The following is a 72,089-nucleotide window of genomic DNA, read 5'->3' as shown; positions in this document are numbered from 1 at the left end:
GTGATCTGCAACAAGTGTACGGTACTCCATGGCCGTCATTGTGCCTTGCACGAGCTCCACTGGACCCATGGATGCCCACGTGAATGTCCCCAGAGCATAATGGAGCCTGCGCCGGCTTGTCTGTGTCCCGTAGTACACATGTCAAGAAGATGTTTTCTGGAAGGCGATGGACTCACTCACATCCTCCTATCGGCATGATGAGTAAGGTATCACTAATCATCAGACCACGCAATTCCCTGCCACTGCTCCAGCGTCCACTGCCGCTGGTCATTCGCCCATTTCAGTCGTAGTTGGAGATGCTGTAATGTTAACATCGGCACGTGCATGGGTCATTATATGCCGGGGCCCATCGTTAGGAGTGTTCGATCCACTGTGTGTTCAGACTCGTTTACATTCTGCCCAGCGTTCATGTCTGATGTTAGTTCCGACACAGATCACCGCCTGTTCTGGTTTTATAAGTCTGCCCAACCTACAATGTCCAACTTCTGTAAAGAGGGGTGGCGCCCAACCGCACGACTTCTGGACGTGATTTTGCCTCGATTTCGCCAGGTTTTGAAGACACTCACCACAGCACTCATCGAACACCAGACGAGTTGTGAAGTTTCCGAAATGTCGAGCCGCCGGGCCGTCACTATCTGCCCTCGGTCAAACTCATAGAGATCGTGCGGCTTCCCCCCTCTACACACGGACACCACGTTCACTGACACTACATACACCTTGACTGTGTCTGACCGGCATTCATTCCTTGCAATGTGACGCTACTAGTGTCTGGACGGGTTTATATGTGTAGTAAGTCGGTGATCATAATGTTCTGGCTGGTGCATACACATATCTTGTGTCAACTTCTTGTATGTACTTGGAAATTATAGTTCTGTGAGCTATACAATACGTTTATAAATAGACAGATATTTAGGTTTAGGTTTGTAGGTTAAATGGCCTTCGTGGTTGAAAATAATGATATTGCCTGGAGGGCTTTGTACAGGGTGATTGCCGGCCTGGGTGGACGAGCGGTTCTAGGCGCTACAGTCTGGAACAGCGCGACCGCTACGGTCGCAGGTTCGAATCCTGCCTAGGGCATAAATGTGTGTGATGTCCTTAGGTTAGTTAACTTTAAGTAGTTCTAAGTTCTAGGGGACTTCTGACCTCAGGAGTTAAGTCCCATAGTGCTCAGAGCCATTTGAACAATTTGAACAGGGTGATTCATGAAGATATTCAAATATTTTAATACGTAAGAAAATAAAAGAAAAAGTTCATCTAAACATAGGTCCGAAAATGTTTAGTGACGGAGTTACGGTTAATAAAAGATTCTGCCTGAAATATGAGCAACTTCGCTAATATGAAGCAGTCGCAAAACTGTACCAGGTTAAGGTAAAGCACGATTTACATTTATTTTGTTGTTTTTAGTCTGGTGAATTTAATGAAACATGCCCCCAGACGTGTATATGCAGTAGTTTTTCAGAACATCCAGAGAAGAAAAAATTATTATGCAAGTAAATTTGTTTACTTTTCATTAAGAATGTAGAAACATTTATCTCGTTGTTGGCAACCGTTAGTGAGTTGCTTCAGTCGTTTCCTAACCTTGAAACGAGCTAGTTTTCTGTATTGTTCAGTGAAAGAGCAAACGTGTATTTCAGTGAGACCACATAGTAACTGTTGTAGTTAGTAGATTATTTATGAATTAGGGATGCCTTTCAAATTTACGACAGAGGAATATGCCGATATGGTGTTTATTTGTGGCAAATGTGATGGTAATGCTACGGCTGCAGTTAACGAATATTGTGTACGTTATGCAACTCGGAGGATTTCGAATGCACGAACCGTTAGTGGAGTATTTCGAATGTTATGGGAAGCAGGTCCTCTACCTAGCGTCGTAATCAGTACGAGCGCTCCATACGTGAAGACGATGGTGAGGATATTATGGGTGCTGTTCAACGTAGCCCGAGTACCTGTACACGCCGTATCTCTCAACCATTAGTAATTTCACAATCTAAGGTACGGCGTTCACTGAAGTACAATAATCTGTAACCCTACCATACACAAATTTGCAGCATTTACATCCGGGAGATCCTGCACTTCGTTTGGAGTTGTGCAACTGGTTAAATACTAATTGGCAGTTACACAAATACATTTTATTCACTGATGAGGCACAGTTTACTCGAGGTGGTATAAACAATTCACGTAATGAGCAAGTATGGTCTGAAGCAAACGCACATGCAGCAGTGCAACGCAATTTCCAGCAGCGATTTAGCATAAATGTGGGGTGTGGTATAATGAACACACACCATTCACTTTCCCAGGACGTCCAATAGGCGAGACGTACTTACCATTCCTTCAAGAAGAAATGCTCTGTTTCCTCGAAGATGTTCCACTTGCTACGTGATTGCACATGTATTTTCAACGTGACGGTGCGCCTCCACATTTCACCAACCCGGTTACTATATATTTAAATGAACGTTTTCCCGAGATATAGATTGGTCGTGATGCTACACGTCGCCGGCCGGAGTAGCCGAGCGGTTCTAGGCGCTTCAGTCAGGAACCGCGCGACCGCTAGGGTCGCAGGTTCGAATTCTACATCGGGAGTGGATGTCTGTGATGTCCTTAGGTTAGTTAGGTGTAAGTAGTTCTAAGTTCTAGGGGACTGATGACCTCAGATGTTAAGTCCCATAGTGCTCAGAGCCATTTGAACCATTTTGTTACCCGTCTGTGGCCACCAATATCGACCGCTTTAACACCAATGATTTTTGTGTATAGGGATGGATGAAAGGCATAGTTTATGAGGACAAAGTCAATAACGCGAGGCATTACTTCGCTTGCATTATGGATGCAATAGACGAAATTAAGAATAATCCTGTGAAAGTGAAATGAGCAACAAAATCTGTTCATCCCTATGAAAGTGAAACGAGCAACAAAATCTGTTCATACACGTGCAGCTAAATGCATTGAAATCGGTGGAGATAATTTTGAACATTTATTGTGAATATATTGTTCACTGTACAACTTCCTTAACACTGAGATTTGTTTTTTCCGGTTTAACATAAATTCACGTGTGCTATGGTATTAATAAAAGCAGATTATCTGACACATACATACAGTTTCAGTTAACGTTATTACCATCATTTTTCCAAAATTAAATGCTCTACAACTTCTGTTGAAATCTTTGTGCAATTGTCTGGAATTCAAAAAACAATGTGTGCCAAGTAGTTAATAAATTAAAATTTTTACGAAATTACTTCTTTGCTCCTCTGGATGTTCTGGAAAACTACTGCAGCCACAAGTCTGTGACATGTTTTATTAGATTCACCTGATCAATAACAACCAAATAAATGGAAATCATGCTTTACTTTAACGTCGTACAGTTTGGCTATTGCTTCATATCAGCGAAGTTGCTAAATTTCAGGCAAAATCTTTTATTAGCTGTAACTCTGTAACTAAACATCTGCGTATCTATGTTTGTATGAACTTTTTTTTAGTTTTACTTGTAGAATAATTTAGTACAATATTCGCTTAACTTCGTGAATCATCCTGTATATGATGGTCATAATCAGAATTTTGAAGTGGCTTTTAGCAATTCCTCTTGTGCTACCGATGAAGCAGCTTGCTTTGCACATCAGATATTTACATTTTGGTTTGTACGTTAAATGGCCCTCGTGGTTGAAATTAATGAAGATTTAGAAGTACAGGGTTTTTCACATGTACCTCTACCGTTTCAAAAGACGACTGCGAGAAAACTACAAGACATCAGTGGAAACAGCATCTTTCCAGGTTTCTGATCGGCGAGGTAGACGTCGCGGCTTCGGATCGAATCCGCCCGGCGTCCTAACGATAAGGGATCGGTGTGTCGACCATCACCTTTCTTCTGTTAACTATTGGTTACTGTTACCACTATTGTCATTATTTCTCTTCTTCTTACTATTACTAATATTGTTATGGTTCAAAAATGGTTCAAATGGCTCTGAGCACTAATGGGACTTAACATCTGAAGTCATCTGTCCCCTGGAACTTAGAACTAGTTAAACCTAACTAACCTAAGGATTGGGTAGAGCGGAGATGAGGGATCCAGGTGACGTGACAATGGTGAGGCCAAGGTAGGTGAGGGTGGAGGAGAGGTGGACAGGACGGGCGCAGGTGGTAAGGGAGAAATCAAGGAGCCGGAAGGAGCGAGTGGTACGACCTACTATGATTGCCTGGATCTTGGAAGGATTGATTTTCAGGAGCCACTGGTTACACCATGCAGCAAAAAGGTCAAGGTGATTGCGGAGACGGTGTTGGGACCGTTGGAGGGTATGAGCAAGGACAAGGAATGCGGTGTCATCGGCATACTGCAGGAGTTGTACTGGAAAGGGGGGGGGGGGGAGGGTGTTGGGTCTGCGCACGCCTACTCACTCTCCATATAAACATTACCTGGCACCTTATATGTAACAATACGAACAGCATCTGTAATGTTCCAGAGCGAAGTTATACTCTTAACTGATGCACAACTGCATTTCCATTGTTTGGAATGAGGTTTCAGTATCCCATAATCCATTGAAGTGTTGCAGAGAACAATTTGACATCCGCGTAACAACAGTAGCCCTATGGCTAGCTGTACCCTTCTCTTCTGTGGACACTTCCGCAAAATCCTGTAATCCGAAAGGGACGAGAGCAGGAGAAAGTCGAAGCATCTGAAACTGCCGATTAGAAAAGCAAGTTAGTATTATTAATAAAGTAAATTAGAAATTACAATAGCGAATGCGAAATCACACACACAAAATTTATGAACTTAAAACTCAGAATTAATACCTTCTCGAAACGTCGCCGGCATCGATATCGATGACAGGGAAAAATCGTCGAGATTCTCGATCCTCGTAATGAATGAACTATATGTGTAGGTTAGAGTCATAAGTCACATGCTCCAAAATAATGAAAATTGAGATGCCGACATATTCTCATATAGCTTTATACATAGAACATAATTCACGAAACAGTTATTCACATTTGGCACAAGATCATTGAGAAAACCGGTGTTAAACTTCATGGTTAGTTTCAAAAGACTCATGATCCACGGGATCTTGTGAGTTTTGTCCCGTACCTCATCTTGACCAATCAGTGATTAGCTTACTCGGCGCCATTTTCTTGTGTAGTAGTAAATATTGATGCCAGTGGAGTGTGCTTTCTGTTCTGTTCAGTTATTTTGGGGAATATAATTCAATATAGTGGTTGGAATAAAACTGATTTGAGACACAACTCATGGAAAGAAAAGTGTTGCATATCGAGTCGCAACACTATAGTTCCCGCGAAACTAACATGTTCAAACAGCTCAGTACCAAAACTCACAAGATCCAAAATGGGAATTGTCAAAACTTATATGTTCCATTGCTCATTAACAAAACTCACATGATCCATAATATAACCTTAAATTATTGTAATTTCTCAATAAACAAACATAATCTAAAATATACATAATGATTTATAGCCATTGTTCTTGCACATACTGCTGTCAATATATGGGACATGCGAACGACGCATGTTTTTGGAGCATGTAAGTTATGCTTCTAACCTACCCATATATTTACACATAGTTAATTTTGTACGGAACCCGCGGAGCTCGAGTCCTATTTACACTTGTCCGGTTTTTAGGTTCCGTGCCTAAATCTGTAAATAACGGAACTGTTTTATGATCGCTTTGTTGTCTGTCTGTCTGTTAAGAACCCTTTATCTCAGGAACGGGTGGACGTATTAAGTTAAAATTCATGTCACCTACTAAGGTACACCCCCCCCCCTTCCCCATGAACCATGGAACTTGCCGTTGGTGGGGAGACTTGCGTGCCTTAGCGATACAGATAGCCGTACCGTAGGTGCAACCACAACAGAGGGGTATCTGTTGAGAGGCCAGACAAACGTGTGGTTCCTGAAGAGGAGCAGCAGCCTTTTCAGTAGTTGCAAGGGCAACAGTCTGGATGATTGACTGATCTGGCCTTGTAACAATAACCAAAACGGCTTTGCTGTGCTGGTACTGCGAACGGCTGAAAGCAAGGGGAAACTACGGCCGTAATTTTTCCCGAGGGCATGCAGCTTTACTGTATCATTAAATGATGATGGCGTCCTCTTGGGTAAAATATTCCGGAGGTAAAATGGTCCCCTATTCGGATCTCCGGGCGGGGACTACTCAAGAGGATGTCGTTATCAGGAGAAAAAAAAACTGGCCTTCTACTGATCGGAGCGTGGAATGTCAGATCCCTTAATCGGGCAGGTAGGATAGAAAATTTAAAAAGGGAAATGGATAGGTTAAAGTTAGATTTAGTGGGAATTAGTGAAGTTCGGTGGCAGGAGGAACAAGACTTCTGGTCAGGTGACTACAGGGTTATAAACACAAAAACAAATAGGGGTAATGCAGGAGTCGGTTTAATAATGAATAGGAAAATAGGAATGCGGGTAAGCTACTACAAACAGCATAGTGAACGCATTATTGTGGCCAAGATAGGTACGAAGCCCACACCTACTACAGTAGTACAAGTTTATATGCCAACTAGCTCTGCAGATAACGAAGAAATTGAAGAAATGTATGATGAAATAAAAGAAATTATTCAGATAGTGAAGGGAGATGAAAATTTAATAGTCATGGGTGACTGGAATTCGGGTGTAGGAAAAGGGAGAGAAGGAAACATAGTAGGTGAATATGGATTGGGGCTAAGAAATGAAAGAGGAAGCCGCCTAGTAGAATTTTGCACAGAGCACAACTTAATCATAGCTAATACTTGGTTTAAGAATCATGAAAGAAGGTTGTATACATCGAAGAACCCTGGAGATACTAAAAGGTATCACATAGATTATGTAATGGTAAGACAGAGATTTAGGAACCAGGTTTTAAATTGTAAGACATTTCCAGGGGCAGATGTGGACTCTGACCACAATCTATTGGTTATGACCTGTAGATTAAAACTGAAGAAACTGCAAAAATGTGGGAAATTAAGGAGATAGGACCTGGATAAACTGAAAGAACCAGAGGTTGTACAAAGCTTCAGGGAGAGCATAAGGGAACAATTGACAGGAATGGGGGAAAGAAATACAGTAGAAGAAGAATGGGTAGCTTTGAGGGATGAAGTAGTGAAGGCAGCAGAGGATCAAGTAGGTAAAAAGACGAGGGCTAGTAGAACTCCTTGGGCAACAGAAGAAATATTGAATTTAATTGATGAAAGGAGAAAATATAAAAATGCGGTAAATGAAGCAGGCAATAAGAAATACAAGCGTCCCAAAAATGAGATCGACAAGAAGTGCAAAATGGCTAAGCAGGGATGGCTAGATGACAAATGTAAGGATGTAGAGGCTTATCTCACTAGGGGTAAGATAGATACTGCCTACAGTAAAATTAAAGAGACCTTTGGAGATAAGAGAACCACTTGTATGAACATCAAGAGCTCAGATGGCAACCTAGTTCTAAGCAAAGAAGGGAAAGCAGAAAGGTGGAAGGAGTATGTAGAGGGTCTATACAAGGGCGATGCACTTGAGGACAATATTATGGAAATGGAAGAGGATGTAGATGAAGATGAAATGGGAGATATGATATTGCGTGAAGAGTTTGACAGAGCACTGAAAGACCTGAGTCGAAACAAGGCCCCCGGAGTAGACAACATTCCATTGGAACTACTGACGGCCTCGGGAGAGCCAGTCCTGACGATACTCTACTATCTGGTGAGCAAGATGTATGAAACAGGCGAAATACCCTCAGACTTTAAGAAGAATAAAATAATTTCTATCCCAAAGAAAGCAGGTGTTGACAGATGTGAAAATTACCGAACAGTCAGTTTAATTAGCCATAGCTGAAAAATACTAACACGAATTCTTTACAGACGAATGGAAAAACTAGTACACCTCGGGAAGATCAGTTAGGATTCCGTAGAACAACTGCAACACGTGAGGCAATACTGACCCTACGACTTATGTTAGAAGAAAGATTAAGGAAAGGCAAACCTACGTTTCTAGCATTTGTAGGCTTAGAGAAAGCTTTTGACAATGTTGACTGCAATACTCTCTTTCAAATTCTGAAGGTGGATGGGGTAAAATACAGGGAGCGAAAGGCTATTTACAATTTGTACAGAAACCAGAAGGCAGTTATAAGACTCGAGGGACATGAAAGGGAAGCAGTGGTTGGGAAGGGAGTGAGACAGGGATGTAGCCTCTCCCCGATGTTATTCAATCTGTATATTGAGCAAGCAGTAAAGGAAACAAAAGAAAAATTCGGAGTAGATATTAAAATCCATGGAGAAGAAATAAAAACTTTGGTGTTTGCCGATGACACTGTAATTCTGTCAGAGACAGCAAAGGACTTGGAAGAGCAGTTGAACGGAATGGACAGTGTCTTGAAAGGAGGATATAAGATGATAATCAACAAAAGCAAAACGAGCATAACGGAATGTAGTCGAATTAAGTCGGGTGATGCTGAGGGAATTAGATTAGGAAATGAGACACTTAAAGTAGTAAAGGAGTTCTGCTATTTAGGGAGCAAAATAACTGATGATGGTCGAAGTAGAGAGGATATAAAATGTAGACTGGCGATGGCAAGGAAAGCGTTTCTGAAGAAGAGAAATTTGTTAACATCGAGTATAGATTTAAGTGTCAGGAAGTCATTTCTGAAAGTATTTGTATGGAGTGTAGCCATATATGGAAGTGAAACATGGACGATAAATAGTTTGGACAAGAAGAGAATAGAAGCTTTCGAAATGTGGTGCTACAGAAGAATGCTGAAGATTAGATGGGTAGATCACATAACTAATGAGGAAGTATTGAATAGGACTGGGGAGAAGAGAAGTTTGTGGCACAACTTGACCAGAAGAAGGGATCGGTTGGTAGGACATGTTCTGAGGCATCAAGGGATCACCAATTTGGTATTGGAGGGCTGCGTGGAGTGTAAAAATCGTAGAGGGAGACCAAGAGATGAATACACTAAGCAGATTCAGAAGGATGTAGGTTGCAGTGGGTACTGGGAGATGAAGAATCTTGCACAGGATAGAGTAGCATGGAGAGCTGCATCAAACCAGTCTCAGGACTGAAGACCGCAACAACAACAAAGGTATAAGGTCCGTTGACCGTATACAAAATTTTAAGCTTCCGAGTCAGTGCAATCAAAGGATACGACCATTTATGTCACATGTTTTGATACGCCTAAACTCACTATCAAAACCAATAGGGTACTTCAAGTTGACGTAGAATGATGAAATTCAGCAAGAAGCAAGGTTTCACAGTACAAGGAAAATATTTTTTGTCATTTTTTATCCATCTGTCTGTCTGTCTGTGTGTTAAAACCCCTTTTCTCTTGAACAGTTTGACGTATCGAGTTCAAATTTGTGTCACTTGCAAAGGTCTTGGTTCGTTGGCATTATAACAAATTTAAGCTTCTAAGTCAGTGTAAGCAAAAGAGTCGACTATTTATGTTGTATATTTTGATACTCGAAAATTTACTCGTCAAAACCTTAAAGGTACATCCTGTTGACGTAGAACCATGAAATTTGGCAAGCAGCAAGTAATGGAAAAAATCCGAAAATTGCTAATTTGTAGCTATATCACATGACAAAATATTTTTTTCTCATTTTTTAACACGTATGTCTATCCATCCGTCTGTTGAGTCCTCTTCTTCTCTGGAAAAAAATGGAATATCAAGCTCCGATTTTTGCCACAAACTGAAGCCGGTTCCTTTGTGGTGCAAAAAATTTAAGCTTCTCGGTCAGTACAAACAAAAGATTTGACCTTTATGTCATACATTTTGGTACTCGAAAACTCACTCATCAAAACGTATAGGGTACTTCATGTTGACCTAGAGTCATGAAATTCGGTAAGTTGCAACGTTTCGCAGTACAAGTAAAGTAAAGAAATCCGAAAATTGTTAAACTATATTTATATCACATAAAAATATTTTTTTGCCATTACATCATACTGCAAACATCATCCAGCCCAAGCATAATAAACGTACACAAACTGTAAGCTGTATACATGTTTTATAATAAAAATATTTTGTTACATTCTATCTCTCTGCATATATAAACTGAAGTCTGCTGCTCGCTTCTCTTTTTATATCCGGGGTAGTCTGAGGAACTACTTACATGTGTTGATATGGTCTTGGAATTTCCGGGACCAACATCCTGTCAGTATCGATGCTGATAAATATTGTTGAGATTCTCGATTCCTAGGATGGATTCCCAGATGCGCGACGAAAAACGCACGCCGAATATATATATATATATATATATATATATATATATATATATATATATATATATATATATATATATATATATATAACCGTGTTTAATAACTCTGCTTTACTGGCACAGTCACCAGTGACTTCACCGTTGTTAATCGCGCAGTGAAGGTATTGATTGTGTCTTGCCACTGGTGTGCTTTATGTATGACCAGAATCTCTTTGGGTTTTCTGCCAGATTTTGAGACAGTATTTCGTTGAGGAAATTATTAAAAGCATCTCGCATTGACGTACGCGCCATATTTCGAACTTCTGTAAAACTTTGACAATCTTGGGGATTTTGCGTTCTTTTAAGTTTGGCATGCTTTTTTCGTTGCTTCTTCATCAACGATCTGATCCGTTTTGTGTACCATGGGGGATCAGTACCATCCCTAATTAATTTATGTAGTATATATGTCTCAATTGTTGTTTATACTATCTCTTTGAAAACATTCCAAAACTTTTCTTCACTTACATGATCAGATCGGAAGGAGTGAAGACTGTCTCTTAAAAAGGCGTTAAGAGCATTTTTCTCAGCGTTTTTAAAATAGATATACTTTGCGTACAATGAGTCGCGATTTGGCCTCCGACCACCTGATGGAAGAGAAGAGTCTGGGGAAGGCGTGAAGAAAGGTATTCCCCTCGCACATTCTCATCCATTCTCAGCCGGCAGGGTGGCCGAGCGGTTCTAGGCGCTACAGTCTGGAACCGCGCGTCCGCTACGGTCGCAGGTTCAAATCCTGCCTCGGGCATGGATGTGTGTGATGTCCTTAGGTTAGTTAGGTTTAAGTAGTTCTAAGTTGTAGAGGACTGATGACCTGAGAAGTTAAGTCCCATAGTGCTCAGAACCATTTGAACAGCTTTTCAGGGTGGTTCAGTTATGGTGTGGTCAGGAAGGATTTGGCCTTCGTGGAGCATGGGAGCCTTACTGCACATCGGTATGTGGAGGAAATCCTTCTGGAACACGTTGTGCCTTTCGCTCCATTCAGTGGTGATGATTTCACACTAATACACAACAATGCTCACTCACATGTTGGGAGAATTGTGCAAGAGTTTTTGGATGAAAAGAATTCATGCTATGGGTTGGTCTGCTCGAAGCCCTGATTTGAATGCTATTGAAGACGGATGGGGACCGGCTGGGGAGAAGAGCCCGTTAGCGCTATCCAGAGATCCCACGGAACGCCCTCCTGGAAGAATGGGATATGATTCATCAATAGGACATTACCATTGTGGTGTGCGTACTGTAAGACCTTCGGTACACACACCACCAGATTATTTGACTAGTCGCTCTAACGAAGTAGGCGAGTGTCAGCAATATGTCTCGTGGTCTTATCGTGGCATGTTTATCTTCTGCCGTTAGGTCAGACGATTGAAATGCCACTTGCACGCTTAGAGTAGCAGATTGACGGTGACCAACTTCACACAGAACTTGATTAATTTTCACACACATTTATTAAAATAATAAAAAGCATAGAAATAACTTGGTTCTGGGTGCTATTTACAATTGACAATATGAAGGTCCTTTGGTCTTGGTACATTAATCTTATCTCACATATCTCTGATACTTGACAAAGTGTCTGTACATTTTTCTTCTTGGCTTTGTACAGGAATATGATAATCTTATTAGACGCAGACTGAAACTTGACTATAGACTGGTACAGACAATTGCAGACTAATGCAGACTGACTAATCGGAGGTCTGTACACTCGTTATAATACCTCGCGCGTTCAGGTATCACTGCGCGAGTGTGATCCGCGAGGAGAAAAGGTTCTACGTTAGCAGCAATCTCATTGGCTGCGTTACATATTAATACGCGGATCGGCGGAAGCAGAATTTGGTCCGTATCTAAGACAGCGCCATCTCGTAGTCCGGAGACGGACGAGCGCTGCGCCTGCGCTGTGTTGCTTAGCGGGGCGCGCTCTAGTGGTAAAGTTGTGTACGCGCTGACTACGCGGAACTATGTACACAACAACCACATTAATCAGAAGCATGCCTGAAAGGTTGAATGCCATCGTTGGTGCGAGAGATGTCAATACACGCCTTTGAAGATGCAAACGGAGGTCCCCGAGATGGTCTCCGAGTTCTGTGAAGTAAAGTGTGGAGTATATAACATCAAAACAGACGTGCATAATCTTTATGAACTCACTCAAAAATTCCTAGAAGTGTGCATCTCTGGCTTTATTTGTTAAATTTTTTTATAATCGTGTTTCTTTAACCATTTTTGGACACTTCGATGGAACCGTTTTGCTATATATTGTAAGTAGGTTGTATGTTTTTTTTTTGTTATTGGTAACGCCACGTAGCGCTCTGTATGAAAATCACTGGCTGTGCTGAGTGCAGTCCGTGGCTGGTTTGCATTGTTGTTGGCTATTGTAGTGTTGGGCAGTTGGCTGTTAACAGCGCGTAGGGTTGCTCAGTTGGAGGTGAGCCGCCAGCAGTGGTGGATGTGGGGAAGTGAGATGGCGGATTTTTGAGAGCGGATGATCTGTACGTGTGTCCATCAGAAACAGTACGTTTATAAGAATGAATGTCATGAACTGCTATATATATATTATGACTTTTGAACACTGCTAATGTAAATACATTGTTTGTTCTCTATCAAAATCTTTCGTTTGCTAACTATGTCTATCAGTAGTTAGTGGCTTCAGTAGTTTGAATATTTTATTTAGCTGGCAGTAGTGGCACTCGCTGTATTGTAGTATTTCGAGTAACGAAGATTTTTGTGAGGTAAGTGATTTGTGAAAGGTATAGGTTAATGTTAGTCAGGGCCATTCTTTGTAGGGATTATTGAAAGTCAGACTGCGTTGCGCTAAAAATATTGTGTGTCAGTTTAGTGTTGATCAGAATAGGTAAAGAGCGAAATGTCTGAGTACGTTCAGTTATGCTCAGCTGGTTGAAAATCAAATAACGAAAGGGATTTACCAGCACTATGTGTGTGTGTGTGTGTGTGTGTGTGTGTGTGTGTGTGTGTGTGTGTGTGTGTCAGTGTCAGGGTGGTGGCCCAGACAAGTACATGCGATTGGACGTGAATTTGTGTCGGCATTAACGGAGGAAGAAAAGATCTACAGTTACTTCCAGCAGGATGGAGCAACTGCCCATACAGCCGGCCGAAACTTGGAGCACGTTTATACAGTCTTCATGCCTGACTGAGTTGTTAGCAAAGGTCAGTCTGGCCGCGGCCCTATCTGGCCACCCAGGTCACCTGGTGTGTCAGTGTGCGATTAGTTTGTGTGGGGGAGCCCTCAAGACTAAGGTGTATCGCAACAACCCTCGTAGTCTTCAAAAACTGCAGCAGATCATTTCGGATGAGATTTCAGCAGTTCCAGAAGTCGAGCTTCTATTCTCTTTAAATAGCCTGCTGACTTGGGCTAGACGAATCTTGGTCACTTTAACATCTGCTATAGTCAGGTCGGTACTGTATTTCTGTGTTCTCTGCTGTGTTCCTTTCTACAAGGGAACTCTGTTCACCGGGTCCCCCACCAGTTGAACTCTCAGTGCGCGAGTCCTATTCACTATTTTTTCTGTTTTAATATCGATATACAGGCAAATTTAATGTATTTTTTATTAACCTAAATACGAAAACCTAAGGGCGATACCTTCTGCATCCTAAGAACCTTTATGTTGTCCCGTTATGCGATTAAAACATGAAAATAGAGACAAGTTTCAAGAAACGAAAAGCATAATCTACTTATAATGTAAGTTTCCGAGAATTTTTCATTTCTTACGTTGCTCTTCACTTCTAAACCACTACTCGTAAATTCAGAAGCTGTATTAAAATTAATTACCAGTCATATCTGCTGGCTGGATTGATGATGTAGCCGTTTGAATAACATTTCAAAATGATGATATTCTTGTCGGGCCAGCAGCTTCCATATTTTGGGGGTGTATCTTCACAATTAGGAAGGATTTTGAAAAGATGTAACATGGAAAGTGTATTACATCTGCCAGTCAACACTATACCACTTCGAGGTTCGGTAAGAAATAGCTTAGGATTGGGCAAGCTCGGCGCTTACAGAATCCCTTGCCCCTTGCGTGCTGTTGTCGATTTTTTTCTTTTTTTTTTTTTTGGCGGCTATGAATGAAAATGTGTGTGCCGGAGTGGGATTCGAACCCGGCATCTCCTGTTTGCTTTATAGGCAGGTTTTTTTTTCACACAGGAAACACATCGAAATATACACTGAAATGGCAGTGCAGTCCTTCAAAAAACGAAAATATTCACTCTTTTTTTTCTAAAGCACTTAGGCAATCAATTAAAATAAAACAAAAGGGAGAAGTCAGGAAAACGTATAGGAAGGTATGGGGCATTAATTTTAATGCGCCCACACATTCTTTCCTCCGTCACTTCTACATCGTGGAACATCTAAGTTCGTAGAAGTGTCCACAAAAATAGAAAAAAATAAAAGGGGAGGGGGGAATTGCAACTCATCAAACGCCTTGTCGACGAAAAACAAGTTACAACATATTAGAAAAATTTCACGATAACAGGGCATGTTGCAAGCGGTAACGTTACCGCTGTGCTACGAAGGCAGACGCCACTGTGGGAAAAACCGTTTGATTGTCCATACAATCGAGGAGCATCGCCACACATGATCACTACAACCTGAGTAATCTGCGGTGTCAGAGCAATGTCTTAGCGTTGGGCACAAAAAATGGGTGATGAGACACTAACAGTTCTACCTGCTTCTCATTATAGACTGTGTCTCAATGGATTCCATTAAATATAGACTAGCAGCTAATACTGTAGTGACAAGAGCCATCTCTGTCTTTGTTTCACTCTACAGAGCACAAATTTTATAGCGATTCGTCGTTTCCGCTACCTTTCACCCCAGGAGCGCTCTGCACTGTACCTTCATTTTGCCTGATGGGCTAGCAGCAACATTTTCTCTCGCAGGCACTTTAATTCATCATGGTATATAAAAGAACCGATACCCGGAAATGTAATTTTATGGAATTGAGTGATGGCAATTTGCTGCGTAATCTTGGCCAGATGTGATTGAATGGTAGGTAGCCTACTGTCAACGAAATTATATGCATTACGACGATTGAATGTCAGTATATTTAGAACTGCGAGAACTGTTCGATTATTCAGAGACCGATGTTGTTAGTAATAAAAAAAGTGACAGACTGATTCGCGTACACAATTTTCCCACTAGAGCGCGCCCCGCTAAGCACAACAGCGCAGCGCTCGTCCGTCTCCGCACTACGAGATGGCGCTGTCTTAGAGACGGACCAAATTCTGCTTCAGCCGATCCGCGTATTATTATGTAATGAAGCCAATGAGATTGCTGCTAACGTAGAACCTTTTCTCCTCGTGGATCATACTCGCGCAGTGATACCTGAACGCGCGAGGTAATATAATGAGTGTACAGACCTCCGATTAGTCAGTCTGCCTTAGTCTATAGTCAAGTTTCAGTCTGCGCCTAATAAGATTATCATATTCCTGTACATAGCCATGAAGATAAATGACTAGACACTCTGTCAAGTATCAGAGATATGTGAGAATAAGATTAACGGACCAAAACCAAAGGAACTTCAGATTGTCAATTGTAAACAGCATCCCGAAACAAGTTACGTAATATCTATGCTTTTTATTATTTTAATAAATGTGTGTGAAAATTAATCAAGTTCTGTTTAAAGCTGGTCACCGTCAGTCTGCTACTCTAAGTGTGAAAGTGGCATTTCTATCGTCTGACCTAGCAGCAGAAGATAAACACGCCACAATAAGACCACAAGACACTGCTGACACTCGCCTACTTCGTTAGAGCGACAGATGGTGTGTGTACCGAGGGTCTTACAGTACGCACACCACACTGATAAACAATGAAAAATAATATGGGGACGGTAGACTTGCAATATACCAACAAATCGCCCTTAATGGTCTATGGATTTTAGTAATAAAAAAAGAAATGTACTGATACACAATAAGATACTGACGATAGATTTGCAGTTCAAATACAGATGTGAATAAGTGAGACCTTTCCGGACAGACCCGCACCTAAGACTAGGGCTTCACTGCAGCACGATTCGCACTGCGGGAAATCTCGTATTCTTTTCCATTTTTCGATTGGCCGGCGATCCAGTGACCGTTTGTGGCAATATATCCACCACCCGCCAGATCGTTTTTAATGCTCTTTGAATTTTAATAACTTTGGAACACGGACTAATATATAATTACAATGCAATGTGTTTACAAATATGTGTTTGCGAATGTGTCTCTTGAATGAGTTGATATGTCTGAAAACGATGGAGGAAAAAGTTCTGCTGTTGCTAAAACGCTTTTCTTGGATTATTTGGAATATACATTTAATCTCATTCAAGAGAACAAATAAAGCATGTATTAAGACGAATTGCACCTGAAGATGGACCCACAGGGTCCGAAATGCATGGTGTGCTGAATGAAACACGAAAAATTGTCACTGAAGGAGTTTTTTAGTTCGTACCTTGAGTGAATCATGAACCTGTTCGTTTCTCTAACTTCCATTCGTCCTACAATCTTGTGACGCCTGATTGTACGATCCCCAAGACTGGCCTTGTCATTGTATTCTCGCGGTTAACCACGATATATTTAATTGGCTTGGCATTTAGTTCACGTTTCATTTTACTCTTTGTTTCATTTGAATGTTTCCACCTTGTCTTAAAATAGATTAAAAGCTAAGAACATTTTTACCTGAGCATATAATTTGTGAACACGGGTTGAAATGCAACACTGCAACCCACTATGTAAATCATTATTCTCTCATAACCAAATAAAACATTGTGCTGTATTCAGTAAAGAACTTTTTTGGGGACCGTCTGTCGGATATCTTTGCTTCAAAATCAGCATAAATGTTTATACACTGAAGCGCCAAAGAAACTGGTTTAGGCATGCATATTCAAATACAGAGATATGTAAATAGGTAGAATACGGCGCAGCGGTCGGCAACGCTTATATAAGACAACAAGTGTCTGGTGCAGTTGTTAGATCGGTTACTGCTGCTACAATGGTAGGTTATCAATATTTAAGTGAGTTTAAACGTGGTGTTATAGTCGGCGCAGGAGCGATGGGACACAGCATTTCCGAGGTAGCGATGAAGTGGGGATTTTTCCGTACGACCATTACACGAGTGTACCATGAATATCAGGAAGCCGGTAAAACATCAAATCTTCGACATCGCTGTGAGTGCAAGGACGGGACCAACGAAGACCGAAGAGAATCATTCGACGTGACAGAAAAGCAGCCCTTCCACAAATTGCTGCACGTTCAGTGCTGGGCCATCTACAAGCGTCAGTGTGCTTGATGACTGCACGACACAAAGCTTTACGCCTCGCCTGGACGCGTCGATACCGACATTGGACTGTCGATGGCTGGAAACATGTTGCCTGGTCGGTCGAGTCCCGTTTCGAATTGTGTCGAGCAGATTGACGTGTACAGATATGGAGACAACCTCGTGAATCCATGGACCCTGCAGGGGACTATTCAAACTGTGGAGGCTCTGTAGTGAGCAGCTGGTGTGATGTGGGACCCATGACACGTCTAGATGCGACTCTGACAGGTGACACGTACGTAAGCCTCCTGTGTTATCAACTGCATCCATTCATGTCCATTGTGCACTCCGGCAGACTTGGGCAATGGCAGCAGGACAACGCGACGTCCCACACTTTCAGAATTGCTGCAGAGAACCTCCAGGAACAGTCTTCAGTCTCCTAGACATGACCATTATTGAGCATATCTGGGACCCCTTGAAAAGTCCTATTCGTACTCTTACGGATTTATGGACAGCCCTGCAGGATCCGTCGTATCAATTTCCTCCAGCACTACTTCAGACATTGTGTGTATTGTGTATTAAACTGGGGGCCTACAATCGACGGAGAGGCTTCGTCCCGCCGTAGCCCTCAGTGGTTCACAATCCTACAACAGGCCACGGCAGTCCGCCCACCCCACTGCCGCCCTACACTGAACCCAGAATTATCGTGCTGTTCGGCCCCTGAGCCCCTGCGTACCCTTCCCTCCCCCCCTCCCCCCCTCACGGAACGTTTCATACCAGACGACTGTAGCTCCAAATGTTTGCGTGGTAGAGTAATTATGGTGTACGCGTACGCGGAGACAGTGTTTGCGTAGCAATCGCCGATATTGTGTAACTGAGGCGGAATAAGGGGAACCAGCCCGCATTCGCCAAGGCAAATGGAGAACCACCTAAACACCATCCACAGGCTGGCCGGCTCACCGAACCTCGCCAGTAGTCCGCCAGGCGGATTCGTGCTGTGGACTGGCAAGATTCCCGCTCAGGAAGCAGCGCGTTGGATAGAGCGGCTAGCCGGGAGGGCTACTTCAGACAGTCGAGTCCATGCCGCGTCGTGTTGCGACACTTCAGCGTCTCGCGGCAGCCGTACACGACGCTAGGCAGGTGTACCAGTTTCTTTACTCTTCAGTGTATATCCGTACGTAACGGTACTGTGAGAGAATTTGTATTGAAGATTGGTTCAAATATAACAGCAGTTTGTGGAGTGCTAATATTTAATGTCATTGCCTTAGAGTTTCACGACACTGTCAAATGCCGGCCGCGGTGGTCTCGCGGTTAAGGCGCTCAGTCCGGAACCGCGCGACTGCTACGGTCGCAGGTTCGAATCCTGCCTCGGGCTTGGATGTGTGTGATGTCCTTAGGTTAGTTAGGTTTAAGTAGTTCCAAGTTCTAGGGGACTGATGACCACAGGTGTTAAGTCCCATAGTGCTCAGAGCCATTTGAACCATTTTTGACACTGTCAAATGTTGAGTAGAGCTGTTGCTTGTTGTTGTAGTTCAAATCGCTCTGAGCACTATGGGACTTAACTTCTGAGGTCATCAGTACCATAGAACTTAGAACTACTTAAACATAACTAACCTAAGGACATCACACACATCCATACCCGAGGCAGGATTCGAACCTGCGACCGTAGTTGTTGTTGTGGCTAGAGAGCTCTTATTTGTAGCTAGTTTGTAGTTTATCTTACACGTCACGTGTGTCAAATGTCACGTAATTGTTCGATACTGTATCGAGTGCCGGAATATGTCGGGAAATCTTGAGCCAGTCAGAGCGCGAGTATAGTTTGTCCAGCCCTACTTAAGACCAGCCATTTGACCCCGTTTACATTCGTAAATTCTTCGTACGATGCCTTGTGACTTCTATGAGCCAGTTAAAAGAAAAAAAATGTTAGGAGAGTGCTTCTCGGATTAGGTATACTATTACTATGGCGACTTGTCCTGTTCAAAAGACTGAAGCAGATACTGTCCCAGTTATCTCTGTCACAGGCAGAGGCAGAAAAAAAAGATTGAGAAACTGCACAGTCTGAATAAATGACTGGCGTGCGAAGAGAAAATAGTGTGTACAAGTATGTAGTTTGATATAAAAATCGCTGAAAATTGTAAGTTTTATGCAGACGTGGAAATCGTTTGCCGGAAAGACATTAAAATCCCGATTGAAGTAGCACCATGTGGTAAAGATGCTTTCAGATGCCTATTAGTTTAATAAAACGTATGACAATGCAATCTTGATAGCTGCTGAGAACTACGGGACGAGTTCATAGAGGCAGAAATTATGACGTCAGCACAGGCTCTTGGCGTGTACATAGAAGTGCACTTCCACGCCTGACGGGCGCGTTTAGAATGACTTAGGTGCGCCTGGAGACACTATGGCTTCATACCCCTCGACATAGCCACAAAAATGAGATGCGCAATATTGGCTCTAAGGAAGTGATAAGGTGAAGGAGATGTTGGGCACAAGAGGCTCTTCGAAAGAGGAGATAAAAGGCGTGCGTTGATAGAGAATGGTAAGAAATCTAGGACAACAAAGAAACAGGGAGGAAACTCTACCAGTAAAAAAATGAAATGATCGTATGGTATTTTGGCCCGGAGGTCTCATTCGGGGAAATTCGGCTGCCGTATTGCAAGTCCTTTTTAGTTGACGCCACTTCGGCGACTCCCGAGTCAATGATGATGGACACACAACAGCCAGTCCCCTGCCTGGTATGCGGTAGCGCTACCACTACGCTACGGAGGCGGACTCTACCAGTTCCTTCCCATTATAAAAGAAAGGTAAAGTTGCTTCTCCCCACCCAAAGGAGCAATATACTACTTGTAGAGGAACAGTCAAAATCCCAGCTAGTCACTGAATATACGCAAAAGCACCATAGACACTTGTCAACGTGGAAAAATCGGTGGTTGGTTGATTTGGGGAAGGGACCAAACAGGAAGGTCATCGGTCCCATCAGATTAGAGAAGGTATTCGGCCGTGCCCTTTCAAAGAAACCATCCCGACACTTACCTGAAGCAATTTAGGGAAATCATGGGAAACCTAAATTAGGATGGCCGGACGCTGGTCTGAACGGTCGTCCTCTCGAATGCGTGTCCAGCGTGCTAACCACTGCGCCACCTGATTCGGAGGAAAACCACTACCCCAGTACATCGTATGGGAGTGTGCTAGGGGTCTACACGTCACAACACACATAATAAGGAATGAGGAGCTGCAGCCCAAGTTGAACTTGGTGACAGGAAATATCAGCGTAAGAAAGGCCATATTGGAGTGCCTGTGTTGTTCAGTGTACGACGCAATGTTCCTTTGGACGCGCATGCATGTCTAGAGGGACAGTGCATCGTACTGTACGGTTTTCATACGTTTCCTTCCGTTGTAAATATTTCACGTTTACCGTACTGGGGCAGAGGTGCACGAGGGCGCTGCACGAGTGTCGGTTAAGATCTTTGATTTTTGTTGTTAATATAATCAGTGGTACTCTTGGTCGCCAGTCAGTTGTGCAGCGTTAATGAGAGCTGATATTTGTGAATCTGGGAGAGATTATTTGGAATATTTTATTATGTAGATGAAAACTTGTTCGTAATGATATATTATTGACTGAATGGACGGAGAAGATCTTTTGAGGAATATTGAAGGTAACCAACGCACGTGCAAAAATGAAATGCTTGTTTGTCAGAACCATTACCTCAAGGAAATCTTAATAACTAATAATATTCTTGGTTAGTGTTAATTTAATTGCTTTGTTTTCATTGTGTCACAAATAACGCAGTTGGTTTAAATTTCTGCGATGAGCAAATTTCGTAATTGTTAGAGTCATCTTGTGTTGTAAAATCTTTTTTGTCAATAATCACAGTTTAATTTGTCAAAAACGCATTTATTTAAGTAAAACCTAGTCCATCATTCTTAGAAAAGTTTTAAATATTTTGTCTTGTGTGCATTGCGCCGTACGCCAGACGCAGCCGTAGACTGTTTCTGACAAAGCAAAGAAGAGTTTAGCAGTGAGTAGATTATTTTTCTTTAATCTGCTCCTTTCCTGATTTCAATTTACTTTCGGGAATGTCAGTACACCAGACGCAAAATAGCATGCAAGTAAGAGATGAGTTACTCTTCTCTCACGGCAGATCTTGCTTTGCATTCTCGTGAGTAGACAGTACATAGTTAGAATTTTAAGGTGTTGTGCTAAGTAAGCAGATTAATTAACAGTGAACGATGAAGATAATCTATATCTTGTGGATATTTCTGGTCAGATATTGCACTTCATGTTACTTAACTTTCATAACGTACTTCAGTATTGACTTTCAAATGAACAGTATTCACTGAATGCACAATTAGTTTCTTTTGGGATTTAATTAGATTCATTCTCATTACTTCAGATTTAGCATTCTACTAAGGTTAAAGTTCTGTTTCGCGACACTGTTCACAAGCACAATACAGGGCCAACCAGCAGCCAGTATATTTAGAACTTGAATAGAATATCTTATGAATATGAAGATAAACTTTTTGAAAAAGAATTCAATATTTCAGATATAGATAAATTATGTAGAAAGCTTAGAATACTTCTGAGCAGAAAATGATTCAAATGGCTCTGAGCACTATGCGACTTAACTTCTGAGGTCATCAGTCGCCTAGAACTTAGAACTACTTAAACCTAACTAACCTAAGGACATCACACACATCCATGCCCGAGGCAGGATTCGAACCTGTGACCGTAGCGTTCGCTCGGCTCCAGACTGAAGCGCCCAGAACCGCAAGCCCACTCCGGCCTGCTCTGAACAACGCAGGCACTACAATATCGTATTTATCCACCAACACCAGACAAGCGACTTTCAATTAAAATGACTACCTGAACAAGAATACACATAATGAATGTACAGGGTGTTTCAAAAATGACCGGTTTATTTGAAACAGCAATACAAACTAAACGAGCAGCGATAGAAATACACTGTTTGTTGCAATATGCTTGGGACAACAGTACATTTTCAGGCAGACAAACTTTCGAAATTACAGTAGTTACAATTGTCAACAACAGATGGCGCTGCGGTCTGGGAAACTCTACAGTGCGATATTTTCCACATATCCACCATGCGTAGCAATAATATGGCGTAGTCTCTGAATGAAATTACCCGAAACCTTTGACAACGTGTCTGGCGGAATGGCTTCACATGCAGATGAGATGTACTGCTTCAGCTGTTCAATTGTTTCTGGATTCTGGCGGTACACCTGGTCTTCCAAGTGTCCCTACAGAAAGAAGTCACAGGGGTTCATGTCTGGCGAATAGGGAGGCCAATCCACGCCGCCTCCTGTATGTTTCGGATAGCCCAAAGCAATCACACGATCATCGAAATATTCATTCAGGAAATTAAACACGTCGGCCGTGCGATGTGGCCGGACACCATCTTGCTTAAACCACGAGGTGTTCATAGTGTCGTCTAAGGCAGTTTGTACGGCCACAAATTCACGAAGACTGTCCAGATAGCGTGATGCAGTAATCGTTTCGGATCTGAAAAATGGGCCAATGATTCCTTTGGAAGAAATGGCGGCCCAGACCAGTACTTTTTGAGGATGCAGGGACGATGGGACTGCAACATGGGGTTTTTCGGTTCGCCATATGCGCCAGTTCTGTTTATTGACGAAGCCATCCAGGTAAAAATAAGCTTCGTCAGTAAACCAAATGCTGCCCACATGCATATCGCCGTCATCAATCCTGTGCACTATATCGTTAGCGAATGTTTCTCGTGCAGCAATGGTAGCGGCGCTGAGGGGTTGCCGTGTTTGAATTTTGTATGGATAGAGGTGTAAACTCTGGCGCATGAGACGATACGTGGACGTTGGCGTCATTTGGACCGCAGCTGCAACACGGCGAACGGAATCCCGAGGCCGCTGTTGGATCACCTGCTGCACTAGCTGCGCGTTGCCCTCTGTGGTTGCCGTACGCGGTCGCCCTACCTTTCCAGCACGTTCATCTGTCACGTTCCCAGTCCGTTGAATTTTTTCAAACAGATCCTTTATTGTATCGCTTTTCGGTCCTTTGGTTACATTAAACCTCTGTTGTAAACTTCGTCTTGTTGCAACAACACTGTGTTCTAGGCGGTGGAATTCCAACACCAGAAAAATCCTCTGTTCTAAGGAATAAACCATGTTGTCCACAGCACACTTGCACGTTGTGAACAGCACACGCTTACAGCAGAAAGACGATGTACAGAATGGTGCACCCACAGACTGCGTTGTCTTCTATATCTTTCACATCACTTGCAGCGCCATCTGTTGTTGAAAATTGTAACTACTGTAATTTCGAAAGTTTGTCCACCTGAAAATGTACTGTTGTCCCAAGCATATTGCAACAAACGGTGTATTTCTATCGCTGCTCGTTTAGTTTTTATTGCCGTTTCAAATATACCGGTCATTTTTGAAACACCCTGTAAGAGTGCAGGTTGTAGACACATGGTTGATGATATACAGGAATTTGGGTCTGACCGTGAGCTGTGCTCGGATAGCCTTATGGCAAGGCGACCGCTCGCGATAAGCGGGAAATTCGGGTTTCCGTGCGACGCAGATTTACATTGTCGCCATTCCATTATACAACTGATGGTTGTCCTTATTCGTAACTGCGAATACGTTTCATAGCTTATGAAATACAGATGGCCGGAAGACAACGAAGAAGCCGCCATAATTCATGAGAGCGAGACGCACCATGGCAGATGCCTACCATGCAGCGTGTCCGGGTTCGATTCCTGGCCAGGTTGGACATTTTCTCCGCTCGTGGGCTGGGTGTTGTGTTGTTCTCATCATCATTTCATCGTCACCGACGCTCAGGTAGCCCAAAGTGGCGTCACCTGAAATAAGGCTTGCAATCCGGCGGCCGAACTTTCCCAGATGGGTCTCGACGCCAAACGATCATTTAATGGCGGAACAGCCAATTACAACGACCTTCGAGAAACAATGGGGAGATGATACTCGGGGAGGACAATAGAGGATTTCCTGAGACACCCATCTCTTTTTCATTTACACTACTGGCCATTAAAATTGTTAAACCACGAAGATGACGTGCTACAGACGCGAAATTTAACCGACTGGAAGAAGATGCTGTGATATGCAAGTGATTAGCTTTTCGGAGCATTCACACAAGGTTGGCACCGGTGGCGACACCTTTAACGTGCTGACATGAGGAAAGTTTCCAACCGACTTCTCATACAAAAACAGCAGTTGACCGGCGTTGCCAGGTGAAACAATGTTGTGATGCCTCGTGTAAGGAGGAGAAATGCGTACCATCACGTTTCCGTCTTTGGTAAAGGTCGGATTGTAGCCTATCGCGATTGCGGTTTATCGTATCGCGACATTGCTGCTCGCGTTGGTCGAGATCCAATGACTGTTAGCAGAGTGTGGAATCGGTGGGTTCAAGAGGGTAATACGGAACGCTGTGCTGGATCCCAACGGCCTCGTATCACTAGCAGACGAGATGACAGGCATCTTATCCGCATGGCTGTAGCGGATCGTGCGGCCACGTCTCGATTCCTGAGTCAACAGATGGGGACGTTTGCAAGACAACAACCATCTGGACGAACAGTTCGATGACGTTTGCAGTAACATGGACTCTCAGCTCGGAGACCCTTGACGCTGCATTATACACAGGAGCGCCTGCGATGGTGTACTCAACGATGAACCTGGGTTCACGAATGGCAAAACGTCATGTTTTCGGATGATTCGAGGTTCTGTTTACAGCATCATGATGGTCGCATCCGTGTTTTGGCTTCATCGCGGCGAACGCACATTGGAAGCGTGTGTTCATCGCCATGCTGGCGCGTCACCCGGCGTGATGGTATGGGGTGCCATTGGTTACACATCTCGGTCACCTCTTGTTCGCATTGACGGCACTTTGAACAGTGGACGTTACGTTGCAGATGTGTTACGACCCATGGCTCTACCCTTCATTCGATCCCTGCAAAACCCTACATTTCAGCAGGATAATGCACGACCGCATGTTGCAGGTCCTGTACGGGCCTTTCCGGGTACAGAAAATGTTCGACTGTTGCTCTGGACAGCACATTCCCCAGATCTCTCACCAATTGAAAACGTCTGGTCAATGGTGGCCGGGCAACTGGCTCATCACAATACGCCAGTCACTACTCTTGATGAACTGTGGTATCGTGTTGAAGCTGCATGGGCAGCTGTACCTGTACATGCCATCCAAGTTGTGTTTGACAAGCCGGCCGCGGTGGTCTCGCGGTTCTAGGCGCTCAGTCCGGAACCGCGGGACTGCTCCGGTCGCAGGTTCGAATCCTGCCTCGGGCATGGATGTGTGTGATGTCCTTAGGTTAGTTAGGTTTAAGTAGTTCTAAGTTCTAGGGGAGCGATGACCACAGATATTAAGTCCCATAGTGCTCAGAGCCATTTGAACCATTTTTTTTTTGTGTTTGACACAATGCCCAAGGGTATCAAGGCCGTTATTACGGCCAGAGGTGGTTGTTCTGGGTACTGATTTCTCAGTATCTATGCACCCAAACAAAACATGTCAGTTCTAGTATAATATATTTGTCCAATGAATACCCGTTTATCATCTGCATTTCTTCTTGGTGTTGCAATGTTAATGGCCAGTAGTGTAGTTCACCTTGGGTGTCATGGCAGCGCGGGCTCTGCAATCATAAGTTCTTCTACAGTGTGCCAGTGGCTAGCGATCCACACAAAACGGGGAAATCAATTTTTGCTTCTGATACCGGGTACAGCAGTGTGGTGTAGGACTTTCTAGTGATTTGTCGTATAGGACAAAATCTGCATTTGGAACAGTAACGAGCACGTGCCAGATGGCCAAAGGGTAGTATTTACACATTTTCTGTAGATATTCGTTTTTTAAACACTATAATGCTGAGTTATACGTTTGAAATTTATGCCAATTTTTGTGTGTTATCTAGCTATCTATATAAAAGGCAATGACCTGACTTACTGACTCATCATCATTCAGCCCAAACCACTAAGAATATAAACTTGAAATTTGGAGAAGTTGGCGTCGTTTAAAATGGCTCAAATAGGTCTGAGCACTATGTGACTTAACCTCTGAGGTCATAAGTCCCCTAGAACTTAGAACTACGTAAACCTAACTAACCTAAGGACATCACACACATTCATGCCCGAGGCAGGATTCGAACCTGCGACCGTAGTGGTCGCGCAGTTCAGACTGTAGCGCTTAGAACCGCTCGGCCACCCTGGCCTTAAAGAAGGGATTTTTTGAAATTCCACCGATAAAGTAGTGAAATAGGGAATGAAATGTTTCTTAAAATAGGTCGCTATTACGGAAGTTTTAAGCTATACCTACGATAATTGGTATTTGTTTCCTCGATGAGAAATAAAGAAATTCGTGTTCAGGATTTTTTTGAAATTTAACTCCTTTGGAGGTGAAGTAGTGTATGAAAGTTGTTTGAAAATAAATCGTTATTGTAGAACTACTAAAGTATTTTTGAAGTTACATCTAAGGAAATTGGTATTTGGCTTATCGGTTAGAAATGAAAAAAAATATCGTTTCATTCTTTTTGGAAAGTCAACCCCTAAGTTGGTGAAACAGGGAATGATAAATTTTAAGAAAATATTCCCTAACAAAATTTTTTGAAAGCTAAATGTATGAGAATTGGTATTTCACTTCTCGGTTACATATAAAGAGGTATGTCAGCGGATAGAAGTTTTTATGTAAATTGCACCATAATAATGCAAAAGGCATGACTAACAAAGCCGTGGACTCCAGACAGCAGAATCGTTTTCTGTTCACAAGTACTTTCGAAAAAAACCATGTTTAGAAGGTGTTTCAGTTTGTGAATAACAAAAAATTCGTTTTTTATAAAAAAAAGAAAGGCAAAGAACTATGCAGCCTATGCGAGTATACATACATACCAGTTTATGTGCAACATTTCGTCTGTTCTTGTATATAGATAACAAAATATAAGAAAATAATAAATAAACACATAAATATCGCTAAGTAATTTTAGCAATCTACATTCTTACAATGCTACGCGTATTCTGCGAGTTTCATATAAAAGCTTCAGTCATGGCGTTGTCTAGGTAGTCATTTTGTGACGTAAATTGGTAAAGAATTCTAACGTCGGAGGAAACAAATTACGAGTGTAAAAAAGCTGAGTTATTCTAGAAAAAAAACATAGACAATCCTTGAAGTACAGGGGCTTTCACCATGGCTACAAAGGGCGGCAATGTGATAGCCATAAGAGTTGCTGAAATCTTGGAGAGCGAACAGAGAGAAATGGTGCGGAACTTCCTTTCTTCGGCGGACTGAAAGGTACCGCTGGAGACAAATGGGTAAAGGAGTCTATTAGCGCGTTACGAGTCTGACCTCTGGCTAATTGAAGGGTCTCCCATGGCAACGGGTGGCGGCGCTGGGGACCTTACGTCCGGTCCGCATCAGTCTTGGCCAGCTGCTGTTTGCGTGTTGCGGTGTCATGCCCAAAAACAAGTACAGAAATGTTTAGCACGTATCTGTCAGTGAACTTTGGGTAATGTCAGCTTCCGTTTGGCATTTATTGAACAACACACATCGATGCAAAGGCGGGCAACTTCAGAACACATGCGGCTTTGTATAGATTTATACAACTGTATATACATAGGTACTGTGCCAGCAACCACAGACTGCATTATCGGAGATTTCCTCGTTCATCAGCATTATGAATTTGCTCCCTATTTCCTTCCATTACAATTTATAGTGTAGGGCATAAGGCTCCGTCAATAAGTGTCATAAACTGTAGGCTGGAGTGTAAGACAATTCTAATTAAGACTGTATCAATAAAAACATCGGATAAAGATTTGAGGAAAGACGACAGCCGTTTGATGTTCTCTGGAGTTTAGATACTCTGACGGAAAAAAATCGCAGTCCCAATAAACAATTAATGTAGAGTAATGAAATTTCGTGAATACATTTGTCTGAGTAACACACACTACTGGCCGCCATTAAAATTGCTACACCAAGAAGAAATGCAGATAATAAATGGGTATTCATTGGACAAATATATTATATTAGAACTGACATACGATTACATTTTCACGCAATTTGGTTGCATAGATCCTGAGAAATCAGTACCCAGAACCACCAGCTCTAGCCGTAATAACGGCCTTGATAAGCCTGAGCATTGAATCAAACAGAGCTTGGATGGTGTGTACAGGTACAGTTAAAGCTTCAACACGATACCACATTTCATCAAGAGTAGTGATTGGCGTATTGTGACGAGCGAGTTGCTCGGCCACCATTGGCCTGACGTTTTAAATTGGTGAGAGGTCTGGAGAATGTGCTGGCCAGGGCAGCAGTCGAACATTTTCTGTATCCAGATAGGCACGTACAGGACCTGCAACATGCGGTCGTACATTATCCTGCTGAAATGTAGGGTTACGCAGGAATCGAATGAAGGGTAGAGTCACGGGTCGTAACAAAAAAATGGCTCTGAGCACTATGGGACTAAACATCTACGGTCATCAGTCCCCTAGAACTTAGAACTACTTAAACCTAACTAACCTAAGGACAACACACAACACCCAGCCATCAAGAGGCAGAAAAAATCCCTGACCCCGCCGGGAATCGAACCCGGGAACCCGGGCGCGGAAAGCGAGAAAGCTACCGCACGACCACGAGATGCGGGCGGTCGTAACGCATGTGAAATGTAATGTCCACTGTTCGAAGTGCCATCAATGCGAACAAGGGGTGACCAAGACGTGTAACCAATGGCACGGCACACCATCACGCCGGGTGATGCGCCAGTATGGCGATGACGAATACACGCTTCCAGTGTGCGTTAACCGCGATGTCACCAAACACGGATGCGACCATCATGATGCTGTAAACAGAACCTGGAATCACCAGAAAAAATGCCGTTTTGCTAATCGTGCACCCAGGTTCGTCGTTGAGTAAACCATCGCAGGCACTCCTGTCTGTGATGCAGTGTCAAGGGTAACTGCAGCCATGGTCTCCGAGCAGTTAGTACATGCTGCTGCAAACGTCGTCGAACTTTTCGTGCATATGGTTGTTGTCTTGCAAACGTCCCCAGCTGTTGACTCAGGAATCGAGATGAGACTGCACGATCCGTTACAGCCATGCGGATAAGATGCCTGTCATCTCGATTGCTAGTGATACGAGGCCGTTGGGATCCAGCACGGAGTTCCGTATTACCGTCCTGAACCCACCGGTTCCATATTCTGCTAACAGTCATTGGATCTCGACCAACGATAGCAGCTAGTCGCAATACGATAAACTGCAATCGCGATAGGATACAATCCGACCTTTATCAAAGTCGGAAACGTGATGGTACACATTTCTCCTCCTTACACGAGGCGTCAAAAGAACTATTCACCTGGCAACGCCGGTCAACTGCTGTTTGTGTATGAGAAACCGGTTGGAAACTTTCCTCATGTCAGCACGTTAAAGGTGTCGCCACCGGCGCCAACCTTGTGTGAATGCGCTGAAAAGCTAATCATTTGCATATCACAGAATCGTCTTCCTGCCGGTTAAATTGCGCGTCTGTAGCACGTCATCTTCGTGGAGTAGCAATTTTAATGGCCAGTAGTGTTTTTTAAATGATTAATATTGCAAGATCACAGGTTAATTAATGTAAGCGCTAGATGAGCCGTTGCAAATGTGAAATGCTGGTACATTGATAACCGATGTAACCGTCAGAAAGTTGAATGCAACCTTGCAAACTTGCATACATTGTGGTGTACAGGTGGGGGATGTCAGACTGTGGGATGGAGTTCCTAATGGTACTCAAAATGCAGTTCTCTGTAAAGTACTTCTCATTACTGATGATTCATCGTATTATGTGATTAATTTAGTATACTACAGTGTAATACTTAGCTTCGACCCTTCAAATGTACTCCACCAATAGAGTCCACCACGCGATGTATACTGCAGATTTGCCTGGATTTCGAATGTGATGAAAACTTGGATGTTGAAAAAATATTTTACAGCATATTGGTGAATCCTTTTAACAGCAGATGTATTTTCCGTAAGCATTTACAAAGATTTTCACACATAAACTGTCTTCTTGCAACATGAAAGATAAAACGGCTACTGTTACCGACGTTGCGTCATTACATTGGCCAAACTGCGACTGAGTTTGAGTGCTTTGCATCGCTCACTATATATACCCTATTTTAACAATACATGTTCTTTGGTCTGTTGTCAAAACCAATTACATTTACTGATTTATAACGAAAATTCAATTATTTACAACAAACTGTTAGTACGGTTTTAAAGACAATAAATGATGATTAGTTCTGAATACATTTCTAAGTATTGTTCTTTTGACGTTTATGTAGAAATTTGATTATGAAGTTACAGTAACAATACCTATCTTAGAATCATTAAATGCATCTTGACTTCACGTTGGATTTTATTCCTAACATTAATTGAGGTACAGTACAAAATGGCAAAGCGGAATTTCAGGTTAAATTTCTGTATGCTAATTTAGTAGTATCAAAATGACTGAGAATCATTAGCTTTTACATCAGAATGTTCGAGAATCGTTAGCGAAAAAGTTAACTACAACCGATCTAATAAATTTTTCGTTATCGACGTGATACATAAAGCGTACAAGTCACGTTAAATACATCAGATGACTGATAAATGTTCCAAAAGTCTGTTTTAGGTAAGTTCGTTAGTTCACAGCATTAGGTTTCTAACTGTTAATTACAGTGAAATGATATGAAATCACGTTAATGATGTTGATTCGGTATATAAGTGACCCGTACAGTTTAATATGCTGATAGAAATTAAGAAAGAGCAAAGTGACGGTTAATGCCGTTTCCTGATAATACTGGAGTTGTCGTCCAACGACGTCTCATATGTGCTCGATTCGAAACAGACCTGGTGATCGAGCAGGCCAAGGTCAAAACAGCGGTAGGTTGGCGAGCGTTATCCTGTTAGAAAACACCACCTGGAATGCTTTTCATGAATGGCAGCACAACAGGTCGGATCATCAGACTGACGAACAGATTTGCACTCAAAGATGCGTGGGATAACCACGAGTGTGCTCCTGCTGCCCCACTAAATTGCACCCAAAACCATAATACCAGGTGTAGGGCCATTCTATGAGGATATAAGTAATTTTGCTGGTACATCACTGGTGACCTGGACCAAAGTTGAAATATAAGTCACTGCCTGTTTATGCATACCGATATCATTAAATCTAGAGGGGGTAACACCTATAACGCTGTGTCTGTAAAACTGTTCATCCGTCCTAGGTACCAGCTAACCACATACTCACTGTGGTGAACACCTCCTTCTAACTACATTGTAGTAAGGTTATACGAATACCTAACAGGGGAATGTTATAAGAAAGATTACTATTTTGTCACCACCATGAAGGCACACATGACTAGAATTACATTGTCAACGGACGAGCAGGTGGGAAAAGAGGTTCAGAGGAACGGAAGAAGCTGCAGCGAGAGTACATCGAGCAGGACGCAAAGAAACTTGTGCTACGGCTCACTACATGCAATGAACGGGATGGCCATTAAGACGAAAATAGTCAACAAGCGTATTGACATTTTTTTTCAAATACACTTTTTCTAGAAAAAAAATGGAAATCTCATTTACCTTCTCAACATACTTTGTAGGAAGACGGGAGAGACTACTGCGCCTACAGAGACATTAGGGAGTGAAGAGGGGAAGGGAGGACAGACGCATAACAGACAGACGTACCCTCGGTAGTCCACTATAATGAAGCTTGCAGGGCATACACGTGGAGTGTGAAGCAGAGATCACAACACGTGCGCACTGCGCTTGCGTAAAGCAGCGCCCACGGTCCGGTCCGCCGCTGATCGCTCCTTCGCCGCCGCGACCTCTGACTCAAGGTCAAGGTCAAGGTGAGCCTCTGCAGGCTGCTGACCCCGCGACCAGTTTACTGACCCTGACCGAAGGTATTTTGACACTGTTCTCGGTACTCGAGGCGTCCTCTCACGGGAGTGGAAGCGTGCACGGACGAAGAGTTAGTGACGTCACAACGTGCAATTCCAAGTCCCACTACCTTGCGAAGCGCGAAGTGAAGAATATAGCTTGTCAAGAGTTTTGCCTCGCGGTGTGGAACGTGGCGAATAAGTGGCGGCATCGATTTTCCGTCACAAGAAGTTTACACCTGTACTCTGCAAACCACCTTAAGGTGCATGGCAAAGGGTACGTCCCATTGTACCAGTAATTAGGCTTTCTTCCTGTTTGATTCGCGTATGGAGCGTGGGAAGAATGATTGTTTGAAAGCCTTTGTGCGTGCCGTGGTTATTCTAATGTTATCCTCATTATTCCTGTACGAGTAATACATAGGGGTGAAATGAGACTTCCTGGCAGCTCGGGACCTTTGCGTTTCGCGGGCAAGTGCTCTACCAACTGAGCTACCCAAGCACGACTCACGCCCCGTCCTCACAGCTTTAATTCCGCCAGGAGGGCTTCTGTGAAGTTTGGAAGAGAGGAGTCTCGGTCCGGCACACAGTTTTAATCTGCCAGGAAGTTTCATATCAGCGCACACTCCGCTTTAGAGTGAAAATTTCATTCTAGAATAGGTAGGGGGTTATGGCACATCCCTAGAGTAACCATTTAAAGCCGAACCTTGAAACTTTGTTCATAGGCGTTCTAGGGAGTAAACAAACCTGCGACCATTCGTACTACCCCTCTCTGTATACGTTCAATATCCTCTGTTAATCCTATCTGGTACGGTTTCCACATATTTGAGCAATATTCTAGGATGGGTCTCAAGAGTGATTTGTAAGCAATCTCTTAGCAGACTGGAATGAGATTTTCACTCTGCAGTGGACTGTGCGCTGATATGATACTTCCTGACAGATTAAAACTGTATGCCGGACCGAGACTCTGCCTGGAAATTTCATATCAGCGCACACTCCGCTGCAAAGTGAAAATCTCATTCTAGAAACATCCCTTAGGGTGTGACTAAGCCATGTCTCTTTCAGGAGTGCTAGTTCTGCAAGGTTCGCAGGAGAGCTTCTGTTAAGTTTGGAGGGTAGGAGACGAGGTACTGGCAGAAGTAAAGCTGTGAGGAAGGGGCGTGAGTCGTGCTTGGGTTGCACAGTTGGTAGAGCACTTGCCCGCGAAATTCAAAGGTCCCGAGTTCGAGTCTCCGTCCGGCACACAGTTTTAATCTGCCAGGAAGTTTCATATCTTAGCAGACTGATTGCACATCTCCGGTATGCTACCAATAAACCGAAGTCTAGCTTGTGCTTTACCCACAACTGTACCTATGTGACCATTCCAATTCATATCCTACAAAGTGTCACACCCACGTATTTGTATCTCTTGACCGATTCCAGCTGTGACATATTGACATTATAGTAATAGGATACTGCGTTTTTTCGTTTGGTTTGTGAAGTGCACAATTTTACATTTCTGAACATGTAGAGCTAGTTGTCAATCTCTGCACCATGTTGAAATATTACACTACTGGCCATTAAAACTCCTACACCACGAAGATGACGTGCTACAGACGCGAAATTTAAGCGACAGGAAGGAGATTCTGTGATATGCAAATGATTAGCTTTTCAAAGTATACACACAAGGTTGGCGCCGGTGGCGACACCTACAACGTGCTCACATGAGGAAAGTTTCCAACCGATTTCTCATACACAAACAGCAGTTGACCGGCGATGCCTGGTGAAACGTTGTTGTGATGCCTCGTTTAATGAGGAGAAATGCGTACCATCACGTTTCTGACTTTGATAAAGGTCGGATTGTAGCCTACCGCGATTGCGGTTTATCGTATCGCGATACTGCTGCTCGCAGTGGTCGAGATCCAGTGACTGTCACCAGAATATGGAATCTGTGGGTTCAGGAAGGTAATGCGGAACGTCGTGCTGGATCCCTCGTATCCCTCGTATCACTAACAGTCGAGATGACAGGTATATTATCCGCATGGCTGTAACGGATCGTGCAGCCACGTCTCCATCCCCGAGTCAACAGATGGGGACGTTTGCAAGACAACAACCATCTGCATGAACAGTTCGACGACGTTTGCAGTAGTATAGACTATCAGCTCGTAGCCGGCCAGGGTGGCCGAGCGGTTCAAGGCGCTACAATCTGGAACCGCGCGACCGCTACGGTCGCACGTTCGAATCCTGCCTCGGGCATAGATGTGCGTGATGTCCTTAGGTTTGTTAGGTTTAAGTAGTTCTAAGTTCTACGGGACTGATGACCTCAGATGTTAAGTCCCATAGTGCTCAGAGCCATTTGAACCATATCTGCTCGAGACCATCGCTGCGGTTACCCTTGGAGCTGCATCACAGACAGGAGCGCCTGATGGTCGCATCTGTGTTTGGCGACATCGTGGTGAACCCACAATGGAAGCGTGTATTCGTCATCGCCACACTAGCGCATCACCCTGCGTGATGGTATGGGGTGCCATTATTTACACGTCTCGGTCACCTCTTGTTCGCATTGACGGCACTTTGATCAGTGGACGTTACATTTCAGATGTGTTACGACCCGCGGCTCTACCCTGCATTTGGTCCCTGCGAAACCGTACATTTCAGCAGGATAATGCACGACCGCATGTTGCAGGTCCTGTACGGGCCTTTCTGGATACAGAAAATGTTCGAGTGCTGCCCTGGCTAGCACATTCTCCAGATCTCTCACCAATTGAAAATGTCTGCTCAATGGTGGCCGAGCAACTGGCTCGTCACAATACACCAGTCGCTACTCTTGATGAACTGTGTGAACTGTAGTATCGTGTTGAAGCTGCATGGGCACCTGTACCTGTATACGCCATCCAAGCTCCGTTTGTCTCAATACCCAGGCGTATCAAGACCGTTATTAGGGCCAGAGGTGGTGGTTCTGGGTACTGATTTCTCAGAATCTGTGCACACAAACTGCGTGAAAATGTCATCACATGTCCGTTCTAGTATAATATATTTGTCCAATGAATACCCGTTTATCATCTGCATTTCTTCTTGGTGTAGCAATTTTAATGGCCAGTAGTGTATCAAGATCTGACTGAATATTTGTGCACCTTCTCTCAGATAGTACTTCATTACAAATAACTGCTTCACCTGCAAAAAGCTTGATTTTTCTATTAATATTGTTTGCATCCCCCTCCCATGAACCTTGGAACTTGCCGTTGGTTGAAAGAGGCTTGCTTGTCTCAGCGTTACAGATAACTGTACCGTAAGTGCAACCTCAACGGAAGGGTGTCTTGGTGAGAGGCCAGACAAACGTGTGGTTCCTGAAGAGGAGCAGCAGGCTTTTCAGTAGCTGCAGGGGCAATAGTCGGGATGATTGACTGATCTGGCCTTGTAACATTAACCAAAACGGCCTTGCTGTGCTGGTACTGCGAACGTCTGAAAGCAAGGAGAAACTACAGGCGTAATTTTTCCCGAGGGCATGCAGCTTTACTGTATCATTAAATGATGATGGCGTCCTCTTGGGTAAAATATTCCGAAGGTAAAATAGTCCCCTATTCGGATCTCCGGGTGGGGATTACGCAGAAGGATGTCGTTATGAGGAGAAAGGAAACTGGCTTTCAACGGATCGGAACGTGAATGTCAGATCCCTTAATCTGACAGGTAGGTTAGGAAATTTAAAAGGGAACTGTATAGGTTAAAGTTAGATATAGTGGTAATTGGTGAAGTTTGGTGGCAGGAGGAGTAAGGCTTCTGGTCAGGTGAATACAGGGTTACAAATACAAAATCAAATAGGGGTAATGCAGGAGTAGATTTAATAATGAATAAAAAAATAGGAGCGCGGGAAAAGCTACTACGAACACCGTAGTGAACGCATTATGGTAGTCAAGATAGACACGAAGCCAACACCTACCACAGTAGCAGAAGTTTATATGCCAACTAGCTCCGCAGGTGACGAAAATATTGAAGAAATGTACGATGCGACAAAAGAAATCATTCAGATAGTAAGGGTAATGAAAATTTATTATCATGGGGGACTGGAATTCACAGCAGGGAAAGGAAGGGAATGAAAAGTAGCATGTGAATATGGACTGGGGGTGGGGAATGAAAGAGGAAACCGCCTGGTAGAATTTTGAACAGAGCATAACTTAATCATAGCTAACACGTGGTTTAAGAATCGTGAAAGAAAGCTGTATACGTGGAAGAGGCCTGGAGAGAATGAAAGATATCAGATGGATTATATAATGCTAAGACAGACTTAGGAACCAGGTTTTAAATTGTAAGACATTTCAAGGGGCGGATGTGAACTCTGACCACAGTTTATTGGTTATGAACTGTAGACTAAAACTAAAGAAACTGCAAAAAGGTAGGAATTTAAGGAGATGGGACTTGGATAATCTGAAGAAACCAGAGAGTTTCAGAGAGAGAATTTGTGTAACAGAAGATATATTGAATGTAATTGATGAAAGGAGAAAATATAAAAATGCAGTAAATGAAACAAGCAAAAAGGAATACAAACGTCTCAAAAATGAGATCGACAGGAAGTACAAAATGGTTAAGCAGGGGTAGTTAGAGGACAAATGTAAGGATGTAGAGGTATATATCACTAGAGGTAAAACAGATAATGCCTTCAGGAAAATTAAAGAGACATTTGGACTAAAGAGAAGCACTTGTATGAATATCAAGAGCTCAGGTGGAAACCCAGTTCTAACAAAGAAGGGAAAGCAGAAAGGTAGAAGAGTATATAAAGGGTTTATACAAGGGCGATGTACTTGATGAAAATATTATGGAAATGGAAGAGAATGTAGATGAAGATGAAATGGGAGATATGATACTGCGTGAAGATTTTGACAGAGCACTGAAAGACCTAAGTCGAAACAAGGCCATGGGGGTAGACAACATTCCATTAGAACTAGTCATAGCCTTGGAAGAGCTAGCCCTGACAAAACTCTACCATTTGGTGAGAAAGATGTATGAAACAGGCGAAATACCCTCACATTTCAAGAAGAATATAATAATTCCAATCCCAAAGAAAGCAGGCCTTGCAGATGTAAAAATTACCGAACTATCAGTTTAGTAAGTCACAGCAGCAAAATGCTAACACGAATTCTTTACAGACGAATGGAAAAACTGGTAGAAGCTGACCTCTGGTAAGATCAGTTTGGATTCCTTAGAAATGTTGGACCACGTGAGGCAATACTGACCCTACGACTTATCTTAGAAGATAGATTAAAGAAAGGCAAACCTATGTTTCTAGCATTTGTAGAGGTAGAGAAAGCTGGACTGGACTGGAATACTCTCTTTCAAGTTCTAAAGGTGACAGGGGCAAGATACAGGGAGCGAAAGGCTATTTACAATTTGTACAGAAACCAGATGGCAGTTATAAGAGTCGAGGGATGTGAAAGGGAAGCACTGGTTGGGAAGGGAGTGAGACAGGGTTGTAGCCTCTCCCCGATGTTATTCAGTGTGTATATTGAGCAAGCAGTAAAGGAAACAAAAGAAAAATCAGGATTAGGAATTAAAATCCATGGAGAAAAATTAAAACTTTGAGGTTCGCCGATGACATTGTAATCTTGTCAGAGACAGCAAAGGACCTGGAAGAGGAGTTGAACGGAATGGACAGTGTCTTGAAACGAGGATATAAGACGAACATCAACAAAAGCATAACGAGGATAATGGAATGTAGTCGAATAAAATCGGGTGATGTTGATGGAATTATATTATGAAATGAGACACTTAAGGTAGTAGATAAGTTCTGCCTTCTGGGGGGAGGGGGCAAAATGACAGATGATGGTCGACGTAGAGAGGATATAAAATGTAGACTGGCTCTGACAAGGAAAATGTTTCTGGAGAAGAGAAATCTGTTAACATCGAGTGTAGGATTAAGTGTCAAGAAGCTTTTTCTTAAAGGTCTATAAGGAGTGTGGCCATGTATGGAAGCGAAACAAGGGGTATAAATAGTTTAGTCAAGAAGAGAATAGAAGCTTTCGGAATGTGGTGCTACAGAAGAATGCTGAAGATGAGATGGGTAGATCACATTACTAATGAGGAGCTGCTGAATTGAGTTGGGGGGAAGAGGAATTCGTTGCACAACCCGACTAAAAAAAAAGGGATTGGTTGGTAGGACAAGTCGTGAGGCATCAAGGGATCACCAGTTTAGTATTGGAGGGAAGCGTGGAGGGTAAAGTAGAGGGAGACCAAGAGATGAATACACTAAGCAGATTCAGAAGGGTGTCGGTTGCAGTAGGTACTGGGAGATGAAGAAAGCTTGCACAGGATAGACTAGCATGGAGAGGTGCATCAAACCAGTCTCTGGACTGAAGAACGAATGCTCACGCTTTTTAGTAATGACTTAAGACTCAAATCACCGATCGAGGGCCAAACTCAGCCGGAAAGACGTTTCACGAGTCATGGAGTGAGCTAGTGCTTACCTGAAATTTCACGATCAGTTCTTTATCAAAGTGTTAGTCGTGATTCAGGCTATAGATAAGTGTCTGCCAGATGGGTTCCTCGACATTCTAAAGGTGAACACAAAAAACGACGAATGGGAGCAGAATTGTCTTTTCGGAACGACGATGATGGCGAAGATTGTTGAACCACAGACTCGATGGTGCTTAGCCCAGTCATGGAATATTTTTTGAAAGAGTAAACCGCCATTTGACTGTGTATTGCTATATTTATTTCTGTACTATCTAGATTTCGGTTTTTATGCCATCATCAAGTACAGTGTTAAAAGTTGTGAGACCATTATTATGTTATATCAGTTAAGGCAGTCCAAAGCAGGTAAACAAGACTAACACATATCTCTAAGATGTAACTGTCAAAGAAAAAAATGTTCCGGCGACTTTCAGCATTGTACTTGATAATAGCATAAAAGCCCAAATCTAAGTAGTACAGAAGATAAATCCAGTAATACACAGTCAAATGACGGTTCACTCTTAAAGAAAATCATTCTGATTTTCTTCACGATAACGCTTAGGAGCATTCTGCTACATTGACTATGGATTTATTTCTGCCATTTAGGTGGGAAGTATATGAACATCCACTTTATAGCCCTGTTCTTGTTCCTGCGAGTACCATCTTTATCCGAAACTGAAGGACATTTTTGAGCGGAAAACACTATAGAACTGACAACGAACTGGAGGAGACTGATAGTTCTGGTTCTACAACTTGGCAGCAATTGAGTAAACAGAAGAATACTTGTGGGGCACTTTGTTAAATGTATAAATCTGAACGTCGTCTACGTGGTAGTAGGTAGCTAAATTAGTAAAATATGCTGGAAAATAAGTTTTCTTTCATTATCTCGAATACAAATGCCTGAAGAAACAAACGTTCCTTACATTCAAAATGACCCTCGTATGTTTCTCATTGTGGGGCGACAATAGTAAATCATGTCATTTAGAAACTTATCGTGGAAGGAAAGATAAATTTTATAAAAATTAATTGTTCTACATTAGTCACTGACTTTTATTCCAGTCCCAGTTCTACATGGAAGTATGTTATATTTATTGTATCACTTCATATAGAGTAGCAACAGTAAATTTGTGTCACGACCAGGAGTTTCTTCTTTCTGTGATCGTACTTCTTTGAGACAGCGTTATCAGTACCTGACAGAGTTTGAAAGGGGCTTCATTGTGTGTCTCTATCGGCCGGCTGGTCGAATCGTGCAATTTACAGACTTGTGAGGCACTCAGATGTAACAGTGGTCCTGATGTTGGACTGCATGGAACCATGAGAGTAGACACGCTCATCCTCAATGTTCTGGTTGACTACCTCTGACCACCACAAGGGAGGGTCACCGTATCTGCAAAAAGGCGTTTTAACACCTTCATATCTGCGCCTGCTGAGAACAATTAGTAGACTGCCTACAACATACTGTACCATTGGTCGGAGACTAGCAGCAGCCAGACTGGGCTGGGAAATGACGACATTCTATCACATCATTGATGTTGGTTGGTGAAATACAGGGTGCGTCAAAAAAATGTATACACACTTTGAAGCGTCATAGAAAATTTATTTCCCTTTCTACAACGTTAAATTTCTGGAAATGGAAAGCTTCAAGTCCAATTGGAAAAATAAATGTACTTTGCAAATGCGATTAATGTTCAAACTGGTGGCCTTCAGCATCAATACATTTCTGAGTACGAGTCACCACTGATACAGTACATCGTACCAAAGTGTCCAATGAGATTTCTGTGCACACCACCTGAATCTCATTCCAAAGTGTGTCCAGGTTACGTGGTTTACGTTTGTACACCTCATCTTTTACTGTGCCCCATAAGAAGAAATCCAGCGGCGTGAGGACTGGAGAGCGTGCAGGAAACTCGATTGGTTCCCTGCGTCCCATCCACTGGCCTGGCACATTGTGATCCAGGTATGCTCGTACGGCCCTATGATAGTGGGGCGAGGTGCCATCTTGTTGGAAATAAAACTCATCATTACCGTATAATGCACGAATGACAGGGAATATGGAATCAGCAAGCATTGTTAGGTACGTTTCTCCAGTAACAGTACCTTCAAAGCGGAAAGGTCCAATGAGTCCCCTTGCAGACAAACCACACCACACATTCACACCAGGCAAATTCACAGCCTTTTCAACTGTAATGTGAAGATTATCTTCAGCCCAATACACACAATTGTGCCTATTGACAGTTCCATTGAGTTTGAATTGGGCTTCATCCGACCAAACTATGCTACCCACAAATCCCGGTTCACGTGTCACCATCTCCTGAACCCATTCACATAATTCTAACCTTCGATCTGGATCGTCGTCACTCAGCTGTTGCACCAGCCTTGGAATGTACACACGAAACTTGCCTTTCTTCAGAATGCGTAGCACACTACTAGCACTTACATTACTCTCACTTGCCGCTTGCTTTGAAGATTTTTTAGGCGAACGCTGAAATATTTCCAAGACCGCAGTTGTGGAATCATCACTTGTAGTTGTACGAGGTCGCCCTGGTCGACCTTTATGCACATCATACACTGTTCCATGAATTTCGAATTTGTCTCGTGGACGTGTAATTGTTAACCTTGAAGGTGGTTCTGTACCATACTCACTTCTCCACTGTCTTCGAACCGTAGCTACATTCTGAAACTTCCAGTACCACTTAATTATCTGCATCCGCGTTTCAAAGCTCAAACGCACGTCCACCATGTTGCAGTTACTTGCTTGCCACTGCTGCCACCTGTTGAAGAAACATAACATTACTTTCTCACAGATATTTAACCTTGTAGAACGGAAAATAAGTTGTCTATGACAGTTCAAAGTGTGTATACATTTTTTTGACACACACTCTATATTACAAAATGAGCAATCGCGACAGTTTAATAATTATAATTACAGCATAAAAGCTTTATTTTAAGAATTACAGATATTTTGCTCATATGCGAAATTAATACACACATCAAAAAAAGTTTTGTATCACCTCGGTTGCGAGAGTTCCCCGGAACCTGTACAGAAAAATGGAATAGAGATCAACATAAATATCATTTCCGCCCTTTTTATTGCTCATGAAAACCACAGATTGCATGTTATACCACCATACAGCGACACCTTCAGTGGAGATCGCCCAGATTGCTGTACTCACCAGTAACTCTAATACCCAGTAGCACGTCCTCTTGCATTGATGCATGTCTATATTCGTCGTGGCATGACATCCCCAAGTTTAGCAAGGTATTGTTGGTCCAGATTGTCCCACTCTTCAACGGCGATTCGGCATAGATCCCTCGGAGTGACTGGTGAGTCACCTCGTCCATAAACAGCGCTTTTCAATCCATCACAGGCATGTTCGATAGGGTTCAGTCTGAATAACATGCTGACCATTCTAGTCGAGCGATGTCGTTATCCTGAAGGAAGTCATTCACAAGATGAGCACGATGGGGGCGCGAATTGTCGTCCATGAAGATGAATGCCTCACCAATATGCTGCCGATACTGTTGCATTATCGGTCGGAGGGTGGCATTCGCGTATAGTACAGCCGTTACGGCACCTCCATGACCACCAGCGGCATCCGTCGACCTCACATAATGCCACCCCAAAACAGCAGCGAACCTCCACCTTGCTGCAGTCGATGGGCACTGTGTCCAAGGCGTTCCGCCTGACCGGGTTGCCTCCAAACAAGTCTCCACCGATTGTCTGGTTGAAGGCATGTGCAACACTCATCGCTGAAAAGAACGTGGTGCCAATACTGAGCGATCCACTAGGCACGTTGTTGGGCCCATCTGTACCGCGCTGCATGGTGTCGTGGTTGCAAACATGGATCACGCCATGGGCGTCAGGAGTGAGGTTGCGCATCATGCAGCATATTGCGCATGGTTTGAGTCGTAACACGATGTCCTGTGGCTGCACGAAAAGCATTATTCAACATGGTGGCGTTGCTGTCAGGGCTCCTTTGAGCCATAATCCGTAGGTAGCGGTCATCCACTGCAGTAGTGGCCCGTGGGCGGCCTGAGCGAGGCATGTCATCGACAATTCCTGTTTCTCCTCCATGTCCGAATAACATCGCTTTGGGTCACTCCGAGGCGCCTGGACACTGGACACTTCCCTTGTTGAGAGCCCTTCCTGGCAAAAAGTAACAATGCGGACGCAATCCAACTGCGGTATTGACATGGTTGAACTACAGACAACACGAGCCGTGTACGTTCTTCCTGGTGGAATGACTGGAACTGATTGGCTGTTGGACCCCCTCCGTCTAATAGGCGCTGCTCATGCATGGTTGTTTACGTCTTTGGGCGGGTTTAGTGACATGTCTGAACAGTCAAAGGGACTATGTCTGCGATACAATAGCCACAGTCAACGACTATCTTCAGGAGTTCTGGGAAGAGAGGTGTTGCAAAACGTTTTTTGATTTCTATTTTAAGAGTACTGAGGTGAAACAGGTGAAGAAATTTGAATTTTTTCGTTTAGGGCTCACGTTACTGTGCTCTCTTTCAGCCATTGTAATTGTTTTGGTTTACTCCCAATTGAGAAGTGCTCATTTTGGCATTTCACTTTTGCGTATTTCTCATTTTGCTAATAATATGCTTCTTAGTTTTTTACAGATGAATTGATTAACATAGTCTCATGTACTGTTTGTTCATTTCAGCCTGTTCATATTTTGATGTTCTTTAAATACTGTAATAATTATCGGAAGCATTTCTTCCCTTAAAGTTGTGTAAAGTATTCTCGATGTAGGATTTGTTCTATGAGAAAGGTGTAAGGTTTTGAATATAAATTATATACGAAACTGTGCTTTGAAAGGAATTTATTTTTTCAGTTGGTACTACATCAGCCGACAATTTTGTGATATGAGGGAGAAATTTGAGGCGCGAACGCGTGGAAATGGTCTTAAGTGATCCCCTTTAAAAATAAAAATTTGTGTGACACTGAAAGACGTGACACTGTAGGCACCGAAAATTTATATATACAGGGTGAGTCACCTAACGTTACCGCTGGATATATTTCGTAAACCACATCAAATACTGACGAAACGATTCCACAGACCGAACGTGAGGAGAGGGGCTAGTGTAATTGGTTAATACAAACCATAAAAAAATACACGGAAGTATGATTTTTCAACACAAACCTACGTTTTTTTTAAATGGAACCCCGTTAGTTTTGCTATCACACGTGAACATATAAACAAATACATAATCAGTGCCGTTTGTTGCATTGTAAAATGTTAATTACATCCGGAGATATTGTAACCTAAAGTTGACGCTTGAGTACCACTCCTCCGCTGTTCGATCGTGTGTATCGGAGAGCACCGAATTACGTAGGGATCCAAAGGTAACTGTGATGGACGTTAGGTACAGAAGAGACTGGAACAGCACATTACGTCCACATGCTAACACCTTTTTATTGGTCTTTTTCACTGACGCACATGTACATTACCATGAGGGGTGAGGTAAAAGTACACACGTGGTTTACGTTTTCAATTACGAAGTGGAACAGAGTTTCGAGAACGTACCTTCACCGAGGAGTCAAGCAGTATATTGCTCCCTCCTACGTATATCTCGCGAAGAGACCATGGGGATAATATCAGAGAGATTAGAGCCCACACAGAGGCATACCGACAATCTTTCCTTCCACGAACAATAGGAGACGGGAAAGAAGGGAGAACCGATAGAGGTACTCAAGGAACCTCCGCTACACCCCGTCAGGTGGCTTGCGGAGTATGGATGTAGATGGAGATGTAAATGTTTTTTCGTTTTCCACGCATGTGGTACAAATATTCGATACGGTGCTTCTTGTAACACCAAACGAAAATAGCTCTGAGCACTATGGGATTAAACATCTCAAATCATCAGTCCCCTAGAACTTGGAACTACTTAAACTTAACTAACCTAAGGACATCGCACACGTCCATGCCCGAGGCAGGATTCGAATCTGCGACCGTAGCAGCAGCGCAGTTACGGACTGAAACGCCTAGAACCGCTCGGTCACAGCGGCCGGCACTATCGTTACCGATCGTAACGTTAGCAATAGTCTCTGGAATTTTCGTCACGAAACAAAGACATTCTTCGTTTAAGATGGTTCTGGAATGAACTGTATAAGGCTCTGCTTTCAGCTGGCATTTGGTCGCTGTTGGCGACAAGGCATAATTTGCCGACTGCCGTGAGGAGAAAATGAGGACGGGCTAGGTTCAGTTAACTGTCGCGTGTCTAATTAGCGGGCTTCACCCTTCTTGCTCCAATTACCCTGTTGTCCTCAAACTTCTCGCCGTCTCGGGGCACAGATGTTTGATGAACAATTCACTAGACTAGTTATTATGCAGACTTCTGTTAATATTTCCCGTTCGGATTTTCCGGTGATATCCTGCAAATTTGTTATAAACATCGCATTAGGGGGCCACATTCTCATATCGTAATGCTGTTTCCTTAGAATGTTATTGAAGATACATATACTGGTAAAAATGAATCTATTACTCTTCCATTAATAGACTTTTTCAGTCGTGGCGTACTGAAGCATTACTATTTTTCCATCTTTTGCCGTTTTCTTAGCAAGTTTCATCAAAATCCTTCAACTGAGTGGCAGCTGTCAATTATTTTATTACAGGCATATTCTGGGGCTCCAGTTTAACAGAGAACGATATGTATATTTGCTCTGGGCAGTGGAAAGAACGAATGCAGACATGCGTGGAGTCAAACAGATCCTGTTTTGGAGATGAACACCACTAAATGAACGTATTTAGTAGGTGCACAAAATTAGATTTTACAGCAGTGCACAACTATGCTTCTGTAATAAATCGCTTGTCCACAGCAAATGAGTTTATCCATTATACCTATACTTACCACAAGGTAAGAAGACAAGAAGTACCTTTGTTACCCGAGCAGTGTTGTTTCACGTTTTTTTTTTCTTTTTGTAATCTCTGCTAACAGTTATTAACTTCCTAAAGCAGTGGTTGTCAATAGCTTGAAAAGAAAATGTTCAAATGTGTGTGAAATCTTATGGGACTTAATTGCTAAGGTCATCAGTCCCTAAGCTTACACACTACTTAACCTAAATTATCCTAAGGACAAACACGCACACCCATGCCCGAGGGAGGACTCGAACCTCCGCCGGGACCAGCCGCACAGCCCATGACTCCAGCGCCCGAGACCGCTCGTCTAATCCCGCGCGGCTAATAGCTTGAAGGTAGATATATTTACCACTGGCATGCAAGAAACATCACTTCCATTTCACTGCGTCAATAAGCTGGAAAAATAGTATGTAATTTAGCGTCATTCAAGTAATTACTATATTAACTGTAGCTAATCAATTAATGTGGTAATATGGTAAATATCAACAAATAGTACAGTAGCGCTCTTGCATGTGTACCACTAATGGAGGAAACGCCATACTTCCATCCCTCCCATCCGGTGTCCTTTATTCAGCCAGTGTCGAATCCTCACTGGTGTGGTACTTCTATTTTGTGGAGAAAGAACCATACCCCTATACAGGCTATTATGATCGTGGGTTCGACACTCCCAAAGGAATTTTAAAGCTACTACGAACTCCTCCACCTGCCCCCCTTCCAAACGCCCTTCCCCCTCCTCTTACTCTTCCCCCTACCACCTCCCCTTCCCCATCCCCCCCCCCTGCATCTAGTGTATTCTCATGATCAAATGTGACATCGTGTTACAAAGTCAGGTCTGATTCCCTGGAAATGGTTGTGCCCCACGAGGGTGGCGTAATCCAGGCCAGGACAGAAAAAAGGACAGCGTCGGCCGTAATATTATCTGCATTTTATTGCAAATATATATTTCGGCTAACAGCGCAGCTATCATCAATGCGCTGTAGGTAGTCATGTAGACGCAGCATAGTTATAATAACGCCACATATTAAAATGTAACTTTGGCAAGAACAAGTATCAACCAGTTGTATAAATTCAAAACTGGTATTGATTCTTTTTGAATAAAGCAAGCTAAAAACAATTTGTGACTAAATGCTGTACACCATCAAAAATTTATAAAAAATAGTCATCACTCAGAGAATTAAGATCGGTTTATTAGTTGCACTTGGTTTTTCGCTCCTTTGCTGGCTGATGCCGACTTAATCTCGGTCATACACAGCACGATCACAGAAAAGGTGTTATGTTTCGAGGTGTCACTTTGGGATAAGGTGATGTTCCGTAGATTTAAAGGAGTTTTACACATTTATGATATATTCCACTGATATGGTGTTGTACACACTTCGTGATGTATTCCTATGTTAGGGATTCGTACACATTTCATGATGTTTTGCTATAATATGGTAGAATATCACTCCACTATGTTGGGATCCAGCAAAATTAATCTTTCATTTCTCAGCGCCACATGTTCGTTTTATTAATTTTAAATTAATTTTGTTATTTTGTGCTCTACAGCTGAACAATGTAAATGTAATAAAAACCAGCAAAGCTACATTTCAGGTACTTCTATTACCTCACGACCGTTTTCTTTTTCACCAAGAGACTTCGTAACTAATTATCATAAAGTCACTGAAATGTGCTGGTGCCATGACACCAAAATATCTAACTGCCCTACCTAAGACTATGTATAGAGTGCCTGAGTTTGTTCTGCGTCCCCAAATACCTTGTCGTCGACAGCACGTTAAACCCTAACCTTCCTTTTCTATTGGCGAAACTGATCACTCGTGATGACTGAAGCGATTTCATAGCTTTGGTGTAGCTATAAGATTTGACATATTGTGACAGGTCTTTGCACATACAGGTGTTCCCCAGGGAAGCGTCCTGGGACTTCTACTGTTCCTGATCTATATAAATGACCTGGGTGACAATCTGAGCAGTTCTCTTAGACTGTTCGCAGATGATGCTGTAATTTACCGTCTAGTAAGGTCATCCGAAGACCAGTATCAGTTGCAAAGCGATTTAGAAAAGATTGCTGTATGGTGTGTCAGGTGGCAGTTGACGCTAAATAACGAAAAGTGTGAGATGATCCACATGAGTTCCAAAAGAAATCCGTTGGAATTCGATTACTCGATAAATAGTACAATTCTCAAGGCTGTCAATTCAACTAAGTACCTGGGTGTTAAAATTACGAACAACTTCAGTTGGAAGGACCACATAGATAATATTGTCGGGAAGGCGAGCCAAAGGTTGCGTTTCATTGGCAGGACACTTAAAAGATGCAACAAGTCCACTAAAGAGACAGCTTACACTACACTCGTTCGTCCTCTGTTAGAATATTGCTGCACGGTGTGGGATCCTTACCAGGTGGGATTGACGGAGGACATCGAAAGGGTGCAAAAAAGGGCAGCTCGTTTTGTATTATCACGTTATAGGGGAGAGAGTGTGGCAGATATGATACACGAGTTGGGATGGAAGTCATTAAAGCATAGACATTTTTCGTCGCGGCGAGACCTTTTTACGAAATTTCAGTCACCAACTTTCTCTTCCGAATGCGAAAATATTTTGTTGAGCCCAACCTACATAGGTAGGAATGATCATCAAAATAAAATAAGAGAAATCAGAGCTCGAACAGAAAGGTTTAGGTGTTCGTTTTTCCCGCTCGCTGTTCGGGAGTGGAATAGTAGAGAGATAGTATGATTGTGGTTCGATGAACCCTCTGCCAAGCACTTAAATGTGAATTGCAGAGTAGTCATGTAGATGTAGATGTAGATACAGAAAAACTCAAAAAGCTTTATTTTCCACATACTACAAGCACTCTATATGTGCACCCTACTGATTCTGCAGATATCAAATCGATAATCAAGTTCTTCAGGCACTGAGCGCAGGATGTCCCTGTCAACCTGATCAAAAGCACTGCTGATGCGAGCTCGCAGTTTTGGTAGGTTTGTTGGTAGACGAGGCGTAAACGCTGAATCTGTCACATAACCCCGCACAAAAAAAATATGCGTGGGATCATGCTGGGAGAGCGTGGAGGCCGTGATATGAATTGCTGATCATCAACCCTCAGACCACAGATCCATAGGTTTCTCAATTTGCTGTTTAGTAAGTCGCGAACATCATGATGGAAGTGGGGTGGAGCAGCATCTTTTTGATAGGTTAAGTCCACACTGTCAGTCTCCAGCTGCGGCACGAACCAATTTCCCATCATGTCCAGATAAGAGTGTCCAGTAACGGTCTTTTCGCAGATGACAAAAGGATCTTAAATTTGAAACATGAGTTCCTCACAAAACATATCCTCTTCCGTAAGCTGTTAGAACTATGCCGAAAATTCAGTGCATCTGACTTTGTCGCCTGGAGTCAGGGCTTGTAGCAATGCAAGCGGTAAGTCGATAGCTTCAGTCGTTTCCTTAAGATCTTCCAAACGTCGGTTGTAGTATATTCAGTTCTCTGCTTGCTCTCTTCGTAGACTTCTCTGGGCAACGTGCAAAACTCACCTGAACGCGGTTAGCTGTTTCTTCACTTCCTGCAGGCCGTCCCGCTGATTTCCCCTTGGAGAGGTATCCTGAAGCCTTAAACTGCGCATACCATTGCCGAATGTAATTGGCAGTTGGTGGGTCTTTTTTAAACTTTGTTCAGGTATCAGTCATTTCACAAGGCTTTCCGCAAATGTGATATCATTTTGATGTCACAACAGGAACTGCTATCAACTCTATGACAAGGAAGTGTAGGCCTACGAATATTATTGCTCTTCGTTTCACTCGCAGCAATTTAAGCTTCCCTCGTAGGTTCCGAGCTAACCACACACTCAGAAATCGCCAAGTATTTATTCCATTCTTCCTTCTCAGATCAGACAGAAATGTAAATAACATCGAATACTGCGGAACAAACATGTATTACATTCGTAAGAAAGTCCTGAACTGTGTTAACAACGCTAAAAGATGCAACGTCAACCTAATGCATTGGCCAGCACAGTCTCCAGACATGAATCCAACTGAGCATGCATGGGACCTGTTGAAGTTGGCCATTGCAAACCTGACTATCTTCAGGACCTCATGTCCATGTGCGGGGACACACTCACTACTAAAGACTAACAACCAACATCATGAGATAAAGATTTTCACCGTTTTTGTTTTCACTTAAGAGCCTGCTTTGTTTTGTGACTTTTTTTATGACTAAACAAAATCATTCTTGTTTTCAGAAGAAATTATTTTTATTTCGTTCATAAGGTACTGTACAAACCTCAGTGAGTGTACTACAAGAAGTCGTTGTAGTAAACTCTATGATATTCCAAACTTTCGATGAGATGCATATTTTTCGAGTCACCAATTTCTTTAATCTGAAACCACGGCTGTCCCGGAATACCGGGACCTGGCAACCCTCGCATTAGCAATCGAGAAACACAATTTAACAACACCGTGCCGTGACTGGTGATGGAGGCTGATGAGCAGACTGAACAGGCGCCGAAGTTTAGGTTGGAGCCGGATGTGGGCGGAGGTTCGCGCACGCTTAATGAACATAGTTCGCAATTACCGCGGAAGCTGCGTGAGCTGGCGATATAGTGAGTAAGGCGCCGCGCTCGTGACGCATTCGCAAGGAGATGCCGGGAGCGAGAGGGCTAATAAGCGCCTAAATGAGAATTCCTGAGGCCCTTACTCACGATGGAAGCGACTGGCATGTGACCGACGGACGAGAAAACTGACACAGCTTCAGTGCACGATAACTAATGCGCCAATGGTTGCAGGTGCGTCTAAATCATTTACAAGGCACTGCAGCTACTCAATTTTCTTTGCATCTCACTGATAAAGTCAATGGACGCCTTATATACTTCGGCGTGTATTGTTACGACGGTTGTTCAATAAGTGATGCAACACCTTTTTTTTCTCGGCCAATTTCGGTTGAAAAAAATGTAGAACTTGTTGTGGTATATCGTAAAATATTCCTGCTTTACCCCGTACAGTTTCATGAATTTCCCATGGATGGCGGTGCTGCATATAGTCTTCAAAATGGCGTCAGTAACGCAAATGCGCCTGAAACAGAGAGCTGTCGTTGAGTTTCTTTTGGCGGAAAACCAGAACATCATAGATGTTCGTAGGCGCTTGCAGAACGTCTGCCGAGACCCAACAGTGAACAAAAGCACAGTGAGTCATTGGGTGAGGAGTCTGTCATCATCGCAAAAGCATCGCGCAAACGTGTCCGACCTCCCGTGTGCCAGTCGGTCAAACACAGCTGTGACCCTTGCAGTGTAGGAACATGCGACACTCTCATTCGAGGTGATCGACGCATCAAACATCTCGCTGCTCAATTGGACGACCCTGTTGGTAATGCTGACATACTCGTTCACCAGTTGGGATGCTCAGAAGTGTGTGCCCGATGGATTCCTCGCCGCCTAACTGAAGATCATAAAAAGCAACGAAGGACCATCCGTGCGGAATTGCTTGCGCGTTACGAGGCTGATTGTGTGAATATTGTCGAGCAGCACCACAGACGATGAAACATGTGTTCATCACTTCGAAAGGAAAATGAAACGGCAATACAGGGAGTGGTGGAACATCACTCCTCCTCCGAAGAAAAAGTTCAAAGCCGCAACCTCAGGCGATAATGTGATCGCGACAGACTTCACGGACCCTGAAGGGGTTATTCTGTTTGAAGCCCTGCCTCATGTTGCAAAGATCAACTTCGAAGTGTATTGTGCTGCACTCAGTAAACTGAAGGAATGTCTTCAGCTTGTTGGTCGCCACATAAATTGCAAACGAACTAATTCTTGTCCACGACAAGTAAGGTCTCACACAAGTTTGCGAACCCGAAAGGAGCCCACAAAACTTCATTGGTCATGCGCCCTACGTCCCGGATGTAGTACCTTCCACCTTCCATCTGTTTGGCCCAATGAAGAGTACACGCTGCGGGAATCAGTACGTGGATGACTGCCAGGTTATTGATGCTGCAAGGCATTGGCTCCGACTTCAAGCAGTAGAGTGATATCATGCGGGCATGCAAGTCCTCCGAATGTGGTGGCGTAAGGCTATGTTGTAAAATAGGGTTTTATAGCTAGGGGAATGGGGAATAACATCGTATATTATCATCATGAATAAAACCAACCCGCTTCCCGAAAAATATATGTAGGGTTACTTAGGGGAGACCGGGGCACATTGGCCATATTTAAAAAAAATTATATTAATTTTTTTTGCATATTTAAATTTATGAAGTTATTGCTAAGTATTTAGAGCAGTCTTACTGCATCTGCATCACAATTATTAACCTTGAAAATATGAGTTAAAAAGTTTTAAAAAACTAATTACTGGACATATGTCAAGTGGGCCAATCTGCCCCTTCCTTGGGGCAAGTTGGCCCAGAGGATGGGGCACGTTGACCCATGTAATATTTTGATAAGTTAAACTAGTATAACTTTAGGATATAAAAATAAAACGAGTAGTTATCAAGAAACATACTTTAATGTACATCAAATCAAGTTGAATATTGAGTTAAATGCTTAACATTTTATTATGTCAACGGGCAAGCTTAAAATTATTAGGAATTATAGTGTCTTAATACAAACCAATCAACTTTAATCACTGTTCACATCCAAAGGATCAGCACAGTTATAACACTCGTAAAATAGTCCACGGATTTCGTTTTTCACGCATGTCTGATGAGCCCAACTCTTGCAGTTTGTGCACTGAATCCACTGTGCTCCAGGTTGACTGTTTGAAAAAGGCTTGAGACACCTTAGGAACAGTGAATCTTCATCTTCCTCATCATCATCATCATCATCATCATCGTCATCTTCCATTGGCTTCTTCTTGCGTTTTAGGCCTACTGCGGTTGATTTAGTTAATTTCATTCTGCCATTGCTCCTACTTTCTTTTTGAAAAAGTGCTTTTTTAGCCAGTGATTTAAGTTTTCTTTCCAGTGCTTTCGCATTCTTTTCTTTTGCACGTTCTTGTTCTTCCTCAAGGGCTTTTTTTACTGGAGTGTCTGTCACTATGGCAGAAACTCTTTTCCTTTTCCCTGCTCCCATACTTTTTCTGTGTTCTGCTTTCTCAAAAGGTCTGACCTCTTCTGGAGTTGGAAACAGTCTTACGTTTATCTCAGCTCGAGTTGATGGACTGTTTTCAGTGTTTGGGTCTGACCTATCCGAGGTGTAGGAAGGCATAAAATCACTGTCAGTAAAAATATTTTTGTTGATGTGATTGATCCCAGTTACCTTAAATCCGCTGGTTATGTTATTGGGAGTTGCAGCATTTGGAAGTGCTATTCACACTATAGACGAAATGTCGTAAATAGCCATAGGCCATTTATTACTGGTACCCCATGCATCACACGCTGAGTTCACGAACTTTTTAAAAGGCTCATAAACACTTCTGTCTAAAGGCTGCAGCTTGTGGCTACAATGCGTCGGAAAAGATAGAAAGGTGATTCCATTATCTTTATAATAATCAAGAACTTCAGAGTCAAGATGTGAACTGTGATTATCAATCAATACCACGCAAGGGCGTTCTTTTGAGCAGCGACCGTGTAGAACAAAATCTTTCATATATTTTGCAAAGTTTGTCTCCGCCATCCATACCGAAGGATGAGCTGCTCCATCACACCCAATCGGGCCGTCTAGGATAAAATGGGGCTTGAAGTTGACCCTCGGGAAGATGAAGAATGGAGGCACACTATTACCCAACGCACTAACTGCAAAAGCGATCTTAACAGGTGACCCTCTCTCAGTCGATGTCACTCGTCCTATTTGGCGAAAGCCTCTTCGAGCGATTACACGATCAGGTCGCTGGGCGGTAGTTACTCCAGTTTCGTCAATGTTCCAGATGTCCGCAGGGGTCACTTTTAATCTTTTTAAAACTATGTCGAGATTATTACAGAACAGTTCTACATTATGCTTGTTGAAACTGGTGCACCGGGCTAAACTTGTTGCTTGAGGAGTCCTAATGGAGAGTTGAGGGTGCCTCTTCAAGAACCCTGTGAACCAATCACTTCCCGCCACATCGGTCTCGGTCCATGTTAGGGCTATTTCATTATTGCATGCAATAGCATATCTATACGCAAACCGCCTGACTTCTTTCGGTAAAAGACCATAATATATGTCACTTGCCTTCAAACATATCTTCTTGTACGGAATTAAATATCTGAAAATAAACAACTGTAGCTAAGTTACCCATAGAGGTACAGTTTTTCGTTTCATGTGTGAGTGTATATATGAGTGTGTGTGTGTTTGTGAGAGAGAGAGAGAGATAAGAGACAAATCAGAAGACATACAGTGCACAAGACGGCATAGAGATAGACACAATAACAATGGCAAGGATAGAGAAAAAACATTAGAAATAGAAAAACAGCTTTGCAAATAAAAATAATTTTAGTTAACAACATTTCATACCTGAAGTCTTTTATCATAGCCAAATTTATCCGAAGGCTTCTTCTTGTCATTAAGTATTTGTAGGACTCCTCCAGACTAAGGGTTTTGGTCCATTGGCATGGGTTGAGGTTCAGTTTCAGTTTCCTGAAGTTCAATTGACTGTGTAGGCTTACATGAGATCTGTCTGTACTTAGCACAGTACCTCCCCAAAGTTTTTCTTGGAATCCCAAATACCTCGCTAGTAGCCCTCACAGATCTTCCCTTTTCTTTTACTTCTAAAACTGCTTTTAGCATCGTATCTTCAGAAATAATTCCTCTTTCACTCTTTCTTTTATAATTTCGCGCCATTTTTATGTTGCTATAGATAAAACAAATGGTTTGAACTATGGCCATAACTCTGATGTTCTAAAAACAAAGAGAAGAAACAGATTCTGACTACTCAGATCGCTATTTAAGATTGTAGCAAAATTTACAGTTTGGTGTTTTCTTTTCAAAACGTTTTTTATCTCGTGAATATGACGATCTTTTGACCTCTGAATCGTATCGAAATATGTTTAACTTAGAAATTTATGTTAATAATTTCATAAACTCGACAAATTATAAAGAAATAATAAATCTTTAATCGAATTTAAAAAATATATAGGAAGGCGCAGGTTGGGCCGGGTGGCCATCGTGCCCCGGCGTCTCTTGGCCAACCTGCCCCATCGCCATGTTTACTTTAAATTCTATTTGTCACAAAACCCACTAAAGCAATTTAAATTGTATGCCATATAGAAATAATCCTTTAACTACAACGTTTAATTATACTGCTCACTTCTTGCGCCTAAAGTAAGCAAACTTTACATAACACACATTTAACTTATGGGTAGAATTTTACTCACACACACAAAAACAGTTAATCAACACAACTTGTACAAAACTGCTCCCCCGTCCACATTGCTCTTGTAGAGGGAGCAGGACAGTGCTGCCAACCCTCTGATTGATTCCCAGCACGATCTAGCGTCTATTGTATGAACTAACTCAACTGGACCATCCTGCCCCTATGGCCAACATGCCCCCGTCTCCCCTACTGGAGCCCCTCGTTTTTTGCCGAGAATGGCACTAATAATTGCATGACATAGCTGCAAGATGACCAGTCTAACATCGCAACAGGCTTCATATTACCCCTTATTTATTACGAGTCATCATTCTTGTGACTGGTTCTATGCAGGCCGCCAAAACTGCCTCTCTTTTATCAGTACTTTCATCTCAGAGTAGCACATACATCCTACAACTTCAATTACTTGTTGCATGTATTTAAATCTATATCGCCCCCTACGTTTTTAACCTTGTACAGCCCCCTCTCGTCCCACGAAAATTATTCTGTGGTCTCACACAACCTACCATCCCAACCCTCCTTCTAATTTGCGCTTCCCACACATTCCTTTCCTCGCTGATTCTTCGCCGTCCACAAAATTTTCAGCATCCTCTGGCAACACTGCAGCCCTAATACTTCCATTAACTTCTTCAAAATATACATTAGTATTGCCCTATAGTGTCTCGTTTGTGGCCGTCCGCTGTAGCCGAGCGGTTCTAGGTACTTCAGTCCGAAACCGCGGGCCTGCTGCGGTCGCCAGTTCGAATCCTGCCTTGGGTATGGATGTGTGTGATGTCCTTAGGTTAGGTAGGTTTAAGTAGTTCTAAGTTCTACAGGACTGATGACCTCAGAAGTTAAGTCCCATAGTGCTCAGAACCATTTGAACCATTTAACAGCCCAAATACTTAGTGGCGCCAGCAGAGCGCCATGCCTGTGAAAATTAAAGCCACCACGGCTCACATAAGGCTGGAATTTCACACTTAATATCTCGTAGGCGATAACTATACTGATGTCACAAGTTAATGGATCATCATGGAGACTCAGCAGCTGTCCAGTACAGTCTAGTCCCCTTAAAAGGAAAGAGATATGAATTAAAATAAAATCACATTTCCACTTGCAGACTAATAATACTGAGATATTCATGAGTTTAGTGATAGTCAAAGTCCTATAAATCAACTAATTAAAATGTCATTGAAACTGATTAGCTGATTCGTAAAGTCCGTTTTCCTTGCCAACTCAAACCACCGATGGCTCGTTCTGAGTAGAGAACCATCGAATGGTGGGGCAGATACTTTTTCATGTCGAACCATCAGTTAATTCAGAAAATTCACAAGATGATGGAAATCTGCAGAGGTTCAGAGCCATTACTTTATATACCAGCTAAAGCCACTTCAATGCATGAGAACACTACTCCTTCCCGAGTTTGGAGAAGGGGTAGCCTAATTGACCTCTCTTCTCATCAAAATCCGCGATCCTGGATTATCTTATGCGCAGTTGCCAAGTCTACAGGCAGCCATCTTGGATGAGATCATCACCGCCATCTTGGATAAATCTGGCAACAATGCAGAAGGGTCATCAACGTGAGTGGCAGGAGGCTGTGATGGGCATCCGGCTTAAAGTGGTAGGAAGTTCAGTGTTGCGTCTGAGGATACAAAACTAAGGAGAGACTCTCTCCCTTATCCATTTCGTTGCAGCTCTTGGTCGGCTTCACTTCGTTATTAGTAGTAGTGTGATAGTTTCCGCCATTTTATTATACATCTGACTTCTTCCATCACTTTGAAAGCAACTGTGTGTAACTTTGATTAGCTATAGTTAAGATGTTTCGCAGTAGAACGATCGTGGCCGTGATTAAGATTCAAATACACTATTTGCTCCACGAGCATTCAGCGTTATGATTCCATCGATTCTAACGCAATATGTTTTGTGGCATTGCTCCTGCCTACATGTTCATATTACGTACTAGCTACCTACTTTCTTTCCTGATTTCCAGTTCGCAGAATTAATCTCGGTTTTTCCGATTACCACTCTTTCTAAGGAATGCACGAGTTATCGTTTCACATTCGTTTGTTTTTCGTGTGCACTTATCAGCCAGTACATTATAACCACTGACCTACTATCGATATAAAACACTCCATTCTATCTGAGTTTTACCGAGAGCAGACTGTGATGGCCTGGAGCCTCGGCACGAGCATTCCAGAAACTGAACCTCATGTCGGGCGTTCGAGGAGTGCTATGGTGAGTGTCTTCAACACGTGGCGAAACCAAGTTGAAACCATGCCCAGACGTCATGAGGTTGAGCAGCCACCCCTTATTACAGATGTAGGATGTCGTAGACTGGGAAGACTGGTAAAACAGAAGAGGCGGCAAACTGTGGCAGAACTAACATCAGACTTTAATGCTGGGCACATACAAGTGGATCTAAAAACACATTACGCTAAACATTCCTAACGATGGGCCTCCGCAGGTAACGACCCATGCCTTTGCCAATGTTTGCACCACAATCGGTATCAGTTTCTCGCTTCAACCATCTTACAGATTTCTTTGGGGTATCTGCAATTGCAACTCACCCTTTCAACAGTTTCTGCATTGCACAGGCATCTACGCCTGGCCATTCTTTTAGCACAAATTACAATGCTCCAGGTTCTACGGAACTCAACATGTCGCCAAACTGACTTTCGACAAGGACGTGCATGCACACGAAACGTACAGCGAAACCGTCTTTGAGCGACAATAGCTGAGCAATTGCTGGAAAGTAAAATATCACTTCTGCTTCCCGTCTTATACCAATAAATTTCGCAAATGTTGATCTTTTTCTTCACCTGAAAAGAAACAGAAAAAGAGAAATTAGTGCCATAAAAGTCTCAGTAACTAATTATCGTCATGTACATTCATAGACGCATTAGCGAAGGTACTCCTCCCCAGCGTGAAATAATCATAGGTACGGTTTGACGGAAAAATGTGAGTCTATTAATTCGCATTAGCGAAGGTACTCCTCCCCAGCGTGAAATAATCATAGGTACGGTTTGACGGGAAAATGTGAGTCTATTAATTCGTGTTTAACTAAATGTACAAAGAATGCTTTTACAACATAAAGAGGCTCTTCATGTACGAGGTGCATTCAAGTACTAAGGCCTCCGATTTTTTTTCTCCGGTCTGGAAAGAGATAGAAACATGCGCATTTTTTAAAAATGAGGCCGTGTTCATTGTCAATACGTCCCAGAGATGGCAGCACCGTACGGCAGATGAAATTTTACCGCCAGCGGCGAGAATGAGAACTGTTTTAAATACTTAAAATGGCGACGTTTTCCGTACTAGAACAGTGTGCAATCATTCGTTTTCTGAATTTGCGCGGTGTGAAACCAACTGAAATTCACCGACAGTTGAAGAAGACATTTGGTGATGGAGGTATGGTTGTGTCGAAAGTGCGTTCGTGGGTGCGACAGTTTAATGAAGGCAGAACATCGTGTGACAACAAACCGAAACAACCTCGGGCTCGCACAAGCCAGTCTGACGACATGATAGAGAAAATGGAGATAATTGTTTTGGGGGATCGCCGAATGACTGTCGAACAGATCGCCTTCAGAGTTGGCATTTCTGTGGGTTCTGTGCACACAATCCTGCATGACGACCTGAAAATGAGAAAAGTGTCATCCAGGTGGGTGCCACGAATGCTAACAGACGACCACATGGCTGCCCGTGTGGCATGTTGCCAAGCAATGTTGACGCACAACGACAGTATGAATGGGAATTTCTTTTCGTCGGTTGTGACAATGGATGAGACGTGGATGTCATTTTTCAATCCAGAAACAAAGTGCCAGTCAGCTCAATCGAAGCACACAGATTCACCGCCACCAAAAAAATTTCGGGTAACCGCCAGTGCTGAAAAAATGGTGTCCATGTTCTGGGACAGCAAGGGCGTAATCCTTACCCATTGCGTTCCAAATGGCACTACGGTAACATGTGCATCCTGCGAAAATGTTTTGAAGAACAAATTCCTTCCTGCACTGCAACAAAAACGTCCGGGAAGGGCTGCGCGTGTACTGTTTCACCAAGACAACGCACCCGCACATCGAGCTAACGTTACGCAACAGTTTCTTCGTGATACCAACTTTGAAGTGGTTCCTCATGCTCCCTACTCACCTGACCTGGCTCCTAGTGACTAAATGAAAGACACTCTCCGTGGCCACACATTCACCAGCCGTGCTGCTATTGCCTCAGCGATTTTCCAGTGGGCAAAACAGACTCCTAAAGAAGCCTTCGCCGCTGCCATGGAATCATGGCGTCAGTGTTGTGAGAAACGTGTACGTCTGCAGGGCGATTACGTCGAGAAGTAACGCCAGTTTCATCGATTTCGGGTGAGTAGTTAATTAGAAAAAAAAATCGGGGGCCTTAGCACTTGAATGCACCTCGTAAATGATGAAGATTTTTCGGCATTCAACGTCGATTGTTCTGCAAATACACATTCACTAAGTTGACGAAAGTCATGGTATAACGATATGCACATATACACATGGCGGTAGTATCGCGTACACAAGGTATGAAAGGGCAGTGCACTGGCAGAGATGCTATTGGAACTCAGGTGATTCATGTGAAAATGTTTCCGACGTTAATATGATCACACGGCAAGATAAACAGACTTTGAGCGCGGAACAGTTGTTTGATCTGGATGCACAGGACATTCTATTTCCAAATTAGAAAATCCACGATTTCAAATGTGTGCCGTGAATGCCAAATTTCAGTAATTACCTCTCAGCACGTTTAACGCAGTGGCTGACGGCCTCCACTTGATGGGCGAGAGCAGCGGCGTTTGTGTAGAGTTGTCAGTGCTAACAGACAAGCAACAGTGCGTGAAACAACCGTAGAAATCCATGTGGGACGATGTAGAACGTAAGCGTCGGGACAGTGCGACGAAATTTGGTGCTATGGCAGCAGACGACAGACGCGAGTGACTTTGCTAACAGAAAAAAATGGTTCAAATGGCTTTGAGCACTATGGGACTTAACATCTGAGGTCATCAGTCCCCTAGAACTTAGAACTACTTGGCCCGCCCGGTTGGTTGTGCGGTCTAACGCACGGTTTCAGGACGGGAAGGAGCGCCTGGTCTCCGGCAGGAATCCGCTAGGCCGATTTTTGTCGAGGTCCGGTGAACTGGATAGTCTGTGGATGGTTTTTAGGCGGTTTTCCATCTGCCTCGGTGAATGCGGGCTGGTTCCACTTATTCCGCGTCAGTTACACTATGATGGCGATTGCTGCGCAAACAAGTTCTCAAGGTACGCATACGCAACCATTACTCTACCACGCAAACATAGGGTTAGACTCGTCTGGTGTGAGACGTTCCCTGGGGGGTCCACCGGGGGCCGAACCGCACAATAACCCTGGGTTCGGTGCGGGGCGGCGGAGGGGTGAAGTGGACTGCGGTAGTCGTCGTGGGGTTGTGGACCACTGCGGCTGTGGGGGGGACGGAGCCTCTCCGTCGTTTCTAGGTCCCCGGTTAACATACAGTACAATAGAACTACTTAAACCTAGCTAACCTAAGGACATCACACAGATCCATGCCCGATGCAGGATTCGAACCTGCGACCGTAGCAGTCGCGCGGTTCCGGACTGAAGCGCCTAGAGCCGCTCGGCTACCGCGGCCAGCTTTGCTAACAGAACGACATCGCCTGCGGTCCCTCTCCTTGGTTCGTGTCGATATAGGTTGGACCCTAGACAACTGGAAAACCGTGACCTGCTCAGGTGAGTCTCGAATTCAGTTGGGAAGAGATAATGGTAGCGTTCAATGGTGGCACAGACGCTACGAAGCTGTGGACCAAAGTTGTCAACAAGGCACTCTGCAAGCTGGTGGTGCCTCCATAATGGCGTGGACTGTGTTTACATAGAATGGACTGGTTCCTCTGCTGCGACTGATCCGAATAATGACTGGAAATGGTTATGTTCGACTACTTGCAGACCATTTGCTGCCAAGTTCCCCAACAACAATGAAATTTTTATGGATGACAATGCGCCTTGTCTCCAGGTCACAATTGTTCGCAAGTGGTTTCGAATGATTTGGCCAACCAGATCGCCCGACATGAGTCCTGTATGAAATTTATGGGACATAATCGAACAGTCAGCTTGTGCACAAAATCCTGCACCGGCAGTACTTTCGCAATTATGGACGTCTACAGAAGCACCATGGTTCGAAGTTCCTGCAGGGGATTTCCAGCGACTTGTTGGGTCCATTCTTAGTCGTGTAAGCAGCATTACGCCGAGCAAGAGGAAGTCCAACACGATATGAGGAGATATCCTATGACGTTTGCTACCTCGTTGTATTGCAGTAAATACTGTCATGCTTCATCATATAAAAATAGCATCTGAGGATCGAATTCTCCTTCAAGCACAGATTACAGCATCCACTTGCATTATTAACTTTGAGTATCAGTATCTGAAGCTGTCAGTCGAGTCATTCTCGTTAATTTGAAGGTTTGAGTTTGAGTTTTTGTGAATTTCTGTGAACAGAGATTATTGATACACCAGTCTGAAATACTAAATGGGGCAAAGATTTTTCTTGACTCCCAACTCCGTGAGTTGCGCTAAAACCACTATTTCGGCTACCATAGGCAGAGGGCTGGGCTTTTCGTTCCCCGGCACCGTTTTCCGCGCATTGCAGGCAGAGCGCTCGTGTCATACATGCACAATTCTGTACGTAAGACCTTACAAAATGTGGAAAGAATCCAGATGATGATATGGGTAACTGACTATGTACTATCTAATGGATTAAGGGACTCTCTGGGTGCACAAGAATGGCCGTAGGATGCTCATTACTTCACAATAGAATGTCAACGATGTTTAGTTATGTTTACGATACTGCAGGATATTTAGTACAAATTATATAATTGAACAACACAGCATTGGAGAGGGGGAGGAAGGATTGAGATCAAGCAGGTTTTCTCTTAGCTCATTTTCAGTAACCACAAGTGATGAGAAAGCAAAATCCGTCTGATCTGTATGTAGCAGTTCTGCGTGGCTCTTGTGATGTCTCATTTAAATTATGTACATTTCCCCTATTCATTAAGTGCAGTATATCGACATATGTGTAATATAATATAGTGACTTGCTAAACAATGTTGTGATAAGGTGGAAACTAAAAATGCAGATACCAGCATCGATGATGTTCCTTTAATCCTTCCCACGCGGGTTAGCCGTGTGGTCTAGGGCGTCTTGTCACGGTTCGCGCGGCTCCCCCTGTCGGAGGTTCGAGCCCTCCCTCGGGCATTGGTGTGTGTGTTGTACTTAGTGTAGCCTAGGGACCGTCCACCTCTGAAGTTTAGTCCCATGGTCCTTACCACAAATTTCCAAAATTTCCACTATCCGCTTTCATACATGTGGGACTGTTTATCTTTTTAAATACGACTGAAAGTCGGCCATGAAGGTTGCGAGCAGGTTTGAAAATATGATAATTATAATCGATGCTGGTAGGTCGCTAATAACAGTGAACATATGTTAGTTGAACTTTTTTATTACATTACGCGTTTCAAGCATAGCCCATCATCAGAAAATCTGGCATTAAATATTTTATACAAAAATGATGCATTTGGTAATCCATATTAAGAAGCGACACTGAAATATATGTCACACATTTGAGTGTAGGTAGTACAAATGATACATGTTGCTGTTGTGGTCTTCAGTCCTGAGACTGGTTTGATGCAGCTCTCCATGCTACTCTATCTTGTGCAAGCTTCTGCATCTCCCAGTACCTACTGCAACCTACATCCTTCTGAATCTCCTTAGCGTATTCATCTCTTGGTCTCCCTCTACGATTTTTACCCTCCACGCTGCCCTCTAATACTAAATTGGTGATCCCTTGATGCCTCAGAACATGTCCTACCAACCGATCCCTTCTTCTGGTCAAGTTGTGCCACAAACTTCTCTTCTCTCCAATCCTGTTCAATACTTCCTCTTAGTTATGTGATCTACCCATCTAATCTTCAGCATTCTTCTGTAGCACCACATTTCGAAAGATTCTATTCTCTTCTTGTCCAAACTGTTTATCCTCCATGTTTCACTTCCATACATGGCTACACTCCATACAAATACTTTCAGAAATGACTTCCTGACACTTAGATCTATACTCGATGTTAACAAATTTCTCTTCTTCAGAAACGCTTTCCTTGCCATTGCCAATCTACATTTTATATCCTCTCTACTTCGACCATCATCAGTTAGTTTGCTCCCCAAATAACAAAACTCCTTTACTACTTTAATTGTCTAACCTAATTCCCTCAGCAACCTAATTCGACTACATTCCATTATCCTCGTTTTGCTTTTGTTGATATTCATCTTATATCCTCCTTTCAAGACACTATCCATTCCGTTTAACTGCTCTTCCAAGTCCTTTGCTGTCTCTGGCAGAATTACGATGTCATCGTGAATCTCAACATTTTTATTTCTTCTCCATGGATTTTAATACCTACTCCGAATTTTTCTTTTGTTTCCTTTACTTCTTGCTCAATATACAGATTGAATAACATAGGGGAGAGACTGCAACCCTGTCTCACTCCCTTCCCAACCACTGCTTCCCTTTCGTGTCCCTCAACTCTTATAACTGCCATCTGGTTTCTGTAAAAATTGTAAATAGCCTTTCGCTCCCTGTATTTTACACCTACTACCTTCAGAATTTGAAAGAGAGTATTCCAATCAACATTGTCAAAAGCTTTCTCTAAGTCTACAAATGCTAGAAACGTAGGGTCAGTATTGCCTCTCGTGTTCCAATATTCCTGCGGAATCCAAACTGATCTTCCCCGAGGTCGGCTTCTACTAGTTTTTCCATTCGTCTGTAAAGAATTCGCGTTAGTATTTTGCAGCTGTGGCTTATTAGACTGATTGTTCGGTAATTTTCACGTCTGTAACACCTGCTTTCTTTGGGATTGATATTATTATATTCTTTTTGAAGTCTGAGGGTATTTCGCCAGTCTCATACATCTTCCTCACAAGATGGTAGAGTTTTGTCAGGACTGGCTCTCCCAAGACCGTCAGTAGTTCTAATGGAATGTTGTCTATTCCTGGGGCCTTGTTTCGACTCAGGTCTTTCAGTGCTCTGTCAAACTCTTCACGCAGTATCGTATCTCCCATTTCATCTTCATCTACATCCTCTTCCATTTCCATAATATTGTCCACAGGTACACTGCCCTTGTATAGACCTTTCTGCTTTCCCTTCTTTGCTTAGAACTGGGTTTCCATCTGAGCTCTTGATATTCATACAAGTGGTTCTCTTATCTCCAAAGGTCTCTTTAATTTTCCTGTGGGCAGTATCTATCTTACCCCTAGTGAGATATGCCTCTACATCCTTACATTTGTCCTCTAGCCATCCCTGCTTAGCCATTTTGCACTTCCTGTCGATCTCATTTTTGAGACGTCTGTATTCCTTTTTGCGTGCTTCATTTACTGCATTTTTATATTTTCTCCTTTCATCAATTAAATTCAATATTTCTTCTGTTACCCAAGGATTTCTACTAGCCTTCATCTTTTTACCTACTTGATCCTCTGCTGCCTTCACTACTTCATCCCTCAAAGCTACCCATTCTTCTTCTACCGTATTTCTTTCACCCATTCGTGTCAGTTGCTCTCTTATGCTCTCCCTGAAACTCTGTACAACCTCTGGTTCTTTTACTTTATCCAGGTCCCATCTCCTTAAATTCCCACGTTTGCGGTTTCTTTAGTTTTAATCTACAGGTCATAACCAATAGATTGTGGTCAGAGCCCACATCTGCCCCTGGAAATGTCTTACAATTTAAAACCTGGTTCCTAAATCTCTGTCTTACCATTATATAATCTATCTGAAACCTGTCAGTATCTCCAGGCTTCTTCCATGTATACAGCCTTCTTTTATGGTTCTTGAACCAAGTGTTAGCTATGATTAAGTTGTGCTCTGTGCAAAATTCTACCAGGCGGCTTCCTCTTTCATTTCTTTGTCCCAATCCATATTCACCTACTACGTTTCCTTCTCTCCCGTTTCCTACTACCGAATTCCAGTCACCCATGACTATTAAATTTTCTTCACCCTTCACTATCTGAATAATTTCTTTTATTTGATCATACATTTCTTCAATTTCTTCGTCATCTGCAGAGCTAGTTGGCATATAAACTTGTACTACTGTAGTAGGTGTGGGCTTCGTATCTATCTTGGCCACAATAATGCATTCACTATGCTGTTTGTAGTAGCTTACCCGCATTCCTATTTTCCTATTCATTGTTAAACCTACTCCTGCATTACCCCTATTTGATTTTGTGTTTATAACCCTGTAGTCACTTGACCAAAAGTCTTGTTCCTCCTGCCACCGCACTTCACTAATTCCCACTATATCTAACTTTAACCTATCCATTTCCCTTTTTAAATTTTCTAACCTACCTGCCCGATTAAGGGATCTGACATTCCACGCTCCGATCCGTAGAACGCCAGTTTTCTTTCACCTGATAACGACATCCTCTTGAGTAGTCCCCGCCCGGAGATCCGAATGGGGGACTATTTTACCTCCGGAATATTTTACCCAAGAGGACGCCATCATCATTTAATCATACAGTAAAGCTGCATGCCCTCGGGAAAGATTACGGCCTTAGTTTCCCCTTGCTTTCAGCCGTTCGCAGTACCAGCACAGCAAGGCCGTTTTGGTTATTGTTACAAGGCCAGATCAGTCAATCATCCAGACTGTTGCCCCTGCAACTACTGAAAAGGCTGCTGCCCCTCTTCAGGAACCACACGTTTGTCTGGCGTCTCAACCGAAACCCCTCCGTTGTGGTTGCACCTACGGTATCGTATCGCTGAGACACGGAAGCCTCCCCACCAACGGCAAGGTCCATGGTTCACGGGGGGAGGAAAATATACATACCTAGTAACAAAGCGGATGAAATAATTTTAAACATAGTCACTGTGGCAGGCACAAAATCATAGTTATAAGCTACTAGTGCCAAGTGAACAAGAACAATGTCAATACAGACTTGAAGGAAATGTTGCCGCCAAACAATTAAGATTAATAATTGCACTCACCAGATGGCGTGCTGACCAGTCGGGCTGCAAAAGCCAACGAAAGAAATTTTTATTTCTATATAGATTTATTCGTTACACGTGTTTGCAGAATGCCCTGATTAATAACAAAGAAACCAAGGAAACAACACTACAAGGGTCAGTGGCAAACAACAATCAGATGATAAAAGTAACTAAAATGGTATACTCTCTTTTACATAAGCCATCAACAGATGACATTAAAACCAAATAGTCAAGTATGAAACATAACCACATTTATGTAAAAAAATATATTACAAAGTAATAAAACCGATAACACGATTCGAATTTTCTAAGACATAAATGAACACGAATCATATGTTACTCCCGCAAATGTACGGAGTTGCGCCAAAGATCTTATATCGTTGTAGGTAAATAAATTCTTGTATATTGCCTCAGTGGTGTAGTAGGAAGCTAAATAATGTATTTTTTTTAAATTGAGGCTGACAAGTTTGCAATGAATGTATGGCAGCTCTTATTTTTCCTTAGCGGAAGTTTGTGAAAGTATTGGCGGATTATATCAGTGCGCTTGCATGTATTCTTTTTTTTCCTCGGGAGAATGCTGTCAATTAGGGTGGATTGATAACCACTGTTCAGAGCTATTGTTTTGATAGTATATATTCCTTGGTCAAAATTAAGTGTGGGCCTCATTCGTTATCGCAGTACACCATTTGCTATCAACCCGTATGTGGTGATTCCATACTACACCAGATTGTATAGCATCTTTGAATACTTAGCATAAGAAAATGGGCTTGTAACCCGAAATCTAGATACTGTAATATAAAAAGTTGTAGCTTTGAGCCTAAACGTATGTTTTCTTCTGAGATACGAGAACTTTCAGGTTGGTTTCGATAGTCAGTAACAAATGGTTCAAATGACTCTGAGCACTATGGGACTTAACATCTGAGGTCATCAGTCCCCTAGAACTTAGAACTACTTAAACCTAAGGACATCACACACATCCATGCCCGATGCATGATTCGAACCTGAGACCGTAGCGGTCGCGCCGTTCCGGACTGAAGCGCCTAGAACCGCTCGGCCACACAGACCGGCATAGTCAGTAACAGTTCCAATGCGTAATGACTGGATTTTACTGGCCTTCTCCAGTAAGATGATGCGAATATCGTATAAACAGAACGTTCGTAACCATTTACACAGTTCACAACGTGCTTCGATTACGTCAATAAGTGCTTATTTAATGAAACGACGTATTGTGTCACGCACCTCGCTCAATGGGTATTATTTTATTCGGCAGTTGTTTGTTTTCCAAGCCCTCAACAATTTTTATTTATAAAATTTCCGGATAATGAATGTTACAGTCTCATCTTTACAAGAACTTGGCGAAGTTCATTACGAGAGGAGGGAAGTTTTGTTTCTGCGGAAGCTGCAGCCAAGCGTTGACTGGAGAGCTTGCTAACAAGGTGACATTTAATAGCTCGTAGTTTGCTGCAGTTACGTAAGGAAAAAGCTAAGGACATCTGTCGCGTAATGTCACATAGAGAAGCAGTTCTAAACTGCGAAGTATAAAATAAGTGAAACCGGGAACACCTGTAACCCGAAGTAGAAAATTTTAGCCCACTGATAGATGTTTGTTACAACTAAGCAAAGAACCTTAGTCAACGTATATGGAGCGATATCACAGCGTTGAATGGCGTGTTTGAATTGTGTGTTTTCATCAAATTTCAGACGTACAAAACACTGCGCTTGAGAGAGATATTAGAATTCTAACATGCAACTTCTGATATATAGAATGGCACAGCACGAAGCTGTACTTGAAAACAAAACAAACTATATACATTAATTTCTCAGACCGTTGTCATGCATCAGATTACACCGGGCAATGCCCTCGTCCACACCAAGTTTTCAAACAGGGCGTCCCGTTATTGAACTCTGTTTGGTATCGAATGAGTAAAGTTAATGCATTGTGAAGTAGAGTACCGTATAGTGTTAATCAACATCTGAGATTCAACTCAATTTCCCAACGACATGAATGAAATAAAGAGCACATTTATTGCAGACAATTTTCTTGTACATACGACATTTGTTTCCTTCACAATTAGACTTTAAAAAGCAACGTGTTCGTTTTTCTTGTCTCTCCGGAACGTCTTCGGGTGTGACGGAGCTTGACTGCTGCGTACTTCTCTGCAAACTTCTCCCCCAACTGCAGTATGAAGTCTCTGCGTTCCACCTCTTTCTGGCTTCTTTTTCAAATCAGCATAGTGCTGAGATCAGGGCATTCTTGTTGCTTTTTCCCTGGTAAACTGTCAGTGGGGTAGCATTAGTATTCAACAATAATGTGCAGTATAACACTTCTTTTGCCTTCTTGAGACAGACTGGAATTTCTCTGCGAGATCGATTTATGGTGCCCAAAAAACTTGTGGCATTTGCTTTCAGGGTCAGAGAGGTCCGAGGAGGTGAAAAAATTGTCACATGTGACGTTTCTTCGTTTATTGAGGTAAGGTTGCATCAATCTTTTTACAATAAAATCGCCAAGATGCTCATCACTCGGCCTAGCGTTATCCTTTCCTGGAGTCTTTATCTATTGCCATTCAGTAATTTTGTCCATATTTGTCCGGTTTTGAGGCCATGAACTGTGTGAATCTGCAAAGACACTTTGAAGGAATAAGCTGTTCGTAGATTGTTACGTATGGACCTGGTACGTAGCTGCACTATGTGATCAAAAGTATCCGAACACCCCCAACAACATACGTTTTTCATATTAGGTGCACTGTGCTGTCACCTATTGTCAGGTATTTCATACCAGCGACCTCAGTAGTCATTAGACATCGTGAGAGAGCAGAATGGGGAGCTCCGCGGAACACACGGACTTCGAGTGTGGTAATGTGATTGGGTATCACTTGTGTCATATGTCTTTACGCGAGATTTCCACACTCCTAAACATCCCTAGGTTCACTGTTTCTGATGTGATAGTGAAGTGGAAACTTGAAGGGACACGTACAGCACAAAAGCATATAGGCCGACATCGTCTGTTGATCGACTGAGACCGCCGACAGCTGAAGAGGGTCGTAATGTGTAATAGGCAGACACCTATCCAGACCATCACACAGAAATTCCAAACTGCATCAGGATCCACTGCAAGTACTATGGCAGTTAGGCGGGAGGTGTGAAAAATTGGATCTGATGGTCGAGCGGCTGCTCATACGCCACACATCCCTCCGGTTAATGTCGCGCTTGGTGTAAGGAGCGTAAACGTTGGACGATTGTGTGGGGTGACGAATCGCGGTACACAACATGGAAATCCGATGTCAGGGTGTGGGTATGGCGATTGCCTGTTGAACGTCATCTGCCAGCGTATGTAGTACCAACAGTAAAATTCGGAGGCGGTGGTGTTATGATGTGGTCGTGTTGTTCCTGGAGGGGGCTAGCACCCCTTGTTGTTTTGCGTGGCACTACCACAGCACAGGCCTACATTGATGTTTTAAGCACCTTCTTGCTTCCCACTGTTGAAGAACAATTCGGGGATAGCGATTGCCTCTTTCAGCATGATCGGGCACCTGTTCGTAATGCACGGCTTATGGTGGAGTGCATACACGACAATAACGCCCCTGTAATGCACTGGCATGTACACTGTCCTGTCCTGAATCTTATAGAACATCTTTGGGATGTTTTGGAACACCGACTTTGCGCCAGGCCTCACCGACCGACATCGATACCTCTCTTCAGCGCAGCACTCCGTGAAGAATGGGTTCAAATGGCTCTGAGCACTATGGGACTTAACATCTGAGGTCATCAGTCCTCTAGAACTTAGAACTACGTAAACCTAACTAACCTAAGGACATCACACACATCCATGCCCGAGGCAGGATTCGAAACTGCGACCTTAGAGGTCGCTCGGTTCCAGACTGAAGCGCCTATAACTGCTCTGTCACTCAGGGCGGCGAAGAATGGGCTGCTATTCCTCAAGAAACCTTAGCACCTGATTGAACGTATGCCTTAGAGAGTGGGAGCTGTCATCAAGGCTAACAGTGGGCCAACACCATACTGCATTCTAGCATTACCGATGCAGGGCGCCGTGAAATTGTAAGTCATTTTCAGCCACGTGTCCGGATACTTTTGGTCATATAGTGTACATTGTGCGTTCGCAATGAATTCATGACAGATTTCTGCTACTAACGCAAACTTTTCTTCTATCAGTCGTCCTGATCCTGGGGATCTAATATCAAAACTGAGGTAACGCATTATCTCTCTGAATCTGTCGTCAGCCACTGTTGACTTCACAAAATTGTTCCCCACTGCATTACCACAATGTCTCTAGATCTAAGCTCTTCGCTCTTGTAGCACCGCGGACGTACAATATACCTAAAAAAGCTCCCAGTTCTGCAACATTCGTAGTCCATTCACCTGAACCTAATACTTGACATCCTTCAGTCTCAACGAATTTTACAACGTGTTTCAAAATTTTGTCCATTATCGTAAGATACCAAGCACTGTAGCACGTCTCATTCGCTTCTCGTTTTGCACGTGGAGATGGTCCTGCATTGTCTTTGACAACATTCTGTCGCCGATATCTGCCAGCTGAACAGTCATACATAGCTGCACTTTCCAGGTCGTTCCATCTGGTTCCTCAATATCTCTACCTGAAGGAAACTGAAATATTTCACGACCTTGGACTTTTCGTTGTCCACGACACTCATGGCCACGAGTTCACCTCGCCTTTCCGGCGGCTGTTCCTGTAATAGCAGTAACTAGTATTACAACACATACTGGTATTCAGTTCATTGTGGACTGTCATCAGCACGTTATGACCTTAGAATCCTATCATCAGTGTGTAACATGCAGTGACTTTTAGTTCCATATTATTCATAGGTACATTCAATTCTTAGCTATGGCATTCTTTTTTGGGGAACAAACGCACAAAATATGAACACAGTTTTCAAACTCCAGAAAGTAGCCATAGGAATAATAACCAAAAATACTAGTGGAGCTCATTGTAAAGATCTGGTCAAAACACTGGGGATCTTAACTGCTCCATGTGAATACATTTACCAGTCAGTTGTACACATCAAAAATAACATAGGTAATTACTGCACAAATAGCTCTGTCCATGACTATGCAACAAGAGATAGGCTCAACTTACATTTACCAAGAAAAAATAAATATAAAACTCAAAACAGCATTTCCTACCAAGGAATAAAACTGTGCAATAAACTACCAAAAGAGGTTAAAGAAAATACAAAAACACACTTACTTAAAAAAGCAGCCAAAAAGTACCTGTTACGCAATACATTTTATACATTGAAGAATTACTTAGATAAAACAGACTAAAAATGTTATACAAATTGAAGCAAAGCAAGCGCTGTATCATGTATAAGATACAGAGGCGAGCGAGTGCACGGGACTTACCCTAGTTCACTGCTAGTAGCGTCACGTCATCGTAACGCGCCTGCATATAGTATTGCACCACATTTAACATAAAAGTAAAAATTAAGATTTGTGTGTAAAACTTTGTTAAAGTATAGTTCTATGTAATAATGTTTCAGGTAACAAATCTTAATGTTATAAAATTAGTAGTTTACGTAAAATTCACGTTTTGAAAGAAAAATAGGAGGCGCTAAATAATGACGCTAGGAAGCCAAAATTTGGTGTGAAGGTGCAGTAAGAAGTCATTAATGAGTGGTGCTGGTTTCCAAAACCATAAAACTAAAATTGACTCCAGAATCCGCGTTTTTCGGAAAAATCAGAGGCGCGAAATAATAGAGCTACAATATTGAAAATTGGTAGGATGCTTCAGTTCACCCTAATAATAATAATGGAAATACCACAATCAGTTACCTCTTCTAGTTTTTTAGTAATTTAGTAAAAACTACTTTTGTGAGTAAAATGTACATAAGCATTATAGATTAAGTACTTTAAATTTTAATGATAAAACAAATTCTTTAAGACCAATGATCAGATAGGACAATTAACAAAGCTACACCAAGTTTTAGTCTTGTAGCATAATTAACAGCTGATACAAGTCTTGATAAAGCTATGGTTCAGAGGTAACAATCTACCGTTAGTTCCATTGTAAAAATTCTAGAGAGTAAAGTTTTAATTTTAGCGGGTTGAGATTTTCTACGTGCTTCTGTACTGCTCAGATGTATGTATACAAAAATTGAGAAGTTTGTAAAGCTATTATTAAATGTGATATTTAAGATTATGTGCCTGAGATAGCGATCA

This window comes from Schistocerca gregaria, chromosome 2 (genome assembly GCF_023897955.1).
Source record: "Schistocerca gregaria isolate iqSchGreg1 chromosome 2, iqSchGreg1.2, whole genome shotgun sequence".
NCBI classification, from domain to species: Eukaryota; Metazoa; Arthropoda; class Insecta; order Orthoptera; family Acrididae; genus Schistocerca; species Schistocerca gregaria.
The sequence above is the reverse complement of the archived record's forward strand: the minus strand, read 5'-3'. Positions refer to the sequence as shown.